At 39.1% G+C, this 72,089-nt stretch overlaps 3 protein-coding genes across 3 annotated transcripts; all 3 read left to right on the top strand.

Moving 5' to 3' along the window:
- Window positions 1-5,365: 5,365 nt before the first annotated feature.
- LOC123949723 (olfactory receptor 5AN1-like) lies at window positions 5,366-6,304 on the top strand. The gene has a single exon (XM_046017305.1). The coding sequence runs from the start codon at window positions 5,366-5,368 to the stop codon at window positions 6,302-6,304; it is 939 nt and encodes a 312-aa protein (XP_045873261.1).
- A 29,398-nt stretch (window positions 6,305-35,702) lies between these two features.
- Window positions 35,703-36,641, top strand: LOC123949726 (olfactory receptor 5AN1-like). The gene has a single exon (XM_046017307.1). The coding sequence runs from the start codon at window positions 35,703-35,705 to the stop codon at window positions 36,639-36,641; it is 939 nt and encodes a 312-aa protein (XP_045873263.1).
- A 25,824-nt stretch (window positions 36,642-62,465) lies between these two features.
- On the top strand, window positions 62,466-63,407 carry LOC123948562 (olfactory receptor 5AN1-like). The gene has a single exon (XM_046015775.1). It carries the CDS (start codon window positions 62,466-62,468, stop codon window positions 63,405-63,407), a length of 942 nt encoding a protein of 313 aa, XP_045871731.1.
- The last annotated feature ends 8,682 nt before the right edge of the window (window positions 63,408-72,089 follow it).

Raw genomic sequence — 72,089 nt, forward strand, 5'->3', positions numbered from 1 at the left:
CATCTTGGCTTTCTTTACCTGATTTTGTACTCTGCACAACCTTGCAAACTGGCCACATCCTCAGTAGTCAGAATTGGGAAAGGATTTGTTTAGCTAAATGCACATAGTAAAATCTCCAATTAATATTGGATATAATAATATAAAAACCAGTCACCATTTCTTTAACTTGTCTTGGGAAATGTTGGATATATGCAAAAATTTAACTGAATGGTGAATTTTTCCCCCTTTCCTGTAGCTTAGCAAGATATGTTTTGTCTTGTGTGTATTGAGTTTGAGAAGTTCTTTATAGATCCTGGATATCAGCCCTTTGTTTGTAGTGTCATTTGCGAATATCTTCTTCCATTCTGTGGGTTGCCTCTTTGCTTTATTAACTGTTTCCTTTGCTGTAGAGAAGCTTCTGATCTTGATGAAGTCCCAAAACGTCATTTTCGCTTTTGTTTCTTTTGCCTTTGGAGACATATCTTGAAAGAAGTTGCTGTGGCCGATGTTGAAGAGGTTACTGCCTATGTTCTCCTCTAGGACATTTTTTTCCTTTTTAAAAAAAATAATTTATTTTTAAAATTTCTTTTCAGTGTTCCAGAATTCATTGTTTATGTACCACACCCAGTGCTCCATGCAATACGTGCTATCCTTTAGGATTTTGATAGACTCCTGCCTCACATTGAGGTCTTTTATCCATTTCAAGTTTGTCTTTGTATATGGTGTAAGAGAATGGTTGAGTTTCATTTTTCTACATATAGCTGTCCAGTTTTCCCAGCACCATTTATTGAAGACCGTCTTTTTTCCACTGTATACTTTTTCCTGCTTTGTCGAAGATTATTTGACCATAGAGTTGAGGGTCTGTATCTGGGCTCTCTACTCTGTTCCACTGGTCTATGTGTCTGTTGTTATGTCAGTGCAATGCTGTCTTGGTGGTACAGCTTTGTAGTAAACTTGAAATCTGGCAATGTGATACCCCAGTTTTGTTTATCTTTTTCAACATTTCCCTAGCAATTCAGGGTCTCTTCTGGTTCCATACACATTTTAGGATTGTTCGTTCCAGCTCTGTGAAAAATACCGGTGGAATTTTGATCAGAATGGCATTGAAAGTATAGATTACTCTAGGCAGTATAGATATTTTAACAATGCTTATTCTTTTGATCCATGAGCATGGAATGGTCGTCCTTCTTTTTGTGTCTTCTTCATTTTCTTTCACAAGTGTTCTGTAGTTCCTCAAGTACAGATCCTTTACCTCTTTGGTTAGGTTTATTCCCAGGTATCTTATGGTTCTTTGTGCTATAGTAAATGGAATAGATTCTCTAATTTCCCTTTCTATATTTTCATTGTTAGTGTATAAGAAAGCAACTGATTTCTGTACATTGATTTTGTATCCTGCCACATTACTGAATTGCCATTTTCTAATAGTTTGGGGGGGGAGTCTTTTGGGTTTTCCAAATAAAGTATCATGTCATCTGCAAAAAATGAGCAGAAGACATAAACAGACACTTCTCCAAAGAAGACATGCAAATATCTAATAGGCACATGAAAAAATATTCATCATCATTAGCAATCAGGGAGATCCAAATCAAAACCACATTGAGATACCACCTTACAGTGGTAAGATTGGCCAGAATTAACAAGACAGTGAACAACAAGTGTTGGAGGGAATGTGGAGAAAGGGCGGGGATGCAAGTTGGTGCAGCCACTTTGGAAAGCAGTGTGGAGACTCCTTAAGAAATTAAAAATAGAGCTTCCCTAGGGCCCTGCAATTGCACTGCTGGGTATTTACCCCAAAGATACACATGTGGTGAGAAGAGGGGCCATCTGTACCCCAATGTTTATTGCAGCAATGGCTACGGTCGCCAAACTGTGGAAAGAACCAAGATGCCCTTCAATGGATGAATGGATAAGGAATGTGGTACATATACACAATGGAGTATTATGCTTCCATCAGAAAGGATGAATACCCAACTTTTGTAGCAACATGGATGGGACTGGAAGAGATTATGCTGAGCGAAATAAGTCAAGCAGAGAGAGTCAAGTATCATATGGTCTCACTTGTGGAGCATAACAAATAACATGGAGGACATGGGGATATGGAGAGGAGAGGGGGTTGAGGGAAACTGGAAGGGGAGATAACCATGAGAGACTATGGACTCTGAAAAACAACCAGAGGGTTTTGAAGGGGCAGGGAGGTGGGAGGTTGAGGAACCAGGTGGTGGGTATAGGGAGGGCATGTACTGCATGGAGCACTGGGTGTAATGCCAAAACAATGAACACTGTTATGCTATAAATAAACAAACAAACAAAAAGATAAAAAAAAAAAACCTCCCAAAAAACAAGATCCCAGGTCCTGACAGATTCCTTGGGGAATTCTACCAAACTTTCAAGGAAGAAATAACACCAATTCTCCTGAAGCTGTTCCAAAAAATTGAAGCAGAAGGAAAACTTCCAGACTCTTTTTATGAAGCCAGCATTACCCTGATCCCCAAACCAGGCAAAGACCCTACCAAAAAGGAGAATTTCAGACCAATATCACTGATGAATATGGATGCAAAGATTCTCAACAAGATCCTAGCCAACAGGATCCAGCAGCACATTAAAAAGATGATCCACCATGACCAGGTGGGATTCATCCATGGGTTGCAAGGTTGGTTCAACATTCGCAAATCAATCAATGTGATAGAAAAATCAATAAGAGAAGAGAGAAGAACCACATGGTCCTCTCAATTGATGCAGAAAAAGCATTTGACAAAATCCAGTATCCGTTCCTGATGAAAACACTTCAAAGTATAGGGATAGAGGGAACATTCCTCAACTTCATAAAATCTATCTATGAAAGACCCACAGCAAATATCATCCTCAATGGGAAAAAGCCTGCAGCCTTTCCGTTGAGATCAGGAACACGACAAGGATGCCCACTCTCATCACTCTTGTTCAACATAGTATTAGAAGTTCTAGCAACGGCAATCAGACAACAAAGAGAAATAAAAGGTATCCAAATTGGCAAGGAAGAAGTCAAACTCTCTCTCTTCGCAGATGACATGATTCCTTATATGGAAAACCCCAAAGACTCCACCCCCAAACTACTAGAACTCATACAGCAATTCAGTAACGTGGCAGGATACAAAGTCAATGTACAGAAATCAGTGGCTTTCTTATACACTAACAATGAAAATACAGAAAGGGAAATTAGAGAATCGATTCCATTTACTATAACACCAAGAACCATAAGATACCTGGGAATAAACCTAACCAAAGAGGTAAAGGACCTGTATTCGAGGAACTACAGAACACTCATGAAAGAAATTGAAGAAGACACAAAAAGATGGAAGACCGTTCCATGCTCTTGGATTGGAAGAATAAACATTGTTAAAATGTCTATACTGCCAAGAGCAATCTATACTTTTAATGCCATTCCGATCGAAATTCCACCAGTATTTTTCAAAGAGCTGGAGCAAATAATCCTAAAATTTGTATGGAATCAGAAGAGACCCCGAATTGCTAAGGAAATGTTGAAAAACAAAAACAAAACTGGCAGCATCACGTTACCCAATTTCAAGCTTTACTACAAAGCTGTGATCACCAAGACAGCATGGTACTGGCATAAAAACAGACACATTGACCAGTGGAACAGAGGGGAGAGCCCAGGTATGGACCCTCAACTCTATGGTGAAATAATCTTTGACAAAACAGGAAAAAATATTCAATGGAAAAAGGACAGTCTCGTCAATAAATGGTGCTGGGAAAACTGGACAGCGATATGTAGAAGAATGAAACTCGACCATTCTCTTACACCGTACACAAAGATAAACTTGAAATGGATAAAAGACCTCAACGTGAGACTGGAATCTAAGAAGTTCATGTCTTTTTAATTACTAATATTTTTTCAAAAATTTCTTAGCTCTTCTCATTGACTTAATCTTTCATCTGAAGGAAGGACAGGCGGTTATGGAGTATAGGCCATAGTTGCAATCTACTATGAATCTGTTAATGAGCTCTAACATGATGACTGTATTAATAAAACATGTGATATATAGCTGTGTGGTACTCGGTAATTAAAATTATTTACTTTTCTCTGCATCAGGGCCCATCATAGTCTGATGCACATTGTCAGTTAATGAACTGTACTCAAACTCAAGCAAACTAAATAGAAAATTGTTTATGTGCTTTGTATCATGGCCCTGGGTGGTTTGATTTGTTTCTACATGAGGTCTGAATCTACATCTGCCTAGAGGTAATGATTCCTCACTGTCTGCAAGGTCAGTGATGCCTCAGAAAATCCCTCAAATTAACCCATACAACTGTAACACTATTGACATTCCTAACCATGGGTACAGCTGTCACTCATGGTTATCTGTAAGCAATCCATGAAAATAATAGCCAACACCTATTGAACAATTACTGTGTACAGAATTGTGTGCTGAGCATCTCCATGAATTTTCTTGTAACTGTCCTAGTAATTTCATAGTCCAGGGGTTCTTAATTTTATCACTTCACTTTGAGTAAATCAGTATTAGTGTTTTTAAGCTACTGGGAGAAGGTCATAAAGTGAGAGGGTACCAGACAAAACTCCAAAGTCTGAATCTTTAACCACAGTACCATATTGTTTCTCAAATAGTAAAGTACCCTAAAATTGAAAAAATGTTAGGGTCAATAGTGAGCTATACTGCCTTCCCTTTGGTATATGTAGTATGAAGGATTCCCTAAGAAGACTAGTTCCATAAATTTTTTGGGCACATATACTGTGCCTCAAGAATGTATTATCAGAGTCATAAGTTATAGTATAGTTTTCCAGGTCAGTTAGAAGACGATACATTAACTGCATTCATATAAAAGTTTGTGAAATTATTACAAAGAGGATAAATAACTTTTCTTAAGGATAAAAGAGAAAATTTCAAAACATTATCTAGATGGCATTGTGGGCCTGAAGGGCTATCTCAGTTTTAATCTAGAGTGATTCTACTCATGGTCTTGTAAAGAAGTGGTTATATAATAAATTACCAGTGGTTTTAAAAAATTTTTAATAAATGATCTCTGTAATAATCACTTTGTTTATATATTTTAGTTCTCAAATTCAAACACATCTCTTTAATTTTCATGGACTTTATGAAATAATTGAGAACCTGAAGCACTTTTTAAAAAAATTTCAGTTCCATTAGGTAACATATAATACATCATTATTTTGAAGCACTTTAAAATTAATTCTTCTTAATAATTTGAAATGAATAGCTGGGTCTTTTCATCAGGACAGTGAGACATTGGTTCTTTCCCAGCACTCAGTGGAGGGAAAAAACAGCACGTATGGGAATTGTAATACTGTCATCTCACCCGAGTCAGCAGTGCATTCTCTTCTCTCTTTCCTGATTTTAGAAGCAGCAAGCCAATGATTGGGGGAGGAAATTTTACACGGATCACCTATTTCATCCTTTTGGGATTCTCTTATTTTCCCAGAATCCTAACAGTGCTCTTTGTTGTATTCCTGCTGATCTACGTTTTGACTCTGACTTGGAACCTGTGTCTCATCATCTTAATAAGGGTGGACTCTCACCTCCACACACCCATGTACTTCTTCCTCAGTAATCTGTCGTTCATCGATATCTTCTATGTGACCTCTATAGCTCCCAAGATGCTCTCCAACTTTTTCCAAGAGCAGCAGACCATCACCTTTGTGGGTTGTGCTGTTCAGTACTTTGTTTTTTCAACCATGGGACTGAGTGAGTCTTGTCTCATGACAGCCATGGCTTATGACCGATATAGTGCCATTTGCAATCCACTTCTCTATTCATCCATCATGTCACCCACCCTCTGTATTCGGATGGTGCTGGGATCCTATTTGGCTGGACTCTCTGCTTCTATATCCCAGTTGTGTACCATGTTTCAGCTCCACTTTTGTGGACCTAATGTCATCAAGCACTTCTTCTGTGACATGCCCCAACTGATAATCCTATCCTGTACTGATACTTTCTTTGTGCAACTGTTGATTGCTATATTAACAATGTTCTTTGGGATAATAAATGCCCTCATTATCATGATATCCTATGGGTATATTGTCATGTCCATCATGAAGATCACTTCTGCTAAAGGCAGGTCCAAGGCTTTAAACACTTGTGCTTCTCATCTGACAGCGGTTTCCCTCTTCTATACTTCAACTGTCTATGTCTATTTGAGTTCCAGCTCTGGCGGTTCCTCTGGTTTTGACAGATTTGCATCAGTATTCTACACTGTGGTCATTCTGATGTTGAATCCCTTGATTTACAGTCTGAGGAACAAGGAAATCAAAGATGCCTTGAAGAGGTTACAAAAGAAGAGATGGTCCTGCTGAGGATTTGTCCAGATTTGTCCTTTCAGAAAACTTAACCCCCAGTAACATGCACAGGAATGAAATCTAACAAAATCCATACTGCCTTTGGGTAAAGAAAGATTAATTTGACACAGATAATATATCAAATGGACTGACAGATGACTTGATTCCACACAAGCACAATACCTTTAAGTCCTGGAGGTTCATATTTTCACCCTAAATGAGGAACTGCCTCATCATTTATTAGTAATCTGCATGTGGGATACCTGCTTGGCTCAGTTGGTTAAGCATCTGCCCTCTGCTCAGGTTAGAATCCCAGGGTTCTGTGATGGAGCCCTGCTGAGCAGGGAGCCTGCATCTCCCTCTCCCTCTATCCCTTGTTCTCCTTGTGTTCTCTCTCTCTCTAATAAATAAATAAAATCTCAAAAATAATCTGCAAGCATTTGTAAAATGCTAAGTTTTAAAAACTTGTACTTCTCTTTACTTTGAAGATTGAGCCCTGTTCATTCTCAGACCTCTGACTGCAAAGGAGTGATACCTGACAGAGGCCCCCAGGAGTGTAGAGACCTTGTCTCCCAAAAATTTTGATGCAGCATAATCCAGACATGACGGTGATTGAGGTTTGTTCTGTATATCAGACCATAATGGGAATAAAAAGATAGAGGTGATGTGACTTTGAATAGAAACATAGCTCTATATTGCCCTAGTTGTGTCTCCTGGGAAGAATATTCTGAGTTGACTGATGTTTGTCTGAGGCCTCTTTTCAGCTTAAGCATCTAGTAAATTTGATCACATCCCAGTCTTCACCAGCTGTAATCTAAGAAAGCAGGAGGTGATTTGAAGCACACAGAGGAATGGAATGAAGGATGTGTTTCCTTCAGTACCATTTATTTTATGAGTGCAATGACTTGTTTCTTGCTTGTAGTGTTCAGTGGGGATTTCTTTTATTTTCCACATCTTAATTTTATTTAAGTTTTTTCAGTGTTCCAGGGTTCATTGTTTATGCACTGCACCCAGTGCTCCATGCAATACCTGCCCTCCTTAATACCCACTACCAGGTTCACCCATCACTTCTCCCGCCTCCTTTCCAAAACCCTCAGTTTGTTTCTCAGAGTCCAGTCTCTGGTTTTGTCTCCCCTTCTGATTTCCCCCAGCTCACTTTCCCTTTCCTTGTCCTGGTGTCCTCTATTTTATCAACATGGATGAGACTTGGAGGAGATTATGCTGAGTGGAATAAGTCAAGCAGAGAAAGTCAATTATCATATGGTTTCATTTATTTGTGGAGAATAAGGAATAACATGGAGGACATCAGTGGGGATTTCTGATAGAAGGTCATGTTCAAAATCCATATCCCATCCAATAGTTTTTTTCTGACATTGTGGGATTCAAATTTCTCTCTAATTAAGTCAGGAAAATTTACCCTGACATAGCTGATATTTCTCACTAGCAAATCATTTCTAATATTTCGACAACTGTTCATGTTTGGTGTGAGGAGACTTGTGTGAAAAATCATTGTAATAATGGTTACTGAGGGGTACCTGCATGGCTCAGTTGGCTAACTGTCTACTTTCAACTCAGGTCATGATCTCAGTGTCCTGGGATCGAGCCCCACATCAGACTCTGCTCAGTGTGGAATCTGGTTCTCCTTCTCACTCCCTCTGTGCTTTCTTTCTCTCAAAAATGCATAAAAAATAAAATAATAGAGTTACTGAATATTAAAATGTTGAACGAAGACAATAAAAAAGTATACTAGCTGGGGCGCCTGGGTGGCTCAGTGGGTTAAAGCCTCTGCCTTCGACTCAGGTCATGATCCCGGGGTCCTGGGATTGAGCCCCGCATCAGGCTCTCTGCTCCGTGGGGAGCCTGCTTCCTCCTCTCTCTCTGCCTGCCTCTCTGCCTAGTTGTGATTTCTCTCTGTCAAATAAATAAAATATTTTTTTAAAAAAGGTATACTAGCTTTCCATATTTGTTCTTAGTTAGCAATATTTAATATTCAGTAACTCTATTATTTTATTTTTTATGTCCTACAGATCTATGGTTTTGTATGGGATGATCTAATTTATGGAGTAGATAATTACACTTATGCTAATGCTGATATTTTCTGGGAAGCCAGAGAGGAAGGAGATTGTGTGATAGGCAGGGTTTTTAATGCTGGCCAGTTTTTCTGTCTAAAGTAGAACATAATACATTTGGTCCTTGTGATCTGTTTGAAACATGGAACAAGAAGTTTATCAACACCGTTGATATCCAGGTTCCTCAGACTTGAACCAACTGATATAAAGCAGACGTCATTACAATTACATATCCTTGGAGATTCATTGCGTTCTTAATGTGTTTTTTGGGGCAGGGTCTCAACTCTGGTAAGTCACATAATTCCTCTATTTAGTTAAGGGCTATAATTGAAGAAGTATTGGAAGCCTTGCCAAATTTTTCACAAGTTTACAGTTGGACAGGATTCAGAGTAGGAGAATCACTGAACCTCTGAGAGAGAATGTGAAGGCTTATCCCATGCCAAAGAAGTGGAGCAGTATGAATAAAGAATGCGTGCCCTTCTCTCCCCCATTGCAGGCACAGGTATGTTCTTTGAAGCATTGTTCTTTCAAAATGTACAAGAACATATGAGACTTCTTTCTAAGAACCATAAGGGCTTCAGTAGGAGAAGCACCTCTGTGAGGAATGTAACACAGTGTTATTAATTATGGTCATTATGCTATGCATTAGATTGCCAGATTTCTTCATGTTTTAGTTGCATGACTGTATCTTTTCAAAAAACATCTCTCCAATTCCCTTGGCCCCTGGCCCTCTGACAACCATTGTACTCTCTGTTACTAGGAGTTTGGCTTTTTGATTCTGCATATTAGTGGTCTCATACAGTATTTGTCTTTTTTTGTCTGGCTCATCTTACTTAGTATAATGCCCTCAGGGTGCATCCTTGATGTTTCAAATGTCAGAATTTCCTTCACTGTCTTAGTTGAGTAATAGTCCACTGTATTGTGTGTGAATAACGTGTCTTCTTTATCATTCTTTATTATTTCCATATCTTGTCTATTATGAATAATGCTGCAATAAACATGGGAGTGCAGATTATCTTTTTGGTATCTGTTTTTGTTTATGTTGAATGTACACTCAGAAGTGGGGTTGGTGGATCATATGGTACTTCTCTAATTTTGGGGGGAACATCTGTAATGATTTTAACAATGGTTGAATAAATTAACATTTCCACCGAGAGTGTACAAGTATTCTTTCTCTCTCTCTCTTTTAGATGTAGTGAAAACAAGTATTTTCTTTATTCCACATCCTCATCATCACTTTTTATCTTTTTCTTGATGATAACCATTCTATCAGCTGTGAGTTGATATCTCATTGTTCTTTTGATTTGTATTTCCCTGATGATTAGTGATGTTGTGTACATTCTCATGTACCTCTCAGCCATTTGAGTGTGTTCTAGGGAAAATATCTATTAATTTCCTCTACTTATTTTTTAGTCAGATTGTTTTGTTTTTGAGTTATAGGATATATATATATATCTATATCTATATAGGATATATATATATATATAGGATATATATATATATATCTGTTTTTGAGTTATAGGATATATATATATATATAAAATGAAAGGGGCTAATACCTATATATATGATATTAGCCCCTTTCATTATCTATGGTTGGCAACTACTTTTCAAGATATGGTTTAAAGGCATTTTCTCCTATTTTTCAGGTTGATTGATTTTGTTGATTGTTTCTTTTGCTGTGCGGAAGCTTTTAAATTTGATATAGTTCCATTTGTTGCTTTTTGCTTTTGTTGCTTGTGCTTTTGGTATGAGATACAAAATATTATTTTCAAGACCAAGTTCAAGGAGCTTGTTCCCTATCTTTTCTTCTAGGAGTATTATGATCTGATGTTCCTGTCTTTAATCCATTCAGGTTTAATTTTTGTGAGTTTGAAAGATAGTGATCCAATTTCATTATTGTGCATATGGCTATCCAGTTTTTCCAAAACCACTTGTTAAAGAGACTATTCTTTCCCCTCTGAGTACTGTTGGTTCCCTTCTTAAATATTTTTGATGTATATGTGGGAGTCAATTTCTGGACTCTATTGTGTTCTTTTGGTCTATGTGCCTTTTTATGTCAGACCCATATTATTTTGTTTAGTATAGCTTTGTTGTGTACTTTGAAATCAGGAGTGTGATGCCTTTATTTTTGTTCTTTCTTAAGATTACTGTAGCTTAGGTCTTTTGAAGTTTGATGCAGATTTTATGATTGTTTTTTCTTTTCTGGTGAAAATATGTCATTGGAAAAAAAAGAAAATATGTCATTGGAATTCTTTTGTTTGAATTCAATTATCCCAGGTGTAGTACACTAGTGGTTTTTGATATAAGGTTCAATGAGTCATTAGTTGAGTATATCACCCAGTGCTCATCATATCACATGCTCTCTTTAATATCCATCACCCAGTTACCCCATCCCACACCCATCTCCCTTTCCACAACAATCAGTTTGTTTCCTAGAGTCAAGAGTCTTATAGGGGTTTTCTCCCTCTCTGATTTCTTCACATTCAGTTTTCCCCACCATTCCTATTGTGCCCTCTACTATTCCTATGTTCCACATATGAGTGGAACCGTATGACAATTGTGTTTCTCTGACTGACTTATTTCACTTAGCATAAATACCCTCCAGTTCCATCCATGTCAGTGCAGATGGTGAGTATTCATCGTTTCTAAAGGCTGAGTAATATTCTATTGTATATATATGCCACATCTTCTTTTTCCATTCATCCATTGAAGGACATCTTGGTCCTTTCGACAGTGTGACTATTGTGGACATTGCTGCAATGAACATTGGAATGCCTGTGTTCCTTCTTTTCCCTACATCTATATCTTTGGGATAAATACCCAGTAGTGATTTGCTGAGCGGTAGGGTAGCTCTATATTTAATGTCTTGAGGAATCTCCATAATGTTTTCCAGAATGGCTGTACCAGCTTACATTCCCACCAGCAGTGTTAAGAGGGTTCAGATCCAGACGTGTATGGATCTCTACAGGACCAGAAGACACCAGTGGTAGGTAAAGCAGGGTTCAGATCCAGACGTGTCTGGATCTCTACAGGACCAGAAGACACCAGTGGTAGGTAAAGCAGACTGGGAGCATTGGACTGATATCGGAAGATAAACAAAAGGGGGAGGGAGCCACCAGAGGTGACCAATTAGAAAGTAATACCCCAATACAAGAGTGCCCTGCGTCTGGGGACCAGCAGTAACTTGGAGTCTGTTTGAACGCACTCAAAAAACAAAGAGCAAAGGATCGCAGGGGGAAATAGTGGGAACCTGGGCGGTTAGGGTCAGGGACCTAAGTCCCCAGACCCAGGACAGCCTCCCCTGGCGCTGAGCCAGAGAGAGTGTGGTGGAGAAATCAGGTCTCCATCCCTGAGCCGCCAGTGCATCTGACCGGCCAGCGCGCCCGAGAACAAGTGGGGTCTGGCTCCCGTGAGGGGCTGGGAACCTGGCCAGATGGCAATCCTGAAATGCGCGCATCCCACACCCTCCCTTGGGATAGGTGCTCATAGGCGCTAGCCTGGAGTTCTGGCATCCTGAAAAATCAGACATTCCCAGCCCGGGACAGCGGGAAAATCTCAGTGTGCGATCACTCTCTGGTGGTCTGGAGCTGCCCAGACAGCCACCGCTGCCCTGGTTTTGGGTACAACGAGGAGCTCCTGCATCCCCAGGGACAGTGACTCAGAACCGACTCTGCCAGCAGCTTTTCCAAAACATTCTGAGGCTTCTCTCTGAGAGGGAGGTCGGGGTGCAGTTTGCTCTCCTCTAAACCTCCAAAAACCATCAAAAGCTGTCAAGGGGAGAGAAAGCAGATGAAAGAACATAAAAACCCCCAGAGAACAAAAGGCTGAAAAAAACAGTTTCCTCAGAGCCCACCCCCTTGAGGGGAGCGGGAGGACCTAACTCAGGAAACATCATTGAAAACCCACGTGACAGGCCCCTCCCCCAGAAAACCAACCAGGAAGGAAGAAGAAAAAAAAAAAAAGACTACAAGAGAACAGTCACCACTACTTCATAAATACAACTCTTATTTTTAACTCTTTACCAATATTCTGGTTCTTTTTTTTTATACATACAGAGAATTTTTTAACCTATTTACCACCACACTGAGATGTCCAGTACATCAAATTTTTTAAAAAACCTTCTAACCTGAACTTTTTGATACATACACCCGTGTTTTTCTTTTGCTTTTCTATTTTTTAATTCTTTTTAATTTTAACTTAGTTTAGTCTAGTTTATTCTTTTTTAATTTTTATTTTCTACTATACATATAGAGTTAAACTTCAAGGTAATCCCCTTTCCCCAATCAATGCTACCCCTATAGGCAAACCAGTTTCTAATCCCCCTGTAACTTAGGAAAGTTGAGTCCCTTAACAAAAACATCAAGATACATTCAGGAAGAATCAAAATAACCTTCCTCACCCACACTGAGAATTTATAACCACTCTCCCAATTTTTCCTTCTGTCAGTGTTTCTGTGAATTTGTGTTTGTCCTGATAATATATAAATCTTATACTTGGGGTTCTTTCTGATGAGGTTCTTCCCTTTTTTTTGCTTATATATACATATTTTTTTCTCTTGTCATATACTTTTATCAGTCTTTTTGTTTGTCTGTTTTTGTTTGTATACTTCACAAATCTTACCTTGTGGCCCATTTGGGCTGAGCCTTCTCTTTTATCTTCCCTTCCCCCCCCCTCTCTTTTTTCCCCTTTTTTCTTTCCCCCTTTTTTTTCTTTCTTTTTCTCTATTTCTTTTTCTTTTCTTTTTTCTCTCATTTGGGTGGGGAATCCTGATTGCACAGAAGCGTTCCAGGGTGCACATTGACTGCACCACAATCAATAAGTCCAGCTGCATCTGTTTAGTCATCTCTTACCAAAATGACTAGGAGGAGGAATACCCAACAGAAGAAAAATACAGAGGATGGGCCTTCTGCAACAGAGCTAATGGCTATCGACATAGACAATATGTCAGAAAAGGAATTCAGACTAACAATTATCCAGGCAATAGCTAGGTTGGAGAAAGCCATGGATGACCAAACAGAATTGATTAGGGCAGAACTGAAAGCCACCAGGGATGATGTTCACAATGTTAAGGCAGAACTGAAAGCCACCAGGGATGATATTCAAAATGCTCTCAATGAGTTCCAATCTAATGTAAATTCTCTAAAAGCTAGGGTAACTGAAAGAGAAGATAGAATTAATGATCTGGAGGACAAACAGATAGAGAGAAAGGATCAGGAGGAAGCCTGGAACAAACAGCTCAGAAGCCACGAAAAGAGAATCAGGGAAATAAACGATGCCATGAAACGTTCCAACGTCAGAATTATTGGAATCCCTGAAGGGGAGGAAAAGAAAGAAGTCTAGAAGATATAGGGGAAGAAGTTGTCTATGAAAATTTTCCCAATCTCACGAATGGAAACAACGTTCATGTACTAGAGGCAGAGACATTTCCTTCCAAGATTTTAGATTCTCGAAAGTCCTCACAACACCTTATAGTTAGAATGAGGAATTATGTTTCAAGAGAGACCCTCTTAAAAGCAGCTAGGACAAAAAAGCTCCTTACATACAGAGGAAAGCCCATTAGAATAACGTCAGACCTTTCCACAGAGACCTGGCAAGCCAGAAAGGGCTGGCAAAATATATTCAGAGTACTAAATGAGAAGAACATGCAACCAAGAATACTCTATCCAGCAAGACTGACATTTCAAATGCATGGAGAGATAAAGAGTTTCCAAAACTGGCAAGGCTTAAAAGACTATGCAACCACCAAGCCGACACTGCAGGAAATATTAAGGGGGGTCCTGTAAAAGAGAAAAAATCCTAAGAATATCATTGAACAGACATATAGAAACAATCTACAGACAGAAAGACTTCAAAGGTAACACGATGTCAATAAAAACCTATCTCTCAATAATCACTCTCAATGTGAATGGCCTAAATGCGCCCATAAAACGACACAGGGTTGCAGATTGGATAAAACGACAGGACCCATCCATATCTTGTCTACAAGAGACCCATTTTGAACCTAAGGATACACCCAGACTGAAAGTGAAGGGATGGAGAAGCATCTTTCATGCCAATGGGCCTCAAAAGAAGGCCGGGGTACCGATTTTCATATCAGATAAATTAGATTTTAAACTAAAGACTGTAGTCAGAGATACAGAAGGACACTACATAATTCTCAAAGGGACTATCCGACAAGACGATCTAACAATTGTGAATATCTATGCCCCCAATATGGGAGCACCCAATTACATAAGAAACTATTAATCAAGATAAAGAGTCATATTGATATGAATACAATAATAGTAGGAGATCTTAATACGCCTCTCTCAGAAATAGATCATTGAAGCAGAAAATTAATAAAGAAATAAGAGCATTGAATGAAACATTGGACCAGATGGACCTCATCGACGTATACAGAACATTCCACCCTAAAACAACAGAATATTCATTCTTCTCAAGTGCACATGGAACCTTCTCCAGAATAGACCACATACTGGGTCACAAAGCAGGACTCAACCGATACCAAAAGACTGACATTATTCCCTGCATATTCTCCGATCACAATGCTTTGACACTGGAGCTCAATCACAAGGAAAAGTTCAGAAGGAACTCAAACACCTGGAAGCTAAAGACCACCTTGCTTAAGAATGCTTGGATCAACCAGGAGATCAAAGACGAACTTAAACAATTCATGGAAACCAATGAGAATGAAGACACCTCGGTCCAAAACCTATGGGATACAGCAAAGGCGGTTCTAAGGGGGAAATACATAGCCATCCAAGCCTCCCTCAAAAACACTGAAAAATCCAGAATACACCAGCTGTCTCTACACCTTAAAGAACTGGAGAATCAACAACAAATCAAACCAACTCCACATGCAAGAAGGGAAATAATCAAGATTAGAGCAGAGATCAATGAGGTAGAAACGAGAGATACAGTAGAACGTATCAATGAAACTAGAAGCTGGTTTTTTGAAAGAATCAATAAGATCGATAAACCATTGGCCACACTAATCCAAAAGAAGATCGAGAAAGCCCAAATTAATAAAATTATGAATGAAAAGGGAGAGATCACAACTAACACCAAGGAAATAGAAACAATCATCAGAAATTATTACCAACAGTTATATGCCAATAAGCTAAGCAACCTAGATGAAATGGATGCATTCCTGGAAAGCTACAAACTCCCAAAATTGAACCAGGAAGAAATTGACAACCTGAGTTGACCGATATCTAGTAATGAGATTGAAGCAGTGATCAAAAACCTCCCAAAAAACAAGAGCCCAGGACCTGATGGATTCCCTGGGGAATTCTACCAAACTTTCAAAGAAGAAATAACACCAATTCTCCTGAAGCTTTTCCAAAAAATTGAAGCAGAAGGGCAACTTCCAGACTCTTTTTATGAAGTCAGGATTACCCTGATCCCCAAACCAGGCAAAGACCCTACCAAAAAGAAGAATTTCAGACCAATATCACTGATGAATATGGATGCAAAGATTCTCAACAAGATCCTAGCCAACAGGATCCAGCAGCACATTAAAAGGATTATCCACCATGACCAGGTGGGATTCATCCCTGGGTTGCAAGGTTGGTTCAACATTCGCAAATCAATCAGTGTGATAGGACAAATCAGTAAGAGAAGAGAGAAGAACCACATGGTCCTCTCAATTGATGCAGAAAAAGCATTTGACAAAATCCAGCATCTGTTCCTGATGAAAACGCTTCAAAGTATAGGGATAGAGGGAACATTCCTCAACTTCATAAAATCTATCTATGAAAGACCCACAGCAAATATCATCCTCAATGGGAAAAAGCTTGCAGCCTTCCCATTGAGATCAGGAACACGACAAGGATGCCCATTCTCATGACTCTTGTTCAACATAGTATTAGAAGTCCTAGCAATGGCAATCAGACAACAAAGAGAAATAAAATGTATCCAAATTGGCAAGGAAGAAGTCAAACTCTCTCTCTTCGCAGATGACATGATTGTTTATATGGAAAACCCTAAAGACTCCACCCCCAAACTACTAGAACTCATACAGCAATTCAGTAATGTGGCAGGATACAAAGTCAATGTACAGAAATCAGTGGCTTTCTTATACACTAACAATGAAAATACAGAAAGGGAAATTAGAGAATCAATACCAATTACTATAGCACGAAGAACCATAAGATACCTGGGAGTAAACCTAACCGAAGAGGTAAAGGACCTGTACTTGAGGAACTACAGAACACTCATGAAAGAAATTGAAGAAGACAAAAAGATGGAAGACCGTTCCATGCTCTTGGATTGGAAGAATAAACATTGTTAAAATGTCTATACTGCCTAGAGCAATCTATACTTTTAATGCCATGCCGATCAAAATTCCACCGGTATTTTTCAAAGAGCTGGAGCAAATAATCCTAAAATTTGTATGGAATCAGAAGAGACCCCGAATTGCTAAGGAAATGTTGAAAAACAAAAACAAAACTGGAGGCATCACGTTACCCGATTTCAAGCTTTACTACAAAGCTATGATCACCAAGACAGCATGGTACTGGCATAAAAACAGACACATAGACCAGTGGAACAGAGTGGAGAGCCCAGATATGGACCCTCAACTCTATGGTGAAATAATCTTCGACAAAACAGGAAAAAATATGCAGTGGAAAAAAGACAGTCTCTTCAATAAATGGTGCTGGGAAAACTGGACAGCGATATGTAGAAGAATGAAACTCGACCATTCTCTTACACTGTACACAAAGATAAACTCGAAATGGATAAAAGACCTCAATGTGAGACAGGAATCTATCAGAATCCTAGAGGAGAACATAGGCAATAACCTCTTCGATATCAGCCACAGCAATTTCTTTCAAGATATGTTTCCAAACGCCAAGGAAACAAAAGCAAAAATGAACTTTTGGGACTTCATCAAGATCAAAAGCTTCTGCACAGCAAAGGAAACAGTCAACAAAACAAAAAGGCAACCCACGGAATGGGAGAAGATAGTTGCAAATGACAGTACAGACAGAAGGTTGATATCCAGGATCTATAAAGAACTTCTCAAACTCAACACACACAAAACAGATAAGCATATCAAAAAATGGGCAGAAGATATGAACAGACACTTCTCCAACGGAGATATACAAATGGCTATCAGACACATGAAAAAATGTTCATCATCACTAGCCATCAGGGAGATTCAAATTAAAACTACATTGAGATACCACCTGACACCAGTTAGAATGGCCAAAATTAGCATGACAGGAAACAACGTGTGTTGGAGAGGATGTGGAGAAAGGGGAACCCTCTTACACTGTTGGTGGGAATGCAAGTTAGTGCAGCCACTTTGGAGAACAGTGTGGAGATTCCTGAAGAAATTAAGAATAGAGCTTCGCCATGACCCTGCAATTGCACTGTTGGGTATTTACCCCAAGGATACAGATGTAGTGAAAAGAAGGGCCATCTGTACCCCAATGTTTATTGCAGCAATGGCTACGGTCGCCAAACTGTGGAAAGAACCAAGATGCCCTTCAATGGACGAATGGATAAGGAAGATGTGGTCCATATACACGATGGAGTATTATGCGTCCATAGAAAGCATGAATACCCAACTTTTGTAGCAACATTGACGGGACTGAAAGAGATTATGCTGAGCGAAGTAAGTCAAGCAGAGAGAGTCAAGTATCATATGGTCTCACTTACTTGTGGAGCATAACAAAGAACACGGAGGACATGGGGAGATAGAGAGGAGAGGGAGTTGAGGGAAACTGGAAGGGGAGATGAACCATGAGAGAATATGGACTCTGAAAAACAACCAGAGGGTTTTGAAGGGGCGGAGGGGGGTCGGAGGTTGAGGAACCAGGTTGTGGGTAATAGGGAGGGCACATACTGCATGGAGCACTTGGTGTGGTGCCAAAACAATGAGCACTGTCACACTGAAAATAAACATAAAAAAAAAAGAAGTTAAAGAGACAAAGAGATGTGGGCAGGAGGAACACTGAGGAGGATGTCCAACAGTGCTGAATTTACTCAGGGCAGCAAGGCATTATATAGCTAACAGAAATAATTACAAAGAAGTATCCATCATTAGCTAATTATGAAAGAATTTGTTACATATGCATGAAAACCTCCAAACTTCCCCATTAACTACTTCTTAAGGGTGAAATGCAGATCTTCCAAGGCCAGTGCTCTTTGTCTTCAGATAATAATTACAAAAAGTAACAACAAACCTGAGAGTGTTCTCTGAGCTGTGCTGGAACAGCAAGGACCCCACCCAAATCGCTCTCATCTAACTAGTAAACGTGTGGGAATTAACGTAAGCGAGCACACAATACATAGCACAGACCCGTTCTCAGTGCAACTCAACTTTTCTGTCCTAATAAGCCTCTTGCTAGGCTATTAGGACTTTAATGGAGACACAGGTCAGGGCCTGGTTTGGTCCTAGTATCAAGCCTTATCGTGGCCTCCCAAACTGGGAGTTTATTTCTGGACTCTATTGTGTTCTTTTGATCTATGTGCCTTTTTATGTCAGACCCATACTGTTTTGTTTAGTATAGCTTTGTTGTATCCTTTGAAATCAGGAGTGTTATGCTCTCTCTCCATCTCTCTAACAAATAAATAAAATCTTTTTATCTTTTTTTTTTAAAGATTTTATTTATTTATTTGACAGACAGAGATCACAAGTAGGCAGAGAGGCAGGCAGAGAGAGAGGAGGAAGCAGGCTCCCTGTGGAGCAGAGAGCCCGATGCGGGGCTCGATCCCAGGACCCTGAGATCATGACCTGAGCCGAAGGCAGCGGCTTAATCTACTGAGCCACCCAGGCGCCCCAAATCTTTTTAAAATATAGTAACATACTATGTATGAAATTATCCACAAACTCTTTTTTTTATTTATTTTTTATTTATTTTTATTTGTTTATTTACAGCATAACAGTGTTCATTGTTTTGGCATCACACCCAGTGCTCCATGCAGTACGTGCCCTCCCTATTACCCACCACCTGGTTCCTCAACCTCCCACCCCCCCCATCAAAACCCTCTGGTTGTTTTTCAGAGTCCATAGTCTCTCATGGTTCATCTCCCCTTCCAGTTTCCCTCAACTCCCTCTCCTCTCCATCTCCCCATGTCCTCCATGTTATTTGTTATGCTCCACAAATAAGTGAGACCATATGATACTTGACTCTCTCTGCTTGACTTATTTCGCTCAGCATAATTTCTTCCAGTCCCGTCCATGTTGCTACAAAAGTTGGGTATTCGTCCTTTCTGATGGAGGCATAATACTCCATTGTGTATATGGACCACATCTTCCTTATCCATTCGTCCATTGAAGGGCATCTTGGTTCTTTCCACAGTTTGGTGACCGTAGCCATTGCTGCAATAAACATTGGGGTACAGATGGCCCTTCTTTTCACTACATCTGTATCTTTGGGGTAAATACCCAGCAGTGCAATTGCAGGGTCATAGGGAAGCTCTATTTTTAATTTCTTCAGGAATCTCCACACTGTTCTCCAAAGTGGCTGCACTAACTTGCATTCCCACCAACAGTGTAAGAGGGTTCCCCTTTCTCCACATCCTCTCCAACACACGTTGTTTCCTGTCTTGCTAATTTTATCCACAAACTCTTGAATGGAAAAAAATCTCTTTTTAAAATTTTGTTGAAATTCTCTTAGTTGGACTTTTGTGTCTTCATGGAACTCCCAAAACCAATGGATCTTCTGCTCCTGATCAACTTAAGGTCCTGGAATTTCTAGGAAATTCAGATCAAGGACTCAGTTCCTATACCCTAAACACACCATGACAACCATCATTCTTGTGAGGCTAACTATGTGAGGCATTACACGTCCTTGGGGAAGATAGCAAGCAGCATGATCCAGGGCTGCCTATGCCAAGAAATTGAGGACATTATGCAAGTTTCAGGTGTACATTATAAGCAACATCTACATACACTACAATGTGATCACCACAAAAGTCTAGTTACCAGTCCTCACCATATAATCGATCCCCTTCACCATTTTACCCACTCCGCAACCTCTCTGGTAACCATCAGTTTTTCTCTGTATCTGTGAGTTTGTTTTTGTATTATTATTCTTGCTTGTTTATCTTGTGTATATAGATACAGTACTTAATACTTCACATAGTTACATCACTTAGATTTAATTTTTTTCTGTTACCGTATGAAGATGACAGACGAGAAATTATATTGCAGATATTACAGATAGAACCTTTGGGCACAAAGAGGTCTGCCACATTCTTCCCACTGTAGTAACAATTCATTTGAATCTCACCAAGTGTTATTTGTGGAACATACATGATTGTTTCTGACCAGAAACATGTCCTCTAGTGGGTGGCCATGGTGCCCACATTCTCTACTTTTGGTGTTATACCTTTAAAACTATCTTAAGTACCTGCTCAGTTTAAGGATTAAGTTATTACAGTTCTTATCAGGGGAAATACATAACTACAAAATTATTAGCAGGAGTTAAATAATTAATTCATTGCCCACCCACCCCTTTCTCCCTAGAAGTGAGAATAGTTGAAGTAGATCAAACCAAAATGGAACTTCTCTAAAACATCTCTGTATCCCTAGTAACTGGCAGGGTAGATGACTTTCATTTTCAAAAAACTAGAAACAAACAAACAAAACCCCCCTAGAAACAGACAAGCAAAAATTTTGTGGGAATGATGATAAGGAGATATTTTTGAAGGATGTATTAGTAATGCAGCATATGTTGGAAAGAACTCCAAATCGGAGCATAGAAATCACACTGAATATTAATAGAAGACATGCTTGTACTACACCCCTTGGTAAGTGCTTTATAAGCATTATCCAATTTCATTCTCTCTATGAAGATTTCCTCTATGAACTTGCTACTACTATCAGCCCCATTTCATGATAATCCTGATGTGATAATCCTGAGGCTGGAAGATGTTAATTTGCTTATGGCCACACAGTCATCAAGAGGAAGGGTCAGAATTTTACCCAGATTGGTTGGCATCAATGTCCCATGTTGTGCCATGATAAGTCATGAATTAGTTTTGCTGTTTGCCTGATTGCCTCGATTTCCTGGCTTACCCATAGGAAATAATGCCATGTCTGCCTCACAGGCTGCAGCGATGATCAGATCCAGTCAGATATGTGAGAAAATGTACGGATGTATATATCTGAAATGAAAGTGCTTTGACAACAGGGAAATGCTCACATTTCTAACTTATTTTAATTAAGGCATTTCACCAGCTAGTATTTTACCAGTGTCATCTTGAGCAAATCTTTTAGCTGCTCTGGCTTTAGGTTCCTTGCCTGGTAATTGAAGGTATCAGACTGAATGATTTCCAGCTTCTTTCCAGCTCTACTGACTCTTCAGTGTCTAACAGAAAGGCTATAGTCATATTGACATGATTGGACTATTGGGGAAGTGTGGATTGGATCCAACAAGGGACATGGCAAAATGGGACATGAAATTAGCAGGGACAGAATCTCCATGACAACCATGACTCCAGAGAACAAGTACCTAGAGGGTTTTCTCCCTCTAATTGTCTTTTCTCCTATTATCTCTGCCCTTAGCAATAACACATTCAAGAGGATCTGCAGTTGTTGATATCCCTCTTACTCTGAGTGGACATCCTCTTTCATGACCAAAGGGACCCATCTTGGAGAGCAATAGAATCCACCCAGAAAATTCCTTTGGAAAAGAAATAAGCAATTTCAGCCTTTGGCAAGAGCTCTGTCTCCTTGTGGAATCTGGGTCAAGGTGAGAAGGCAAGCTTTGGGGAGAACAGCGGATTCTGTGCTATCTTAATAGCCACGTGATTCTTCTAGTGGGGGCTAAAGTGGAGCAAGGTTTTTGTTCCCCAGTCTCTCCCATTCTTCACCTCTCCCTCACTCCCACACGTCTACTGTGGGCTCTTCCTGGTTTCTCTTTCTCCTTTCTAACTTCTCTGACCTTCATTGGAAAGAAGATTTAGGTTCATCTCTAATCTAAAACTTCAGGGATTATTCTGGGGTGAGGGATGAATGTTGAGTTCCAGGTCTGCGATTTTTTCAGTGTATCATATTGAACTCTGTCACCTTCTGTTTTTTTTTCTTTTTCATGTGTAAAATGGGGGAAAATGGGATTAATTAGAATCTAATAAGATAAAGTTTATAAAAGGTAACAAATTTTAGGGTGCCTGGGTTTCTCAGTCAGAGAAAAGTATCTTCCATCAGCTCAGGTCATGATCCCAAGGTCCTGGGGTTGAGGCCCACTTCAGGATTCCTGCTCAGTGGGAAGCCTGCTTCTGCTTCTCCCACCTCCCCTGCTTGTATTCCCTCTTTCTCTGTGTGTCTCTTTGTCAAATAAATAAATAAATAAATAAATAATCTTTAAAAAAATTAAAGCTAACATGTTTAAAAGTTAATAATTGAGCACTGAGTTAAAAATAACAATTTATTGACATTCATGGGAATTTCTTAAGATCCCATATTCTTGTCTAGATTTTCCAACCTTTTCCATCACAAGGAACTTTTGAATTTTCTTTTGTTTAAGGAATTTGTTTTTATAATAATATTAATTAATTTGATTTCCATGTCAACATATAACGTTTTTGATAATTTCTGAGTAGCAAGAGGCAAGCAGCTCACCAATTAATGATGTAATAAAGTACTCATGTACAATGCCACTGGCCTTTTGAAATAATTCCAATAGCTCTCTGTGGTCACCTTCGGAGGCCCTGCCGGTCTGGAGCATTGGTGTGGGTAACGTAGATATCAGAGATGCCTCACTTCAAGGCATTGTCAGCCTGTCTCTTTTAATCTTTTCTGATACTTCTATTGTTCTACCTCATTGGAACATCTTCACTTTCTTTACTTGATTTTGTATTCTGCACAACCTTACAAACTGGCCACATCCTCAATAGTCAGAAATTGAAAGGTTTTGTTTAGCTAGATGCACATAATAAAATCTCCAATTAATATTTTCCCCCACTCAGGTAGCCTTTATTTTTATTTAATTTCTTTCCAGTGTTCCAAAATTCATTGTTTATGCACGACACCCAATGCTCCATGCAATATGTGTGCTCCGTAACACCCACTAACAGGCTCACCCAACCTCCCATGCCCATTCCCTCCAAAACCCTCAGTTTGTTTCTCAGAATCCACAGTCTGTCATCATTTGTCTCCCCCTCCAATTTCCCCCAACTCCCTTCTCCTCTCCAGCTCCCCATGTAAGTTACTTCTCACAAGTAAGTGAAACCATATGATAATTGACTCTCTCTGCTCTACTTATTTCACTCAGCATAATCTCTTCCAGTCCCGTCCATGTGGATACAAAAGTTGGGTATTCATCCTATCTGATGGAGGCATAATACTCCGTAGTATATATGGACCACATCTTCTTATCCAATTTTACGTTGAAGGGCATTTTAGTTCTTCCCAGTTTGGCAACTGTTGTCATTGTGGCAATGAACTTTGGGGTACAGGTGGCCCTTCTTTTCACTGCATTTGTATCTTTGGGATAAATACCCAGTAGTGCAATTGCAGGGTCATCAGTAAGCTCTGTTTTTAATATCTTAAGGAGTCTCCACACTGTTTTCCAAAGTGGCTTTTTTTCCTTTACCTTTGGAGACATATCTTGAAAGAAGTTGCTGTGGGTGATGTCAAAGAGATTACTTCCTGTGTTCTCCTCTAGGATTCTGATGGTTTCCTGCCTCACGTTGAGGTCTTTTATCCATTTCAAGTTTGTTTTTGTATATGGTTAAGAGAATGGTCTTTTCATTCTTCTACATATAGCTGTCCAATTTTCCCAGCACCATTTATTGAAGAGGCTATCTTTTTTCCACTGTATACTTTTTCCTGCTTTGTCAAAGATTATTTGACCATAGAGTTGAGGGTCTATATCTGAGCTCTCTACTCTGTTCCACTGGTTTATGTGTCTGTATTTATGCCAGTACCATGCTGTCTTGGTGATCACAGCTTTGTAGTAAAGCTTGAAATCAGGCAACGTGATGCCCCCAGTTTTGTTTTTCTTTCTCAACATTTCCTTAGCAATTCAGGGTCTCTTCTGGTTCTATCAAAATTTTAGGATTTTTTGTTCCAGCTCTTCCAAAAATGCTGGTGGAAATTTGATTGAAATGGCATTGAAAGTGCAGATTGCTCTAGGCCATATAGACATTTTAACAATGTTTATTCTTTCAATCCATGAGCATGGAATGGGCTTCCATCTTTTTGTATCTTCTTTGATTTCTTTCCTGAGTGTTCTGTAGTTTGTCAAATACAGATCCTTTACCTCTTTGGTTAGGTTTATTCCCAGGTATCTTATGGTTCTTGGTGCTATAGTAAATGGAATCAATTCTCTAATTTCCCTTTCCGTATTTTCTTTGTTAGTGTATAAGAAAGCAACTTATTTCTGTACATTGATTTTGTATCCTGTCATGTTACTGAATTGCTGTATGAGTTCTAGTAGTTTGGGTGGAATCTCTGGGTTTTCCATTTAAAGTATCATGTCATCTGTGAAGAGAGAGAGTTTGAGTCTTTCACTGCCAATTTGAATACCTTGTACTTCTCTTTGTTTTCTGATTCCTGTTGCTAGGACAGCTAATACTATGTTGAACAAGAGTGGTGAGAGTGGGCATCCTTGTTGTGTTCCTGATCTCAAAGGGAAGACCATCAGGTTTTTCCCACTGGGGATGATATTAGCTGTGGGTTTTTCATAGATAGATTTTATGAATTTGAGGAATGTTCCCTCTATTCCTATACTTTGAAGCATTTTAATCAGGAATGGGTGCTGTATCTTGTCAAATGCCTTTTCTGCATCAATCGAGAGGACCATGTTGTTCTTCTCTTATTGATTTGTTCTACCACATTGATTGACTTGCGAATATTAAACCACCCTTGCAACCCAGGGATAAATCCCACTCGTCATGGTGGATCATCTTTTTTTTTTTAAAGATTTTATTTATTCATCTGACAGACAGAGATCACAAGTAGGCAGAGAAGGAGGCTGAGAGAAAGGGGAAAGCAGGTTACCCGCTGAGCAGAGAGGCCAATGTGGGGCTCAATCCCAGGATGCTGGGATCATGACCCAAGCCAAAGATGAAGGCTTTAACCTACTAAGCCACCAGGTGCCCTGGATAATCTTTTTTAATGAACTGTTTGATCCTATTATATAGCATCTTGCTGAGAATCTTAGCATCCTTATTCAACAGGGATATTGGTCTGAAATTATCCTTTTAGGTGGGGTCTTTGCTTGGTTTGGGGATCAGGGTAATGCTGTCTTCATGAAAAGAGTCTGGAAGTTTGCCTTCTGCTTCAATTTTTTGAAACAGATTCAGTAGAATAGGGATTATTTCTTCTTTGAAAGTTTGGTGGTATTCCCAAGGGAATCCATCAGGTCCAGGGCTCTTGTTATTTGGGAGGGTTTTGTTCACTGCTTCAATCTCATTTCCAGATATTGGTCTATTCAGGTTGTCAATTTCCTCCTGATTCAGTTTTGGAAGTTCATAGTTTTCCAGGAATGCATTCCTTTCTTCTCGGTTGCTTGACTCATTGGCATATAGCTGTTGATAATAATTTCTGATAATTATTTCTATTTCCTTGGTGTTCGTTGTGATCTCTCCCTTTTCATTCATAATTTTATTAATTTGGGTCTTCTCTCTCTTCTTTTGGATTAGTGTGGTTTATCGATCTTATTGATTCTTTCAAAAAACCAGCTTCTAGTTTCATTGATGCATTCTACTGTATCTCTAGTTTCTTGCTCATTGATCTCTGCTCTAATCTTGATTATTTCCCTTCTTGTGTGTGGAGTTGGCTTAATTTGTTGTTGATTTTCCAGTTCTTTAAGGTGTGGAGTCAGCTGGTGTATTCTGGGATTTTTCAATTTTTTTGAGGGAGGCTTGGATGGCCATGTATTTCCCCCTTAAGACCACCTTTGCTGTATCCCATAGGTTTTGGACTGAAGTGTGTTCATTCTCATTCGTTTCCATGAATTGTTTAAGTTTTTCTTTGATTTCATGGTTGATCCAAGCATTCTTAAGCAAGGTGTTCTTTAGCTTGCTGGTGTTTGAATTCCTTTCAAACTTTTCCTTGTGGTTGAACTCCAGGTTCAAAGCACTGTGATCTAAAAATAAGCAGCAAATAATCTCAATCCTTTGGTATCAGTTGAGCTGTGATTTGTGACATAATATGTAAACTATTCTGGAGAAGGTTCAATGTGCACTTGAGAAGAATGAGTATTCTGTTGTTTTAGAGTGGATTGTTCTGTATATATCTATGAGGTCCATCTGGTCCAATGTGTCATTCAATGCTCTTGTTTCAATATGACTCTTTATCTTGATTAACAGTTTTCTTATGTAATTGGCTGCTCCCATTTTGGGGGCATAAATATTTACAGTTGTTAGATATTCTTTGTGGATAGACCCTTTAAGAATTATGTAGTATCCTTCTGCTTCTGTCCTGACTACAGTCTTTAGTTTTAAATCTAATTTATCTGATATGAGAATCACTACCCGAGCCTTCTTTTCAGGCTCATTGGCATGAAATATTCCTCTCCATCCCTTCACTTTCAGTCTGGATGCATCCTTAGGTTCAAAACGGGTCTCTTATAGACAATGTATGGATGGGTCCTGTCGTTTTATGCAACCTGCAACCCTGTGTCATTTTATGGGCACATTTAGGCCATTCATGTTGAGAGTGATTATTGAGAGATACATTGTTATGGACATCGTGTTACCTGTGAAGTCCTTGTTTCTATAGATAGTCTCCGTAGATTTCTGTTCAATGATATTCTTGGGCTTTTTCCTCTTTTATAGCATATTTCTTGTAGTGCTGACTTGGTGGTCACATGTTCTTTTAAACCTTGCAGGTCTTGGAAGCTCTTTATCTCTCCACCCATTCTGAATGTCAGAATTGTTGCAAAAAGTATTCTTGGCTGCATGTTCTTTTCATTTAGTGCCCTGAGTAAATCTTGCCAGCCCTTTCTGGCTTGCCAGGTTTCTGTGGACAGATCTGACATTATTCTGATGGGCCATCCTCTGTATGTAAGGAATCTCTTCCCCATAGCTGCTTTCAAGAGCTCTTGTCTAAAATTATGATTCATCATTTTCACAACCAGGTGTCTTGAGGTCTTTCTAGATTCTATGATCTTGGGGGGATACCTTTCTGCCTCTAGGACCTGAACACTGGTTCCATTCCCCTCCAATTAATATTTACACCAGTTACCATTTCTTTAACGTGTCTTGGGAAATGGTGGACTCGTGCAAAAACATAACAAAAAGTGAATTTCCCCCCTTTTCCTATAGCTTACCAAAGTTCAAGAAGATACCTTTTGTTCTGAATTAGTAGAACAAGCCACAATTCCTTATCTTTTTGGGAATGCTGAGTCACATGAAAACCTTTACATCTTGCTGCCTCTGTCACCAGAATGTGATGAGAAAGTGAAGAGCTAATCTTTTTAATGTACTGTTGGATCTTATAAGCTAGGATCTTGTTGAGAATCTTGGCATCCATATTCATCAGGGATATTATTCTGAAACTCTCCTTTTTGATGGGGTCTATGCCTGGTTTGATGATCAAGGTAGTCCTGGTTTCATAGTATGGATGTTTTCCTTCTGTTTCTATTTTTGGAAACAGCTTCAGGAGAATAGGTATTATTTCTTCTTGAATGTTTGGTAGAATTGCTCAGGGAATCTTTCAGGTCCTGGACTCTTGTTTTTTTGGAGTTTGGTTTTTTAAAAGATTTTATTTATTAACTTGAGAGTCATAGATCACATGTAAACAGAGAGGTGGGGGGGGTGCTGGCTCCCCGCTCAGCAGAGGGCCTGATGCGGGGCTCTATCCCAGAACCCTGAGATCACGGCCTGAACTGAAGGCAGAGGCTTAACCCACTGAGCCACCCAGGTGTTGCTTTGGGAATTTTTAAAAAAATTTTTATTTATTTTTTATTTTTTTATAAACATATAATATATTTTAATCCCCAGGGGTACAGGTCTGTGAATTGCCAGGTTTACACACTTCACAGCACTCACCATAGCACATACCCTCCCCAAAGTCCATAACCCCACTCCCCCTCTCCCAACTCCCCCTCACCCCAGCAACCCCCAGTTTGTTTTGTGAGATTAAGAGTCACTTATGGTTTGTCTCCCTCCCAACCCTATCTTGTTTCATTTATTCTCCTATCTCCCTAACCCCCCATGTTGCATCTCCATGTCCTCACATCAGGGCGATCATATGATAGTTGTCTTTCTCCAATTGACTTATTTCACTAAGCATGATGCCCTCTAGTTCCATCCATGTCATCACAAATGGCAAGATTTCATTTCTTTTGATGGCTGCATAGTATTCCATTGTGTATATATACTACATCTTCTTTATCCATTCATCTGCTGATGGACATCTAGGTTCTTTCCATAGTTTGGCTTTTGTAGACATTGCTGCTATAAACATTCGGGTGCACGTGCCCCTTCGGATCACTACGTTTGTATCTTTAGGATAAATACCCAGTAGTGCAATTGCTGGGTCATAGGGTGGTTCTTTTTTCAACATTTTGAGGAACCTCCATGCTGTTTTCCAGAGTGGTTGCACCAGCTTGCATTCCCACCAACAGTGTAGGAGGGTTCCCCTTTCTCTGCATCCTCGCCAAAATCTGTTATTTCCTGACTTGTTAATTTTAGCCATTCTGATTGGTGTAAGGTGATATCTCATTGTGATTTTAATTTGTTTTTCCCTGATGCCAAGTGATGTGGAGCACTTTTTCATGTGTCTGTTGGCAATCTGGATGTCTTCTTTGCACAAATGTCTGTTCATGTCTTCTGCCCATTTCTTGATTGGATTATTCGTTCTTTGGGTGTTGAGTTTGCTAAGTTCCCTATAGATTTTGGACACTAGCCTTTTATCTGATATGTCATTTGCAAGTATCTTTTCCCATTCTGTCAGTTTTGTCTTGGTTTTGTTAACTGTTTCCTTTGCTGTGAAAAAGCTTTTGATCTTGATGAAGTCCCAATAGTTCATTTTTGCCCTTGTTTCCCTTGCCTTTGGTGATGTTCCTAGGAAGATGTTGCTGCAGCTGAGGTCGAAGAGGTTGCTGCCTGTGTTCTCAAGGATTTTGATGGATTCCTTTCTCACATTGAGGTCCTTCATCTATTTTGAGTCTATTTTCATGTGTGGTGTAAGGAAGTGGTCCAATTTCATTTTTCTGCATGTGGCTGTCCAATTTTCCCAGCACCATTTATTGAAGAGGCTGTCTTTTTTCCACTGGACATTCTTTCCTGCTTTGTCAAAGATTAGCTGACCATAGAGTTGAGGGTCTATTTCTGGGCTCTCTATTCTGTTCCATTGATCTATGTGTCTGTTTTTGTGCCAGTACCATGCTGTCTTGATGATGACAGCTTTGTAATAGAGCTTGAAGTCTGGAATTGTGATGCCACCAACTTTGGCTTTCTTTTTCAATATTCCTTTGGCTATTCGAGGTCTTTTCTCGTTCCATATACATTTTAGGATTATTTGTTCCATTTCTTTGAAAAAAAATGGATGGTTTTTTTTATAGGGATTGCAATTCTTCCAATCCAAGAGCATGGAACATCTTTCCATTTCTTTGTGTCTTCCTCAATTTCTTTCATGAGTACTTTATAATTTTCTGCGTATAGATTCTTAGCCTCTTTGGTTAGGTTTATTCCTAGGTATCTTATAGTTTTGGGTACAATTGTAAATGGGATTGACTCCTTAATTTCTCTTTCTTCTGTCTTGTTGTTGGTGTACAGAAATGCAACTGATTTCTGTGCATTGATTTTATATCCTGACACTTTACTGAATTCCTGTACAAGTTCTAGCAGTTTTGGAGTGGAGTCTTTTGGGTTTTCCACATATAGTATCATATCATCTGCAAAGAGTGATAGTTTGACTTCTTCTTTGCCAATTTGGATGCCTTTAATTTCTTTTTGTTGTCTGATTTCTGAGGCTAGGACTTCTGGTACTATGTTGAATAGCAGTGGTGATAATGGACATCCCTGCCGTGTTCCTGACCTTAGCGGAAAAGCTTTCAGTTTTTCTCCATTGAGAATGATATTTGCGGTGGGTTTTTCATAGATGGCTTTGATAATATTGAGGTATGTGCCCTCTATCTCTACACATTGAAGAGTTTTGATCAGGAAGGGATGCTATACTTTGTCAAATGCTTTTTCAGCATCTATTGAGAGTATCATATGGTTCTTGTTCTTTCTTTTATTAATGTGTTCTATCACATTGATTGATTTGTGGATGTTGAACCAACCCTGCAGCCCTGGAATAAATCCCACTTGATCGTGGTGAATAATCCTTTTAATGTACTGTTGAATCCTATTGGCTAGTATTTTGGTGAGAATTTTTGCATCTGTGTTCATCAAGGATATTGGTCTTTTAAATGTGTACGTTGCTTTAGGTAGCATAGACATTTTCACTATTTCATTTGTTCTTCCAGTCCATGAGCATGGAACATTTTTCGATTTCTTTGTGTCTTCCTCAATTTCTTTCATGAGTACTTTATAGTTTTCTGAGTATAGATTCCTTGCCTCTTTGGACAGGTTTATTCCTAGGCATCTTATGGGTTTGGGTGCAATTGTAAATGGGATTGACTCCTTAATTTCTCTTTCTTTTGTCTTGTTGTTGGTGTATAGAAATGCAACTTATTTCAGTGCAATGATTTTATAACCTGACACTTTACTGAATTCCTGTACAAGTTCTAGCAGATTGGGAGCAGAGTCTTTTGGGTTTTCCACATATAGTATCATATCATCTGCAAAGAATGAGAGTTTGACTTCTTCTTTGCCAATTTGGATGCCTTTAATTTCTTTTTGTTATCTGATTGCTGAGGCTAGGACTTCTGGTACTATGTTGAATAGCAGTGGTGATAATGGACATCCTTGCTGTGTTCCTGACCTTAGTGGAAAAGCTCTCATTTTTTCTCCATTGAGAATGATATTAGCAGTGGGTTTTTCATAGATGGCTTTGATAATATTGAGGTATGTGCCCTCTATCTCTACACATTGAAGAGTTTGGATCAGGAAGGGATGCTTTACTTTGTCAAATGCTTTTTCAGCATCTATTGAGAGTATCATATGGGTCTTGTTCTTTCTTTTTTTAAAGTATTGTATCACATTGATTGATTTGTGGATGTTGAACCAACCTTGCAGCCCTGGAATAAATTCCAATTGGTCGTGATGAATAATCCTTTTAATGTACTGCTGAATCCTATTGGCTAGTATTTTGGTGAGATTTTTCGCATCTGTGTTCATCAAGGATATTGGTCTGTAGTTCTCTCTTTTTTTAAAAAAATATTTTATTTATTTATTTGACAGATAGAGATCACAAGTAGTGAGAGAGGCAGGCAGAGAGAGAGAGAGAGAGGAGGAAGCAGGCTCCTTGCCAAGCAGAGAGCCCGATGCGGGGCTCGATCCCAGGACCCTGGGATCATGACCTGAGTAATGGCAGATGCTTTAACCACTGAGCCACCCAGGCGCCCCATGTAGTTCTCTTTTTTGATGGGATCTTTGTCTGGTTTTGGGATCAAGGTGATGCTGGGCTCATAAAATGAGTTTGGAAGTTTTCCTTCCATTTCTATTTTTTGGAACAGTTTTAGGAGAATAGGAATTAGTTCTTTTTTAAATGTGTGGTAGAATTCCCCTGGGAAGCCATCTGGCCTTGGGCTTTTGTTTGTTTGGAGATTTTTGATGACTGTTTCTATCTCCTTACTGATTATGGGTCTGTTTAGGTTTTCTATTTCTTCCTGGTTCAGTTGTGGTAGTTTATATGTGTCTAGGAATTCATCCATTTCTTCCACATTGTCAAATTTGTTGGCGTAGAGTTGCTCATGGTATGTTCTTATAATTGTCTGTATTTCTTTGGTTTTAGTTGTGACTCTCCTCTTTCATTCATGATTTTATTTATTTGGGTCCTTTCTCTTTTTTGATAAGTCTGGCCAGGGGTTTATCAATCTTATTAATTCTTTCAAAGAACCAGCTCCTAGTTTCCTTGATTTGTTCTATTGATTTTTTTTGTTTCTATTTCATTGATTTCTGCTCTGATCTTCATTATTTATCTTCTCCTTCTGGGTTTAGGCTTTCTTTGTTGTTCTTTCTCCAGCCCCTTTAGGTGTAGGGTTAGGTTGTGTACTTGAGACCTTTCTTGTTTCTTGAGAAAGGCAGTACTGCTATATATTTTCCTCTCAGGACTGCCTTTGCTGTGTCCCACAGATTTTGAACCATTGTGTTTTCATTATCATTTGTTTCCATGAATTTTTTAAATTCTTCTTAATTTTCTGGTTGACCCATTCATTCTTTAGAAGGATGCTGTTTAGTCTCCATGTATTTGTATTCTTTCCAAATTTCCTCTTGCGATTGAGTTCTAGCTTCAGAGCATTGTGGTCTGAAAATATGCAGGGAAGAATCCAAATCTTTTGATAGCAGTTGAGACCTGACTTAGCACCCAGTATGTGATCTATTCTGGAGAATGTTCCATGTGCACTATAGAAGAATGTGTATTCTGTTGCTTTGGGATGAAATGTTCTGAATATATCTGTGATGTCCATCTGGTCCAGTGTGCCATTTAAGGCCTTTATTTCCTTGTTGATCTTTCACTTGGACGATCTGTCCATTTCAGTGAAGGGAGTGTTAAAGTCCCTTACTATTATTGTATTATTTTTGATGTGTTTCTTTGATTTTGTTATTAATTCGTTGATATAGTTGGCTGCTCTCCCGTTAGGGGCATAGATATTTAAAATTGTTAGATCTTCTTGTTGGGACGCTCCTTTGAGTATGATATAGTGTCCTTCCTCACCTCTTATTAAAGTCTTTGGCTTAAAATCTAATTGATCTGATATAAGGATTGCCACCTCAGCTTTCTTCTGATGCCCATTAGCATGGTAAATTTTTTTCCATCCCCTCACTTTAAATCTGGAGGTGTCTTTGGGTCTAAAATGAGTTTCTTGTAGGCAACATATAGATGGGTTTTGTTTTTTTATCCATTCTGATACCCTTTGTCTTTTGATTGGGGCATTTAGCCCATTAACATTCAGGGTAACTATTGAGAGATATGACTTTAGTGCCATTAGTAGCCTGTAAGGTGACTGTTACTGTATATTGTCTCTGTTCCTTTCTGATCTACTACTTTTAGGCTCTCTCTTTGCTTAGAGGACCCTTTCAATATTTCCTGTAGAGCTGGTTTGGTGTTTGTAAATTCTTTCAGTTTTTGTTTGTTCTGGAAGCTTTTTCTCTCTCCTTCTATTTTCAATGATAGCCTAGACAGATATAGTATTCTTGGCTGCATGTTTTTCTCATTTAGTGCTCTGAATATATCATGCCAGTTCTTTTTGATCTGTAAGGTCTCTGTGGATATGTCTGCTGCCAGTCTAGGCGCGCACTGGTGGCTCAGGGACCAAGACCTGGTTTCTCCGCCACACTCTCTCTGGCTTAGCGCCAGGGGAGGCTGTCCTCTGGGGACAGAGGGGATTTAAGCCCCTGTCCCTAACCACCCTGATTCCCACAATTTCCCTCCACGATCCTTTGTTCCTTTTTTTTTTTTTTTGAGTGCTTTCAACCAGACTCCAAGCTAATGTTGGTCCCCAGATGCAGGGCACTCTCGTATTGGGGTATTACTTTCCAGTCGGTCACCTCTGGTGGCTCCCTCCCCCTTTTGTTTATCTTCTGATATCAGTCCAACGTTCCCACTCTGGTTTACCTGCCACTGGCATCTTCTGCTCCTGTAGAGATCTAGACGTGTATAATTCTGATCTCAGGTTGATTTCATGGGTGATTGGAGTTCTTTGGTGGGCAATCAGCTCACTTTAGGGTACAGGTTGAAACGGCGGCTCCTCCTACTTCCCTGCCATCTTGACTCCCCTCCAAGTTCATGTCTCTTTAATTACTAATATTTTTTCAAAAATTTCTTAGCTGTCCTCATTGATTTACTCTTTCATCTGAAGGAAGGACGGGCGGTTATGGAGCATAAGTCATAGTTACAATCTACTATTTATCAGTTAATTAGCTCTAACATGATGACCGTATCAATAAAACACATGAAATATAGCTATGTGGTACTTGGTAATTTAAATTACTTACTTTTCTTCTGCATCAGGGTCCATCATAGGTTGATGCTGGTTTTCAGTTAACCAAGTGTACTCAAACTCAAATAACTAAATAGAAAATTGTTTATGTGCTTTGTATCTTCATGACCCTAGGTGGTTTGATTTGCTTCTACCTGAGGTCTGAATCTACATCTGCCTAAATGTAATGATTCTTCACTGTCTACAAGGTCAGTGATGCCTCAGGAGTTTCCTCAGATTAACTCATATAACTATAGCACTGTTAACATTCCTATCCATGTGAACAGTTATCATTCATGGTTATCTAGAAGCCATCCATGATAATAATAGCCAACACCTATTGAACTATTACTGTGTACAGAATTGTGTGCTGATCATCTCCATGAATTTTCTTGTAACTATCCTAGTTATCTTATAGTCTAGGGGCTCGTAGATCTATCACTTCATTTTCAGTAAATCAGTCTTTTGTGTTTAAGCTACTGGGTCAAGCTCATAAAGCGAGAGGGTATCAGACAAAACTCCAAATCTGAACCTTTAATGTTCTCAATTTGTTCTCATGTTGTTACTCAGTAGTAAAGTACCGCAATGTTGAAAAAATGTTGGGGTCAATAGTGAGCTATACCACCTTCCCTTTGGTATACTTAGTACAAAGACTTCCCTAAGAAGACTTGTTCCATAACTTCATTGGGCACATATACTGTGCCTCAAGAAAATATTATCAGAGTCATAAGTTATGATATAATTTTCCAGGCCAGCTAGAAGATAACACATTAACTCTATCCAAATACAAGCTTGTGAAATTATTGAAAAGAGGATAAATAACTTTTCTTAAGGATAAAAGAGGAAATTTCAAAACATTGTCTAGATGACTATGTGGGCCTGAAGGGCTATCTCAGTTTTAATCTAGAGTGATTCTACTTATGGTCTTGTAAAGCAGTGGTTATATAATGAATTATCAGAGGTTTTAAAAAGCTTTTAATGAATGATCTCTATAATAATCACTTCATTTATATTATTTTAGCTTCAAATTCAAACATATATCTTTAATCTTCATGAGACTTTATGAAATAATTGAGAACCGGAAGCACTTTTTTCTTTTTTTTTATTTCAATTCTATTAGGTAACATATAATACATCATTATCTTGAAGCACATTTAAAATCGCTTTTCTTAATAATTTGAGTTGAAGAGCTGGGTCTTTTCATCAGGGCAGTGAGACATTGATTCTCTCCCAACACTCCATGGAGGGAAAAAACAGCACATATAGGAATTGTAATACTGTCATCTCACCTGAGTCAGCAGTACATTCTCTTCTCTCTTTCCTGATTTTAGAAGCAGCAAGCCAATGATTGGGGGAGGAAATTTTACACGGATCACCTATTTCATCCTTTTGGGATTCTCTGATTTTCCCAGAATCCTAGCAGTGCTCTTTGTTGTATTCCTGCTGATCTACGTTTTGACTCTGACTTGGAACCTGTGCCTCATCATCTTAATAAGGGTGGACTCTCACCTCCACACACCCATGTACTTCTTCCTCAGTAATCTGTCGTTCATCGATATCTGCTATGTGACCTCTATAGCTCCCAAGATGCTCTCCAACTTTTTCCAAGAGCAGCAGACCATCACCTTTGTGGGTTGTGCTGTTCAGTACTTTGTTTTTTCAACCATGGGACTGAGTGAGTCTTGTCTCATGACAGCCATGGCTTATGACCGATATAGTGCCATTTGCAATCCACTTCTCTATTCATCCATCATGTCACCCACCCTCTGTATTCGGATGGTGCTGGGATCCTATTTGGCTGGACTTTCTGCTTCTATATCCCAATTGTGTACCATGTTTCAGCTCCACTTTTGTGGGCCTAATGTCATCAAGCACTTCTTCTGTGACATGCCCCAACTGATAATCCTATCCTGCACTGATACTTTCTTTGTGCAACTGTTGATTGCTATATTAGCAATGCTCTTTGGGATAATAAATGCCCTCATTATCATGATATCCTATGGGTATATTGTCATGTCCATCATGAAGATCACTTCAGCTAAAGGCAGGTCCAAGGCTTTCAACACGTGTGCTTCTCATTTGACAGCGGTTTCCCTTTTCTACACTTCAACTGCTTATGTCTATTTGAGTTCCAGCTCTGGCGGTTCCTCCAGCTTTGACAGATTTGCATCAGTATTCTACACTGTGGTCATTCCGATGTTGAATCCCTTGATTTACAGTCTGAGAAACAAGGAAATCAAAGATGCCTTGATGAGATTACAAAAGAAGAGATGGTTCTGCTGAGGTTCTGTCCAGATTTGTCCTTTCAGAAAACTTAACCCCCAGTAACATGCACAGGAATGGACTCTAACAAAATTCATACTGCCTTTGGGTAAAGAAAGATTAATTTGACACAGATAGTATGCCAAATGGACTGACAGCTGAATTGATTCCACACAAGCACAATACCTTTAAGTTCTGGAGGTCATACTTTCATCCTACATGATGAACGGTCTCATCATTTCTTAGTAATCTGCACGTAGGACACCTGGTTGGCTCAGGCAGCTAGGCAACTGCCTTCTGCTCAGGTTAGAATCCCAGGGTTCTGTGATTGAGCCCTGCTGAGCAGGGAGCCTGCATCTCCCTCTCCCTCTATTCCTTATTCTCCTTTATTTATTAATAAATAAATAAAATCATAAAAATAATCTGCATGTATTTGTAAAATGTTGTTTTAAAAACTTGTATTTCCTTTATGTTGGAGATTGAGCCCTGTTCATTCTCAGACCCCTGACTATAAAGCAGTGATACCTGACAGAAGCCCCCAGGAGTGTAGAGACCTTGTCTCCCAAATATTTGGATGCAGTGTAATTCAGACACGAGGGTGATTGAGGTTTGTTCTGTATATCTGACCATAATGGGAATAAAAAGATAGAGGTGATGTACCTTTGAATAGAAACAAAGCTATACAATTGCCCTGGTTGTGTCTCCTGGGAAGAACAGTCTGAGGTGGCTAATGTTTGTCTGAGGCCTCTTTTCAGCTTAAGCGTCTAGTAAATTTGGTCACATCCCAGTCTTCACCAGCTGTAATCTAAGGAAGCAGGAGGTGATTTGAAGCATACAGAGGAATGGAATGAAGGATGTGCTTCCTTCCATACCATTTATTTTTTTTTAAATTTCTTTTCAGTGTAACAGTATTCATTGTTTTTGCACCACACCCAGTGCTCCATGCAATACGTGCCCTCCCTATTACCCACCACCTGGTTCCCCCAACCTCCCACCGCCACCCTTTCAAAACCCTCAGGTTGTTTTTCAGTGTCCGTAGTCTCTCATGGTTCACTTCCCCTTCCAATTTCCCTCAAAATCCTTCTCCTCTCCATATCCCCATGTCCTCCATGTTATTTGTTATGCTCCACAAATAAGTGAAACCATATGATACTTGACTCTCTCTGCTTGACTTATTTCATTCAGCATAATCTCTTCCAGTCCAGTCCATGTTGCTACAAAAGGTATTCATCCTTTCTGATGGAGGCATAATACTCCATCGTGTATATGGACATCTTTCTTATCCATTCATCTGTTGAAGGGAATCTTTGTTCTCTCCACATTTTGGCGACCATGGCCATTGCTGCTATAAACATTGGGGTACAGATGGTCCTTCTTTTCACTCCATCTGTATCTTTGGGGCAAATACCCAGTAGTGCAATTGCAGGGTCATAGGGAAGCTCTATTCTTAATTTCTTGAGGAATCTCCACACTGTTCTCCAAAGTGGCTGCACCAACTTGCATTCCCACTAACAGTGTAGAGGGTTCTCCTTTCTCCACATCCTCTCCAACACACGTTGTTTCCTGTCATGCTAATTTTGGCCATTCTAACTGGTGTCAGGTGGTATCTCAATGTTGTTTTAATTTTAATCTCCCTGATGGCTAGTGATGATGAACATTTTTTCATGTGTCTGACAGTCATTTGTATGTCTTCATTGGAGAAGTGTCTGTTCATATCTTCTGCCCATTTTTTGATATGATTGTCTGTTTTATGTGTGTTGAGTTGAGAAGTTCTTTATAGATCCTGGATATCAACCTTTTGTCTATACTGTCATTTGCAAATATCTTGTCCCATTCCATGGGTTGCCTCTGACTGTTTCTTTTGCTGTGCAGAAGCTTTTGATCTTGATGAAGTCCCAAAAGCCACTAGTATTTCTCATTATTTTGGGTACAGTCGGGAGTTCCTATTACCCCAGAAACCATGACTGGGTATGTTCTCTGCCAGTGGCAGAGGGGGAATTTATGTGCTCTGGAGCACCCAGAAGGGATGAAACTAGGCTTCTCTCTGAGGGGAAGGTCTGAGTGCAGTTTCTTTCCTCGAAACCTCCAAAACTGCCAAAAGCTGCCAAGGGGAGAGAAAACAAATTAACAAACCAATGAGAAAACCCTCCAGAGAACAAAAATTTGTTTCGCAGAGCCCACCCTCTTGATGGGGGCAAGAGGACTTAGCTCAGGGAAAACTGCCTGAAAATCCACGTGGCATGCACCTCCCCCAGAAAGCCAGCCCCCCCTCCCCCCAAAAGACAAGACTACTTCATAGATACAACTTTTATTTTTAATTCATTCCCACTATTCTGGTTGTTTTCATTTTTTGTATATAACATTTAAACCCATTTATCATCACAATGAGATGTTCAGCACATAAAATTCCATAATAATCTTTTAACCTGAATTTTTTGGTACATATACCTGTGTTTTTCTTTTGCTTTCCTATATTTTAATTTTTTAAATTAAGTTAAATTAAATTTTTAAAAATATTCATATAGAGATAAGCGTCAAGGTAATCCCCTTTCCCCAATCAATGCTACCTCTATAGGTAAACCAGTTTTAATCCCCCTTTATCTCAGAAAATTTGAGTCCTTTAAAAAATATATCAAGATGTTGGGGCACCTGGGTGGCTCAGTGGTTTAAGCCTCTGCCTTCGGCTTGGGTCATGATCTCAGGGTCCTGGGATGGAGCCCCGCATCGGGCTCTCTGCTCAGTGGGGAGCCTGTTTCTCCCTCTCTCTCTGTCTGACTCTCTGCCTACTTGTGGCCTCTCTGCCTACTTGTGACCTCTCTCTCTGTCAAATAAAATGGATAGGATATTAAAAAAAATATATCAAGATGCATCCAGGAAGAATCAAAATAACCTTCCTTGCCCACCCTGAGAATTTATAGCCACTCTCCCATCTTTTTCTTCTGTCAGTGTTTCTGTGTATTTGTTTTTGTCCTGGTAGTATATAAATCTTATACTTGGGGTTCTTTTTGAAGTTCTTTTTTATTTATATTTTTCTCCTGTCATCTACTTTTTTTTAAAAGATTTTGTTTATTTATTTGACAGAGAGAAATCACAAGAGAGGCAGGCAGAGAGAGAGGAAAGGAAGCAGGCTCTCTGCTGAGAGAGAGCCCGATGTGGGACTCGATCCCAGGACCCTGAGATCATGACCTGAGCTGAAGGCAGTGGCTCAACCCACTGAGCCACCCATGTGCCCCATGTCATCTACTTTTGTCAGTCTTTTTGTCTGTTTTTTTTTAAATTTCTTTTCAGCATAACAGTATTCATTGTTTTTGCACCACACCCAGTGCTCCATGCAATATGTATTCTCCCTATTATTTTTGTTTGTATACTTTATAAATCTTACCTAGAGACCCATTTGGGCTGGGCCTTCTCTTTTATTTTATCTTTCTCTTTTTATCCTCTCTCTCTCTTTTTTCTTTTTTCTTCTTTTTGGTGGGGACTCTCGATTGCTCAGAAGTGATCCAGGGTGCACTGCAGTTGATACATTCAGCTACACATCCCTTCAGCCATCTCTCACCAAAATGACTAGGAGGAGGAATGCCCAACAGAAGAAAAAATCAGAGACTGGGCCCTCTCCATCAGAGCTATTGGATATGGACATAGTATGTCAGAAAGGGAATTCAGGCTAACAATTATCCAGGCAATAGCTAGGTTGCAGAAAGCCATTGATGACAAAATGGAATTGATTAGGGCAAAAGTGAAAGCCCCCAGGGATGATGTTAACAATGGTCTTAATGAGTTCCAGTCTAATCTAAATTCTCTAAAAGCTAGGGTAAGTGAGACAGAAGATAGAATTAGTGATCTGGAAGACAAACTGATGGAGAAAAAGTATCAAGAGGAAGCCTGGAACAAACAGCTTAGAAGCCATGAAAATAGAACTAGGGAAATAAACGACACCATGAAATATTCCAAGGTCAGAATTATTGGAATCCCTGCAGAGTAGGAGAAAGAAAAAGGACTAGAAGATATAGTTAAACAAATTCTTCATGAAAATTTTCCTAATCTGGCGAATGTAACCAGCGTTGGTGTACTAGAGGCAGAAAGGTCTCCCCCCCCAAGATAATAGAATCTAGAAAGACCTCGAGACACCTGATTGTGAAAATGACGAGTTATAATTTTAGACAGAAACTCTTGAAAGGAGCTAGGGGGAAAATATTCCTTATGTACAGAAAAAAGCCTGTCAGAATAACGTCAGACCTGTGCACAGAAACGTGGCAAGCCAGAAAGCGCTGGAAGATATATTCAGGGCACTAAATGAAAAAAACATGCAGCCAAGAATACTTTATCCAGGAAGACTGACATTCAAAATGGATGGAGAGAGAAAGAGCTTCCAAGACTGGCAAGGCTTAAAAGGGTATGTGACCACCAAGCCAGCACTACAAGAAATATTAAGGGGGGGTTCTATAAAAGAGGAAAAAAACCAAGAATATCATTGAGCACAAATATATGGAGACAATCTATAGAAACAAGGACTTCACAGGTTGCACGATGTCAATAAAACCATATCTCTCAATATGAATGGCCTAAATGTGCCCATAAAATGACACAGGATTGCAGATTGGATAAAACGACAGGACTCATCTATGTGTTTTCTACAAGAGACTCATTTTGAACCTAAGGATACTTCCAGACATAAAGTGACATAAAGTGAAGGGATGGAGAAGCATTGTTCAAGCCAATGAGCCTCAAAGAAGGCTGGGACAGTGATTGTCATACCAGATAAATTCAATTTTAAACTAAAGACTATAGTCAGAAACACAGAAACACAGAAGGACACTACATCATTCTTAAAGGGTATATCCACCAAGAAGATCTAACAATTGTAAATATTTATGAACCCAATATGGAAGCAGCCAATTACATAAGAAAGCTATTAATCAAGATAAAGAGTCATATTGATATGAATACATTAGTAGTACAAGATCTTAACACGCCACTCTCAGTAACAGACAGATCATCCAAACAGAAAATCAATAAAGAAACAAGAGCACTGAATGACACATTGGACCAAATGGACCTCATAGATATATACAGAACATTCCACCCTAAAACAAAAGAATACACATTCTTCTCGAGTGCACATGGACCTTCTCCAGAATATTTCACATACTGAGTCAAAAATCAGGGCTCAACTGATACCAAAAGATTGAGATTATTCCCTGCATATTCTCAGATCACACTGCTTTGAAATTGGAGCTCAACCACAAGGAAACGTTTGCAAGGAATTCAAACACCTGGAAGCTAAAGACCACCTAGCTTAAGAATGCTTGGATCAGGGTGCCTGGGTGGCTCAGTGGGTTAAGCTTCTGCCTTTGGCTCAGGTCATGATCTCAGGGTCCCCAGATTGAGTCCCGCATCAGCCTCTCTGCTCAGTAGGGATTCTGCTTCCCTCTTTCTCTCTCTGCCTGCCTCTGTCTACTTGTGATCTCTCTCTCTCTGTCAAATAAATAAATAAAATATTTAAAAAAAAGAATGCTTGGATCAACCAGGGAATCAAAGAAGAACTTAAACAATTCGTGGAAACCAATGAGAATGAACACACTTCAGTCCAAAACCTATGGGATACAGCAAAGGCTGTCTTAAGAGGGACATACATAGCCAGCCAAGCCTCCCTCAAAAAAATTGAAAATTCCAGAATACACCAGCTGTCTCTACACTTTAAAGAACTGGAGAATCAACAACAAATTAAGCCAACTCCACAAACAAGAAGGGAAATAATCAAGATGAGAGCAGAGATCAATGAGCTAGAAACTAGAGATACAGTAGAATGCATCAATGAAACTAGAAGCTGGTTTTTTGAAAGAATCATTAAGATCGATAAACCATTGGCCACACTAATCCAAAAGAAAAGAGAGAAGGCCCAAACTAATAAAATTATGAATGAAAAGGGAGAGATCATAACTAACACCAAGGAAATAGAAACAATTATCAGAAGTTATTATCAACAGTTATGTGCCAATAAGCTAAGCAACCTAGATGAAATGATGTATTCCTGAAAAATTATAAACTTCCAAAATTGAACCAGGAAGAGATTGACAACCTGAATAGACCAATATTTAGTAATGAGATTGAATCAGTGATCAAAACCCTCCCAAAAACGAAGAGCCCAGGACCTGATGTATTCCCTGGGGAATTCTGCCAAACTTTCAAAGAAGAAATAACACCTATCTTCCTGAAGCTGTTTCAAAAAATTGAAGCAGAAGGTAAACTTTCAGACTCTTTTTATGAAGCCAGCATTACCCTGATCCCCAAACCATTCAAAGAACCACCAAAAAAGAGAATTTCAGAACAATATCCCTGATGAATATGGATGCTAAGATTCTCAACAAGATCCTAGCAATCAGGATCCAACAGCACATTAAAAAGGTGATCCACCATGACCAGGTGGGATTTATCCCTGGGTTTCAAGGAAGGCTGGTTCAACATTTGCAAATCAATCAGTGTGATAGAACAAATCAATAAGAGAAGAGAGAAGAACCACATGGTCCTCTCAATTGATGCAGAGAAAGCATTTGACAAAATCCAGCATCCCTTCCTGATTTAAATGCTTCAACATATAGGGATAGAGAGAACATTCCTGAACTTCATAAAATCTATCTATGAAAAACCCACAGCAAATATCATCTTCAATGGGAAAAAGCTCACAGGCTTCCCTTTGAGATCAGGAGCACAACAAGGATGCCCACTCTCACCATTCTTGTTCAACACAGTATTAGAAGTCCTTCCAACAGCAATCAGACAACAAAGAGAAATAAAATGTATTAAAATTGGCAATGAAGAAGTCAAACTCTCTCTCTTCACAGATGACATGATTCTTTATATGGAAAACCCAAAAGCCTCAACCCCCAAACTACTAGAACTCATACAGCAATTCAGTAATGTGGCAGGATACAAAATCAATGTACAGAAATCAGTTGCTTTCTCATACACTAACGATGAAAACACAGAAAGGGAAATTAGAGAATCAATTCCATTTACTATAGCACCAAGAACCATAAGATATATGGGAATAAACCTAACCAAAGAGGGAAAGATCTGTACTCAAGGAACTACAGAACACTTATGAAAGAAATTGAAAAAGACACAAAAAGATGGAAGACCATTTCATGCTCATGGATCAGAAGAATAAACATTGTTAAAATGTCTATACTGCCTGGAGCAATCTATACTTTCAATGCCATTCCAATCAAAATGCCAGCAGCATTTTTCAAAGAGCTAGAAGAAAGAATCCTAAAATTTGTATGGAACCAGAAGAGACCCCGAATTGCTAGGGAAATGTTGAGAAAGAAAAACAAAACTGGGGGCATCACGTTGCCTGATTTCAAGCTTTACTACAATGCTGTGATCACCAAAACAGCATGGTACTATAACCAAAACCGACACATAGACCAGTGGAACAGAGTAGAGAGCCCAGATGTGGACCCTCAACTCTATGGTCAAATAATCTTTGACAAGGCAGGAAAAAGTATACAGTGGAAAAAAGACAGTCTCTTCAATAAGTGACACTGGGAAAATTGGACAGCTACATGTAGAAGTTGGGGGAAGTTGGAGGGGGAAATGAACCGTGAGAGACAATGGAATCTGAAAAACAATCTGAGGGTTTTGAAGGGCTGTGGGGTGGCAGGTTGGGTGAGCCTGGTGGTGAGTATTATAGAGGGCATGTATTCCATGGAATACTGGGAGTGTACATAAACAATTAATTCTGGTACACTGAAAAGAAATTTTAAGAAAAGCTTGTGAAGGAAAAACAATGAGGGAAACCATCATCAAAATGAGAAGATAATTCACTGAATGGCAGAAGGTATTTGAAAGTGGTATATCTGACAAGAGGTTAATATCCAGAACATATAAAAACTCATACAATACAAAGACAAAAAAAACTAACAATCCAATTTTAAAAAGTGGGCAGAAAACGTGAATAATCCTATTTCCAAAGAAGACTTATGGCCAATAGACATATGAAAATATGCTCAACATCCCTATTCCTCAGGGAAATGGAAGACAGAAGCATGATGAGATATCACCTTAAACCAGTCAGAATGGCTAGTATCGGAAAGACAAGAAATAACCAGTGTTGGGGAGGACTAGGAGAAAAGGAACCCTTGTGCAGAGTTGGTGGGAAAGTAAGCTGGTTCAGCCAATTTGAACAATGTTGTGGATATTCCTTAAAAAATTAAGAGTAGACCTACAATCCAGCTATTCTTCTTCTGGGAATTTATCCAAAGAAATGAAAAACACAAATTGAAATAGATATATACACTCTTATGTTAATTGCAACATTATTTACTATAGCCAATATTGGGAAATAACCTTAGTGTCCATCAGTAGCATGAATGGATAAAAACGATGTGGGGGCACCTGGGTGGCTCAGTTGGTTGGGTGTCTGACTTGATTATGTCTCTAATCATGATCTCAGGGTCATGGGATCAAACTCCATGTCAGCCTCAATGCTCAGGATGGTCTGCTTGGGATTCTCTGTCTCCTCCCTCTACCCCTCCCTGTTCACGTGCACTCCTTTTCTCTCAAATAAATAAAATCTTAAAGAAAAAGACGTGGTATATATATATACATATAAATATAAATAAATATATATACACATATATATATGAAAATTTGTCATTTATGAAAACATGGATGGACTTTGAAGATATTATGCTATGTGAGATAAGACAGATGGAGAAAGACAAATATTATAGAATTTTTCCTCATATTTAGAATTAAAAGACACAAGATAAATAAGCAAGAGTAATAATACAAAAAGAAACTCATAGACACAGGGAATAACTGATGTTTACCAGAGAGGAAGGAGGTTGCAGAGTGGGTAAACTGGTAAAGGGGGTCGATTATTGGTGATGACAGCTAGCTAGACTTTTGGTGGTGACCACATTGTAGTGTATATAGATGTTGCTTATAATGTACACCTCAATCTTACGCAATGTTATCAATTTCTTGGCATAGGCAAGCCTGCATCATGCTGCTTGCTGTCTTCCCGAAGAATGTGTAAGGCGTCACATAGATAACCTCACAAGAATTATGGTTGTCATGGTGTGTTTAGGGTGTAGGAACTGAGTCCCTGATCTGAGCTTCCTAGGGATTCCACGACCTTAAGTCGATCAGCAGCAAAAAAGCCATTACACTGGGTAGTTCCATAAAGACGAAAAAGCCCAACTAAGAGAATTTCAATAAAATTTTAAAAGAGTTTTTTTTTTTTTCCATTCAAGAGTTTGTGGGCTAATTTCATACATAGTATGTTACTTTTTTTTCACTTTTTAAAATTTCTTTTCAGTGTAACAATATTCATTGTTTTTGCACCACACCCAGTGCTCCATGCAATAGGTGCCCTCCCTGTTACCCACCACCTGGTTCCCCAACCTCCCACCACCACCCCTTCAAAACCCTCAGGTTGATTTTCAGAGTCCATAGTCTCTCATGGTTCATCTCCCCTTCCAGTTTCCCTCAACTCCCTTCTCCTCTCCATCTCCCCATGTTCTCCATGTTATTTGTTATGCTCCACAAATAAGTGAGACCATATGATAGTTGACTCTCTCTGCTTGACTTATTTCGCTCAGCATAATCTCTTCCAGTCCAGTCCATGCTACTACAAAAGTTGGGTATTCATCCTTTCTGATGGAGGCATAATACTCCATTGTGTATATGGACCACATCTTCCTTATCCATTCATCCGTTGAAGGGCATCTTGGTTCTTTTCACAGTTTGGCGACCGTAGCCATTGCTGCTATAAACATTGGGGTACAGATGGCCCTTCTTTTCACTACATCTGTATCTTTGGGGTAAATACCCAGCAGTGCAATTGCAGGGTCATAGGGAAGCTCTATTTTTAATTTCTTGAGGAATCTCCACATTGTTCTCCACAGTGGCTGCACCAACTTGCATTCCCACCAACAGTGTAAGAGGGTTCCCCTTTCTCCACATCCTCTCCAACACAAATTGTTTCCTGTCTTGCTAATTTTGGCCATTCTAACTGGTGTCAGGTGGTATCTCAATGTTGTTTCAATTTGAATCTCCCTGATGGCTAGTGATGATGAGCATTTTTTCATGTGTCTGATAGCCATTTGTATGTCTTCATTGGAGAAGTGTCTGTTCATATCTTCTGCCCATTTTTTGATATGATTCTCTGTTTTGTGTGTGTTGAGTTTGAGGAGTTCTGTATAGATCCTGGATATCAACCTTTTGTCTGTACTGTCATTTGCAAATATCTTCTCCCATTCCGTGGGTTGCCTCTTTCTTTCATTGACTGTTTCCTTTGCTGTGCAGAAGCTTTTGATCTTGATGAAGTCCCAAAATTTCACTTTCGCTTTTTGTTTCCTTGGCCTTTAGAGACATATCTTGAAAGAAGATGCTGTGGCTGATATCGAAGAGGTTACTGCCTATGTTCTCCTCTAGGATTCTGATGGATTCCTGTCACATGCTGAGTTCTTTTATCCATTTCGAATTTATCTTTGTGTATGGTGTAAGAGAATGGTCGGGTTTCATTCTTCTACGTATAGCTGTCCAGTTTTCCCAGCACCATTTATTGAAGAGACTGTCTTTTTTCCATTGCATATTTTTTCCTGTTTTGTCGAAGATTATTTCACCATAGAGTTGAGGGTCCATATCTGGCCTCTCCACTCTGTTCCACTGGTCTATGTGTCTGTTTTTATGACAGTACCACGCTGTCTTGGTGATCACAGCTTTGTAGTAAATCTTGAAATTGGGTAACGTGATGCCGCCAGTTTCGTTTTTGTTTTTCAACATTTCCTTAGCAATTCGGGGTCTCTTCTGATTCCATACAAATTTTAGGATTATTTGCTCCAGCTCTTTGAAAAATACTGGTGGAATTTTGATCAGAATGGCATTAAAAGTATATATTGCTCTAGGCAGTATAGACATTTTAACAATATTTATTCTTCTGATTCAAGAGCATGGAATGGTCTTCCATCCTTTTGTGTCTTTTTCAATTTCTTTCATGAGTGTTCTGTAGTTCCTCGAGTACAGATCTTTACCTCTTTGGTTAGGTTTATTCCCATGTATCTTATGGTTCTTGGTGCTATAGTAAATGGAATCGATTCTCTAATTTACCTTTCTGTATTTTCATTGTTAGTGTTTAAGAAAGTTACTGATTTCTGTACACTGATTTTGTATCCTGCCATGTTACTGAATTGCTGTAAGAGTTCTAGCAGTTTGGGGGTGCAGTCTTTGGCGTTTTCCATATAAAGAATCATGTCATCTGTGAAGAGAGAGAGTTTGACTTTATTTTAAAGATTTTATTTATTTATTAGAGAGATCGAGAGAGAGCACAAGTAGGCAGAGCAACAGGCAGAGGGAGAGGGTGAAGCAGGCTCTCCCCTGACCAAGGTGCCTGATGTGGGGCTCTATCTCAGAACCCTGGGATCATGACCTGAGCCAAAGGCAGCCACTTAACCACCTGAGCTACACAGGCGCCCCAGTACATTACTATTTATACAGTACTTTATACTTCACATATTTACATCACTTAGATTTGATTTTTTTCTGTTAACCATATGAAGATGGAAGATGAGAAATTATATTGCAGAAGTTACAGGTAGAACCTTTGGGCACACAGAGGTCTGCCATGTTCTTCCCACCTTAGTAACAATTCATTTGAATCTCACAAAGTGTTATTTGTGGAACATACATGATTCTTTCTGATCAGAAACATGTCCTCTACTGGGTGGCCATGGTGCCCACATTCTCTACTTTTGGTGTTATACCTTTAAAACTATTTGAAGAATCTGCTCAGTTTAAGGATTAAGTTATTACAGTTCTTATCAGGGGAAATATATAGCTACTAACCTATCAGGTACAGTTAAATAATTAATTCATTGCTCACCGACCCCTTTCTCCCTAGAAGTGTGAACAGTTGAAGTAGATCAAACCAAAATGGAACCTTTTCTAAAACATCTCTGTATCCCTAGTAACTGGCAGGGTAGATGACTTTCATTTAAAAAAAACCTCAATACCATGAGAGACTATGGACGCTGAAAAACAACCAGAGGGTTTTGAAGGGGCGGGGGGGGCGGTGGGAGTTGAGGAACAAGGTGGTGGGTAATAGGGAGGGCACGTACTGCATGGAGCACTGGGTGTGATGCCAAAACAATGAACACTGTTATGCTGTAAATAAACAAATAAAAAAATAAAAAAATAAAAATCTTAATTAAAAAAAAACTCAATACAAACAAACAAAACCCCTTGAGAAACAAACAAGCAAAAATGTTTGTGGGAGTGATGTTAAGTAGATATATTTGAAGGATGTATTAGTAATGCAGCATATGTTAGAAAGAACTCCAAATCAGAGCATAGAAATTATATTGAATATTAATAGAAGACATGCTTGTACTACACCCCTTGGTAAATGCTTTATAAGCATTATCCAATTTCATTATCTCTACAAAGACCTCCTCTATGAGGTTGCTACTATTATCAGTCTCATTTTACGATAATCCTGATGTGATAATCCTGAGGCTGGAAGAGGTTAATTTGCTCATGGTCACAGAGTCATCAAGAGGAAGGGTCAGAATTTTACCCAGATTGGTTGGCATCAATGTCCCAGGTTGTGCCATGATAAGTCATGAATTAGTTTTACTGTTTGCCTGATTGCCTCGATTTCCTTGCTTACCCATGGGAAATAATGCCATGTCTGCCTCACAGGCTGCAGCGATGATCAGATCCAGTCAGATAGGTGAGAAAATGTACGGATGTATATATCTGAAATGAAAGTGCTTTGACAACAGGGAAATGCTCACATTTCTAACTTATTTTAATTAAGGCATTTCACCAGCTATTATTTTACCAGTGTCATCTTGAGCAAATCTTTTAGCTGCTCTGGCTTTAGGTTCCTCGCCTGGTATTTGAAGGTATCAGACTGAATGATTCCTAGCTTCTTTCCAGCTCTACTGACTCTTCAGTGTCTAACAGAAAGGCTATAGTCATATGGACATGATTGGACTATTGGGGAAGTGTGGATTGGATCCAACAAGGGACATGGCAAAATGGGACATGAAATTAGCAGGGACAGAATCTCCATGACAACCATGACTCCAGAGAACAAGTACCTAGAGGGTTTTTTCCCTCTAATTGTCTTTTCTCTTATCATCTCTGCCCTTAACAATAACACATTTAAGAGGATCTCCAGTTGTTGGCATCTCTCTTACTCTGAGTGGACAGCCTATTTCGTGGCCCAAGGGTCTCATCTTGGAGAGCAATAGAATCCACCCAGAATATTCCTTTGGAAAAGAAATAAAAAATTTAAGCCATTGGCAAGAGCTCTGTCTTCTTGTAGAATCTGGGTCAAGGTGAGAGGGCAAGCTTTGGGGAGAACAGCGGATTCTGGGCTATCTTAATAGTCATGTGATTCTTCTAGGAGAAGCTGTAGTTGAGCAAGGTTTATGTTCCTCAGTCTCTCCCATTCTTCACCTCTTCCTCACTCCCACACATCTACTGTGGGCTCTTCCTGGGTCCTCTTTCTCCTTCTCAACTTCTCTGACGTTCATTGGAAAGAAGATTTAGGTTCATCTCTAATCTAAAACTTCAAGGATTATTCTGGGGTGAGGGATGAATGTTGAGTTCCAGGTCTGCGATTTCTTCAGGGTGAGATATTGAGCTCTGTCACCTTGTTGTTTTTTTTTTTTTCTTTTTCACGTGTAAAATGTGGGATGATGGGATTATTTAGAATCTAATGAGATAATGTTTATAAAAGCAACAAATTTTAAGGTGCTTGGGTGGCTCAGTCATTAAGCATCTGCCTTTGTCTCAGGTCATGATTCCAAGGTCTTGGGATTGAGGCCCACTTCAGGCTCCCTGCTCAGTGGGAAGCCTGCTTCTGCTTCTCCCACTTGCTCTGCCATGTTCCCTCTTTCTCTGTGTGTCTCTCTGTCAAATAAATAAATAAATAAGCTTTTAAAGAATTAAAGCTAACAGTTTTAAAAGTTAATAATTGAGCACTGAATTAAAAATAACAATTTACTGACATTCAGGGGAATTTCCTAAGATCCCATATTCTTGTCTAGATTTTCCAGCTTTTTCCATCTCAAGGACTTTTTGAATTTTCTTTTGTTTAAGGAATTTGTTTTTATAATAATATTAATTAATTTTATTTCCATGCCAGTATATAACGTTTTTATAATTTCTGAGTAGCAAGAGGCAAGCAGCTCACCAATTAATGATATAATAAAGTACTCATGTACAATGCCACTGGCCTTTTGAAATACTTCCAACGGCTCTCTGTGGTCATCTTTGGAGGTCCTGCCAGTCTGGAGCTTTGGTGTGGGTAACGCAGATATCAGAGATTCCTCAGTTCAAGACTTTGTTGGTATGTCTCTTTTAATCATTTCTGTTACTTATATTGTTCTACTTCATTGCCACATCTTGGATTCCTAACTTGATTTTGTACTCTGCACAACTTTACAAACTGGCCACATCCTCAGTAGTCAGAATTGGAAAGGTTTTGTTTAGTTAGATGTACATAATAAAATCGCCAATTAATATTCCAGTACCCCTCGGGTAGCCTTTTTTTTTTTTTAGTTTCTTTTCAGTGTTCCAAAATTCATTGTTTATGCACCACACCCAGTACTCCATGCAATGTGTGCCCTCCATAATATCCACCACAAGGTCACCCAACCTCCCACCTCCCTCCCCTCCAAAACCCTCAGTTTGTTTCTCAGAGTCCACAATCTCTCATGGTCCATTTATCCCTCCAATTTCCCCCAACTGCCTTCTTTTCTCCATCTCCTCATGTCCTCCGTGTTATTCCTTACACTCCACAAGTAAGTGAAACGATATGATAATTGACTCTCTCTGCTTGACTTATTTCACTCAGTATAATCTCTTCCAGTCCTGTCCATGTGGATACAAAGTTGGGTATTCATACTTTCTGACAGAGGCATAATACTCCATAGTATATATATACTGCATCTTCCTTATCCATTCGTCCATTGAAGGGCATCTTGGTTCTTTCCACAGTTTGGCGACCGTGGCCATTGCTGCTATAAACATTGGGGTACAGATGGCTCTTCTTTTCACTCCATCTGTATCTTTGGGGTAAATACCCAGCAGTTCAATTGCAGGGTCATAGGGAAGTTCTATTTTTAATTTCTTGAGGAATCTCCACACTGTTCTCCAAAGTGGCTGCACCAACTTGCATTCCCACTGACAGTGTTAGAGGGTTCGCCTTACTCAACATCCTCTCCAACACATGTTGTTTACTGTCTTGTGAATTTTGGGCATTCTAATTGGTGTAAGATGGTATCTCAATGTGGTTTTAATTTGAATCTCCCTGATGGCCAGGGATGATGAACATTTTTTCATGTGTCTGTTAGCCAGGTATATGTCTTTGCAGAAGTCTATTCATGTCTTCTGCCCATTCTTTGACATGATTATCTGTTTTGTGTGTGTTGAGTTTGAGGAGTTCTTCATAGATCCTGGATATCAGTCCTTTCTCTGTATTGTCATTTGTGAATATCTTCTCCCATTCTGTGGATTGTCTCTTTTTTTTTTTGTTGACTGTTTCCTTTGCTGTGCAGAAGCTTTTTATGTTGACGAAGTCTCAAAAATCATTCTCGCTTTTATTTACCTTTCCTTTGGAGACATTTCTTGAAAGAAGTTGCTGTGGGTGAGGTAAAAGAGGTTACTGCCTATGTTCTCCTCTAGGATTCTGATGGATTCCTGTCTCACGTTGAGGTGTATAATTGATTTCAAGTTTATATTTGTGAAGGGTGTAAGAGAATGGTTGAGTTTCATTCTACACATAGCTGTCCAATTTCCCCAGCACCACTTATTGAAGAGACTGTCTTTTTCCACTGTATACTTTTTCCTGCCTTGTCAAATATTATATGACCATAGAGTTGAGGGTCCATATCTGGGCTCTCAACTCTGTTCCACTGGAACTCTGTTCCACTCAACTCTGTTCCACTGGTCTATGTGTCTGTTTTTATGCCAGTACCATGCTGTCTTGGTGATCACAGCTTTGTAATCCGGTAAGCTTGAAATCAGGTAACGTGATGCCGCCAGTTTTGTTTTTGTTTTTCAACATTTCCTTAGCAATTCGGGTCTCTTCTGATTCCATACAAATTTTAGGATTATTTGCTCCAGCTCTTTGAAAAATGCTGGTGGAATTTTGTTTGGAATGGCATTGAAAGTATAGATAGCTCCAGGCAGTATAGACATTTTAACAATGTTTATTCTTCTGATCCATGTGCATGGAACGGTCTTCCATCTTTTTGTGTCTTCTTCATTTTCTTTCATGAGTGTTCTGCAGTTCCTTGAATACAGGTCCTTTACCTCTTTGGTTAGGTTTATTCCCAGGTATCTTATGGTTCTTGGTGCTATAGTAAATGGAATTGATTCTCTTTCCCTTTCCGTATTTTCATTGCTAGTGTATTAAGAAAGCAACTAATTTCTGTACATTGATTTTGTATCCTGCCACGTTATTGAATTGCTGTATGAGTTCTAGTAGTTTGGGGGTAGAGTTTTGGGTTTTCCATATAAAGTGTCGTGTCGTCTGTGAAGAGAGAGAGTTTGAGTCCTTCACTGCCAGTTTGAATACGTTTTATTTCTCTATGTTGTCTGATTGCTATTGCTAGGGCTTCTAATACTATGTTGAACAAGAGAGGTGAGAGTGGGCATACTTGATGTGTTCCTGATCTCAAAAGGAAGGCTGTCAGCTCTTTCCCACTGAGGATGATATTAGCTGTGGGTTCTTCACAGATAGATTTGATGAAGTTGAGGAATGTTCCCTCTATACTCTGAAGTGATTTAATCAGGAACAGATGCTGTATATTGTCAAATGCTTTTTCTGCATCAATTAGAGGACCACGTGATTTTTCTCTCTTCTCTTATTGATTTATTCTATCACATTGATTGATTTGCGAATGTTGAACCAACCTTGCAACCCAGGAATGAATCCCACCTGGTCATGGTGGATAATCTTTTTAATGTGCTGTTGGATCCTGATTGCTAGGATCTTGTTGAGAATCTTAGTATCCATATTCATCAGGGATATTGTTCTGAAATTCTCCTTTTTGGTAGGGTCTTTGCCTGGTTTGGGGATCAGGGTAATGCTGGCTTCATAAAAAGAGTCTCAAAGTTTGCCTTCTGCTCCAATTTTTTGAAACAGCTTCAGGAGGATAGGTGTTATTACTTCTTGGAATGTTTGATAGAATTCCGCAGGGATTCCATTAGGTCCTAGGCTCTCGTTTTGTTTGTTTGTTTGTTTTAAAGATTTTTATTTATTTGACAGACAGATCACAAGTAGGCAGAGAGGCAGGCAGAGAGAGAGAGGAGGAGGAGACAGGCTTCCTGCTGAGCAGAGAGCCCGATGTGGGGCGCAATACCCGGACCCTGGGATCATGACCTGAGCTGAAGGCAGAGGCTTTAACCACTGAGCCACCCAGACGCCCCTGGGCTCTCATTTTTTGGGAGGTTTTGATCACTGATTCAATATAGTTTCTAGATATTGGTCTATTCAGGTTGTCAATTTCTTCCTGGTTCAATTTTGGGAGTTTATAGTTTTCCAGGAATGCATCCATTTCATCTAGGTTGCTTAGCTTATTGGCACATAACTGTTGATAATAACTTCTGATAATTGTTTCTATTTCCTTGGTGTTAGTTGTGATCTCTCCCTTTTCATTCATAATTTTATTAATTTGAGCCTTCTCTCTTTTCTTGTGGATTAGTGTGGTTTATCAATCTTATTGATTCTTTCAAAAAACCAGCTTCTAGTTTCATTGATGCGTTCTACTGTATCTCTAGTTTCTAGCTCATTGATCTCTGCTCTCATCTTGATTATTTACCTTCTTGTGTGTGGAGTTGGCTTAATTTGTTGTTGATTCTCCAGTTCTTTAAGGTGTAGAGACAGCTGGTGTATTCTGGATTTTTCAATTTTTTTGAGGGAGGCTTGGATGGCTATGTATTTCCCTCTTAAGACTGCCTTTGCTGTATCCCATAGGTTTTGGACCGAAGTGTGTTCATTCTCATTGGTTTCCATGAACTGTTTAAGTTCTTCTTTGATTTCTTGGTTGATTCAAGCATTCTTAAGCAAGGTGGTCTTTAGCTTCTAGGTGTTTGAATTCCTTCCAGACTTTTCCTTGTGGTTGAGCTCCAGTTTCAAAGAATGTGATCTGATTATATGCAGGGAGTAATCTCAGTCTTTTGATATCAGTTGAGTCCTGGTTTGAGACCCAGTATGTGGTATCTTCTGGAGAAAGTTCCATGTGTACTTGAGAAGAATAAGTATTCTGTTGTTTTAGAGTGGAATGTTCTATATATCTATGAGGTCCTACTGGTCCAATGTGTCATTCAATGCTCTTGTTTCCTTAGTGATTTTCTGCTTGGGTGGTCTATTACTGAGAATGGCATGTTAAGATTCCCTACTATTAATGTATTCATATCAACATGACTTTTTATCTTGATTAAGGTTTTCTTATGTAATTGGCTGCTTCCATATTGGGGGCATAAATATTTGCAATTGTTAGATCTTATTGGTTGACAGACCCTCTAAGAATGATGTAGTGTCTTTCTGTATCTCTGACTATAGTCTTTGGTTTAAAATCGAATTTATCTGATATGAGAATCACTGCCCCAGCCTTCTTTTGAGGCCCATTGTCATGGAAGATGCTTTTCCATCCCTTCACTTTAGTCTGGATGTATCCTTAGGTTCAAAATGGGTCTATTGTAGACATCATATGGATGGGTCCTGTCATTTTATCCAATCTGCAACCCTGTGTCATTTTATGGGTTCATTTAGGCCATTCACATTGAGAGTGATTCTTGAGAGATACATTTTTATGGACATCGTGTTACCTGTGAAGTCTTTGTTTCTATAGATTGTCTCCATCAATTTCTGTTCAATGATATTCTTGGGCTTTTTCCTCTCTTATAGAATATTTCTTGTAGTGCTGGCTTGGTGGTCACATACTCTTTTAAAACTTGATGGTCTTGGAAGCTCTTTATCTCTCCATTCATTGTGAAAGTCAGCCTTGTTGCAAAAAGTTATCTTGGTCGCATGTTCTTTTCATTTAGTGCCCTGAGTAAATCTTGCCAGCCCTTTCTGGCTTGCCAGGTTTCTGTGGACAGGCCTGACATTATTCTGATGAGCCTTCCTCTGTATGTAAAGAATCTCTTCTGGTTCCATTCCCCTCCAATCAATATTTCTTTAACTTGTCTTGGGAAATGGTAGACACATGCAAAAACTTAACCAAAAAGTGAATTTCCCCTATTTCCTATAGCTTACGAAAGTTTAAGAAGATACATTTTGTCATGAATCAGTAGAACAATGCACAATTCCTTATCTTTTTGGGAATGCTGAGTCACATGAAATACCTTTACCTCTGGCTGCCTCTGTCACCAGAATGTGATGAGAAAGTGAAGAGCTAATCTTTTTAATGTACTATTGGATCTTATTAGCTAGGATCTGGTTGAGAATCTTGGCATCCATATTCATCAAGGATATTGGTATAAAACTCTCCTTTTTGATGGGGTCTTTGCCTGGTTTGGGGATCAAGGTAGTCCTGGCTTCATAGAGTCTGGATGTTTAACTTCTGTTCTATTTTTGAAAGATGCCTTTAATTTCTTTTTGTTGTCTGATTGCTGAGGCTAGGACTTCTAGTACTATGTTGAATAGCAGTGGTGATAATGGACATCCCTGCCGTGTTCCTGACCTTAGCGGAAAAGCTTTCAGTTTTTCTCCATTGAGAATGATATTTGCAGTGGGTTTTTCATAGATGGCTTTGATAATATTGAGGTATGTGCCCTCTATCCCCACACTTTGAAGAGTTTTGATCAGGAAGGGATGCTGTACTTTGTCAAATGCTTTTTCAGCATCTATTGAGAGTATCATATGGTTCTTGTTCTTTCTTTTATTAATGTGTTGTATCACATTGATTGATTTGTGGATGTTGAACCAACCCTGCAGCCCTGGAATAAATCCCACTTGATCGTGGTGAATAATCCTTTTAATGTACTGTTGAATCCTATTGGCTAGTATTTTGGTGAGAATTTTTGCATCTGTGTTCATCAAGGATATTGGTCTGTAGTTCTCTTTTTTGGTGGGATCCTTGTCTGGTTTTGGGATCAAGGTGATGCTGGCCTCATAAAATGAGTTTGGAAGTTTTCCTTCCATTTCTATTTTTTGGAACAGTTTCAGGAGAATAGGAATGAGTTCTTCTTTAAATGTTTGGTAGAATTCCCCTGGGAAGCCGTCTGGCCCTGGGCTTTTGTTTGTTTGGAGATTTTTGATGACTGTTTCAATCTTCTTACTGGTTATGGGTCTGTTCAGGTTTTCTATTTCTTCCTGGTTCAGTTGTGGTAGTTTATATGTCTCTAGGAATGCATCCATTTCTTCCAGATTGTCAAATTTGTTGGCGTAGAGTTGCTCATAGTATGTTCTTATAATTGTCTGTATTTCTTTTGTGTTAGTTGTGATCTCTCCTCTTTCATTCATGATTTTATTGATTTGGGTCCTTTCTCTTTTCTTTTTGATGAGTCTGGCCAGGGGTTTATCAATCTTATTGATTCTTTCAAAGAACCAGCTCCTAGTTTCATTGATTTTTTCTATTGTTTTTTTGGTTTCTATTTCATTGATTTCTGCTCTGATCTTTATGATTTCTCTTCTCCTGATGGGTTTAGGGTTTCTTTCTTGTTCTTTCTCCAGCTCCTTTACGTGTAGGGTTAGGTTGTGTACTTGAGACCTTTCTTGTTTCTTGAGAAAGGCTTGTACCGCTATATATTTTCCTCTCAGGATTGCCTTTGCTGTGTCCCACAGATTTTGAACTGTTGTGTTTTCATTATCATTTGTTTCCATGAATTTTTTTCAATTCTTCTTTAATTTCCTGGTTAACCCATTCATTCTTTAGAAGGATGCTGTTTAGTCTCCATGAAAGAGCTTCAGGAAAATAGGTATTATTTCTTCATTGAATGTTTGGTAGAATTCTCCTGTGAATCTGTCAGGTCCTGATTCTTGTTTTTTGGGAGTTTTTTTTTTTAAGATTTTATTCATTTATTTTTTATTTTTAAGATTTTATTCATTTATTTGACAGACAGAGATAACAAGTAGACTGAGAGACAGCCAGTGGGGGAGGGGGGAAGGCTCCCTGCTGAGCATAGAGACCAATGTGGGGCTTGTTCCCAGGACCCTGAAATCATGACCTGAGCCAAAGACAGAGGTTTAACCCAATGAGTCACCCAGGTGCCCCTTTGGGAGTTTTTTGATCACTGCTTCAATCTCATTACTAGATATTGGTCTATTCACTTTGTCAATTTCTTTCTGTTTCAGTCTTGGAGGTTTATAGATTTCCAGGAATGCATCCATTTCTTCTAGATCGCTCAACTTATTGGCATATAATTGTTGATAATAATTTCTGATGACTGCTTCTATTTCTTTGGCATTAGTCATGATTTCTCCCCTTTCATTCATAATTTTATTAATTTAGGTCCTCCCTCTTTTCTTTTGGATTATTTTGGCCAATGGTTTATCGATCTTATTAATTCTTTCTAAGACCCAGCTTCTAGCTTCCTTGACATGTTATACGGTATCTCTAATTTCTAACTCATTGATCTCTCCTCTAATCTTACTTCCCTTCTTGTGCATGGGGATGGCTTGATTTGTTATTGATTTTCCAGTTCCTTAAGGTGTAAAGAGAGTTGTAGTATTTGGGATTTTTCAATTTTTTTGAGGAACCTTGTATGGCTAGTATTTCCCCCTTAGGACCACCTTTGCCATACCCCATAGGTTTTGGACTGATGTGTCTTCATTCTCATTGGTTTCCATGAGTTGCTCAAGTTCTTCTTTGATTTCCTGGTTGATCCAAACATTCTTGAGCAGGGTGGTCTTTAGCTTCCACGTGTTCAAAAAATGGGCAGAAAACATGAACAGACACTTCTCCAAAGAACTCATACAGATGGCCAGCAGACACATGAAAAAATATTCATCATCATTAGCCATCGGGAAATTCAAATCAAAATCACATTGAGATACCACCTAACACCAGTTAGACTGTCAAAGATTAACAAGACAGGAAACAGTAATATTGGAGAGGATGTGGATAAAGGGGAACCCTCTTACACTGTTGGCAGAAATGCAGTTGTTGCATCACTTTGGAAAACTGTGTGCAGATTCCTCAAAAAATTAAAAGGAGAGCTACCCTATGACCCTGAAATTGCACTACTGGGTATTTACCCCAAAGATACAGAGGTAATGAAAAGAAGGGCCATCTGTACCCCAATACCCTGTACATAGCAGCAATGTCCACAATCGCCAAACTGCAAAAAGAGCTGAGATGCCCTTCAAGAGATGAATGGATAAAGAAGATGTGATCCAAAAATACAAAGGAATATTACTCATCCATCAGAAAGGATTAAACCCAACTCTTGTATTAACATAAACGGGACTAGAGAAGATTATGCTGAGTGAAATAAGTCAATCAGAGAAAGCCAATTATCATATGGTTTCACTTACTTGTGGAAAATAAGAAATAACATGGAGGACATTAGGAGGATGAAAGGAAAAATTAATTGGAGGAAATTGGAGGGGGAGATGAACCATGAGAGACTGAGCACTCTGAGAAACAAACTGAGGGTTTTAGAAGGAGGGAGTTGGGGGAAATGGGTCAACCTGGTGGTGGGTATTAAGGAGGGCATGTATCACATGGAGCAGTGGGTGTGGTATTTTTGAGCAGTGAGAAAATAAAATTAAATTTAAAAAAATTGAAGAGCTTTACTGCAAGTGATTGAGCAGAAGTGTGACTTCTTTTCACAAAATTGATTGATTATGTTGGTGTATTGGGGGATGTTGTGCATGAGAGTTTATGTTTTCAAAATATTTTTATAGACTCCATCTTGGATAAAATTGTGAAGTTATATTGGCCACCTTTAGGAGTCAACAGAAAATCTTCCAAGTTCAGAAAACATAATTGAAATGAAATAAGATAATTTTAGTTTTGCTTCCAAAAGTGCATGAAAGCACCATTTGCTCACCATGTATTTGTTCAGTAACACAAATATTCATATACAAGGTGCTTATTGGTAATAGTGAAACATGTCCACTAGACCATGCACTGCATGGAGCTTCATCAGCTGAGTGCCTGGTGGTGGTGGCCCATGAAAAGGGGCATCAGCAGTTTACACTCCAGCTGACTGAGAGATAACAGAGTTACACCAGACAGAAATAAATACAGTCATTGACTAACGATATTCTTGAGTCTCGGCTTAGAGACCATCTAATTTAGAAAATAATTTATGTGAAGAGCTTCTTGATATTTCAGTATTACTTTGTTGTATTTTTCCTTCACAGAGAGGAATGATAATGGGGATGATAGTTGCCAAAATTTTTTGAGCCCTTGCTGTTTTAAGTGCTTTGTGTCCATCAGTCCTTGCAGCAACCCTCTGAGGTGGTAAGTACTCTTAGTGCTGTTTATAGATGAGGTAACTGAGGCACGGGGGGTAAATAATTTGCTAAGGGTGACACGGCCAGTAGGTAAAGTCCCGGAAATTCTGAAAGTCTGTTTTCTCTGTGATTCTCTTTCCCTTTCATTTCCCCATCCCCTCTCCTTTTCTGTCCTACTCTGTGCTTACTTTTAACGATTTATATATCTTAATAGCTTTTGTTTCTGTAAATATGGGAGTTGTTGAAAATTGATCAAATATGGAGAGGTTTAAAGAATTAAACCAGAATCATACCATTCAGTACTTCAGGCATTTTTAATTGTTTCCTGTGTTTCCATGTGTGTGTGTGAAAGAGAAAGAGACAGAGAGATACTAAAAGAAAGAGATATTTTATAAAGCAAAAAAAAAAATCTTTCTGGTAGGTGGAATCATTTTGTATCCTCATCAGTAGTAAATATGAGTGCCCCATTCCCTGATTTATGCCTTTTATATTAAAGGCATTAGTACATTCTCTTTTTTGTGCATTGTGACTATTTTTCCCTTGTGAATTGTATTTCAAAAGTATTTTACTTAAGTGGGTTTTTCTCACCTAACCAAATTTTAAATTGTCATATTTGACTCTTATAATTTCTGTTTTGGTGTTGTATTTCAGACATTTTCCCACATACCAAGATTATATAAATGCATATAAACATTTATCCTTTTCTATCACTTTGAAATACTAATTTTATCATATTTAAATTCTTAACTGATATTTAAATTTTCCTGAAATGTCTATAAGGTCTTTTGACACATGCCTATTTTCTTTTTCTTTTTTTAAAAAAATGTTTTACTTATTTATTTGACAGAGAGAAGGAGAGAGATCACAATTAGGCAGAGGCAGGCAGAGACAGAGAGGGAAGCAGCCTCCCCACTGAGCAGAGAGGCCGATTCTGGACTTGATCCCAGGAACTGAGATCATGACCTGAGCCGAAGGCAGAGGCTTAACCAACTGAACCACCCAGGCACGCATGACACATGTCTATTTTCATAGGAATAGTGAATGATAAGTGTTCACAATACTTTTTAACTTTTGAAAGTTCATGTCTTTTTAATTATTAATATTTTTTCAAAAACTTCATAGCTGTTCTCACTGATGTACTCTTTCATCTGAAGGAAGGACAGGCAGTTATGGAGCATAGGCCATAATTACAATCTATGATGAATCTGTTAATGAGCTCTAACATGATGACTGTATCAATAAAACATATGACATATCGCTATGTCATACTTGGTAATTAAAATTATTTACTTTTCTTCTGCATCAGGGCCAATCATAGTCTGATGCGCATTGCCAGTTAATCAACTGTACTCAAACTCAAGCAAACTAAATAGAAAATTGTTTGTGCTTTGTGTCTTCATGGCTCTAGTGTTTTGATTTGCTTCTACATGAAGTCTGAATCTACATCTGCCTAGAGGTAATGTTTCCTCACTGTCTACAAGGTTAGTGATGCCCCAGGAAATTCCTCAGAGTAACCCATACAACTATAGCACTGTTGATGTTCCTAACCATGGATACAGCTGTTATTCACAGTTATCTGTAAGCAATCCATGATAATAATAGCCAACACCTATTGAACAATTACTGTGTACAGAATAGTGTGCTGAGCATCTCCATGAATTTTCTTGTAACTGTCCTAGTAATTTCATAGTCCAGAGGCTCTTCATTTTATCATTTCATTTTGAGTAAATCAATCTTAGTGTTTTTAAGCTACTGGGAGCTCATAAAGCGAGAGAGTATCAGACAAAACTCCAAAGTCTGAACATATAGCCACCATCCCATGTTGTTTCTCAAGTAGTAAAGTACCCTAAAGTTGAAAAAATGTTGGGGTCAATAGTGAGCTATACTGCCTTCCCTTTGGTATACGTAGTGTGACTACTTCCCTATGAAGACTAGTTCCATAACTTTATTGGGCACATATACTGTGCCTCAGGAAAATATTATCAGAGTCATAAGTTATGATACAGTTTTCCAGGCCAGCTTGAAAATGATATATTAACTGGATTCATATAAAAGATTATGAAATTATTACAAAGAGGGTAAATACTTTTCATAAGGATAAAAGATGAAATTTCAAAACATTATCTAGATGGCCATGTGGGCCTGAAGTGCTATCTCAGTTTTTTTTTTTAATTTCAATTCTATTAGGTAAGATATAATACATCATTATCTTGAAGCACTTTAAAAATCACTCTTCATAATAATTTGAGATGAAGAACAGGGTCTTTTCATCAGGACAGTGAGATATTGCTTCTTTCCCAGCACTCTGTGGAAGGAAAAAACAACACATATGGGACTTGTAATACTGTCATCTTACCTGAGTCATCAGTGCATTCTCTTCTCTCTTTCCTGATTTTAGAAGCAGCAAGCCAATGATTGGGGGAGGAAATATTACACGGATCACCTATTTCATCCTTTTGGGATTCTCTGATTTTCCCAGAATCCTAACAGTGCTTTTTGTTGTATTCCTGCTGATCTACATTTTGACTCTGACTTGGAACCTGTGCCTCATCATCTTAATAAGGATGGACTCTCACCTCCACACACCCATGTACTTCTTCCTCAGTAATCTGTCATTCATTGATATCAGCTATGCGACCTCTATAGCTCCCAAGATGCTTTCCAACTTTTTCCAAGAGCAGCAGACCATCACCTTTGTGGGTTGTGCTGTTCAGTACTTTGTCTTTTCAACCATGGGACTGAGTGAGTCTTGTCTCATGACAGCCATGGCTTATGACCGATATAGTGCCATTTGCAATCCACTTCTCTATTCATCCATCATGTCACCCACCCTCTGTATTCGGATGGTGCTGGGATCCTATTTGGCTGGACTCTCTGCTTCTATATCCCAATTGTGTACCATGTTTCAGCTCCACTTTTGTGGGCCTAATGTCATCAAGCACTTCTTCTGTGACATACCCCAATTGATAATCCTGTCCTGCACTGATACTTTCTTTGTGCGACTGTTGATTGCTGTATTAGCAATGTTCTTTGGGATAATAAATGCCCTCATTATCATGGTATCCTATGGCTATATTGTCATGTCCATCATGAAGATCACTTCTGTTAAAGGCAGATCCAAGGCTTTCAACACGTGTGCTTCTCATCTGACAGGGGTTTCCCTCTTCTATACTTCAACTGTCTATGTCTATTTGAGTTCTAGCTCTGGTAGTTCCTCCAGTTTTGACAGATTTGCATCAGTATTCTACACTGTGGTTATTCCGATGTTGAATCCCTTGATTTACAGTCTGAGGAACAAGGAAATCAAAGATGCCTTGATGAGATTACAAAAGAAGAGACGGTTCTTTTTTTAAAATTATTATTATTTTGACAGAGAGAGATCACAAGTAGGCAGAGAGGCAGGCAGAGAGAGTGAGAGCGAAGCAGGCTCCCTGCCGAGCAGAGAGCCCGATGCGGGACTTGATCCCAGGACCCTGAGATCATGACCTGAGCCGAAGGAAGTGGCTCAAACCACTGAGCCACCCAGGCACCTAGAAGAGACGGTTCTGCTGAGGTTCTGTCCAGATTTCTCCTTTTAGAAACCTTAACCCCCAGTAACATGCACAGGAATGAACTCTAACAAAATTCATATTGTCTTTGGGTAAAGAAAGGTTAATTTGACACAGATAATATGCCAAATGGACTGACAGCTGAATTGACTCCACATAAACATAATACCTTTTAGTCCTGGAGGTTTGTACTTTCACCCTACATGAGGAACGGCCTCATCATTTCTTAGTAATCTGCACGTGGGACACCTGGTTGGCTCAGAAGGTTAAGAATCTGCCTTCTGCTCAGGTAAGAATCCCAGGGTTCTGTGATGGAGCCCTGCTGAGCAGGGAGACTGCATCTCCCTCTCTCTATATCCCTGTTCTCCTTGTGCTCACTCTCTTTCTAATGAATAAATAAAAGCTTAAAAATAATCTACAAGCATTTGTAAAATGCTAAGTTTTAAAAACTTGTACTTCTCCTTACTTTGGAGATTGAGTCCTCTTCGTTCTCAGACCCCTGACTCTAAAGGAGTGATACCTGACAGAGGCCCCCAGGAGTGTAGAAACCTTGTCTCCCAAAAATTTTGAAGCAACGTAATCCAGACACGATGGTGATTGAAGTTTGTTCTGTATATCAAACCATAATGGGAATAAAAAGATAGAGGTGATGTGCCTTTGAATAGAAACAAAGCTATACAATTGCCCTGGTTGTGTCTTCTGGGAAGAACAGTCTGAGCTGGCTAATGTTTGTCTGAGGCCTCTTTTCAGCTTAAGCATCTAAGTCTTCACCAAGAAGTCACATCCAAGTCTTCACCAGCTGTAATCTAAGGAAACAGGAGGTGATTTGAAGCATACAGAGGAATAGAATGAAGGATGTGTTTCCTTCAGTACCATTTATTTTATGAGTCTAATGACTTGTTTCTGGCTTCTAGTGTTCAGTGGGGATTTCTTTTATTTTCCACACCTTAATTTTATTTAATTTTTTTTAGAGTTCCAGGGTTCATTGTTTATGCACTGCACACAGTGCTCCATGCAATATGTGCCCTCCTTATTACCCACTAAGGCTCACCCATCACCTCTCATGCCTCCCTTCCAAAACCCTCAGTTTGTTTCTCAGGGTCCAGTCTCTGGTTTCTTTTCCCCCACTGACTTACACCGGCTCACTTTTCCTTTCCTTCTCCTGGTATCCTCCATTTTATCAACATGTATGAGACTTGGAGGAGATTATGCTGAGTGGAATAAGTCAAGCAGAGAAAGTCAATTATATGGTTTCACTTATTTGTGGAGAAAATGGAATAACATGGAGGACATCAGCGGGGATTTCTGATAGAAGATCATGTTCAAAATCTATATCCCAGCCAATAGTTTTTTTCTGACATTGTGGGATTCAAATTTCTCTCTCATTAAGTCAGGAAAATTTACCCTGACATAGCTGGTATTTCACATTATCAAATCATTTCTAATATTTTAGACATCTGTTCATGTCGATGTGAGGAGACATGTTTGTGAAATGAGTTTGTGAAAACTCATTGTAATAATGGTTACTGAGGGGTACCTCAGTGGCTCCATTGGCTAACTGTCAACTTCAACTCAGGTCATGATCTCAGGGTCCTGGGATTGAGCCCCACATCAGACTCTGCTCAGTGTGCAATCTGCTTCTCCTTATCACTCTGTCTGTGCTTTCTCTCTCTCAAAAATACATAAAAATATTTAAAAATAATAGAGTTACTGAATATTAAATATTGCCAACTAAACACAAATATGGGGAGCTAGCATACTTTTTATTTTCTTTGTTCATCATTTTATGTCATAGAGATCTAAGGCTTTGTATGGGATGATCTAATTTATGGAGTAGATGGTTAGAATTAACACTAATGTTGATATTTTCTAGGAAGCCTTAGGAGCCAGAGAGGAAAGAGATCATGTGATAGGCAGGGATTTTTTTCACTTTTTTTTTTTTTACTTCTTTTCAGTGAAACAGTTTTCATTTTTTTTGCACCACACCCAGTGATCCATGCAATATGTGCCCTCCCTATTACCCACCACCTGGTTCCCCCAACCTCCCACCCACACCCCTTCAAAATCCTCAGGTTGTTTTTCAGAGTCCATAGTCTCTCATGTTTAACCTTGCCTTCCAATTTCCATCATCTCCCGTCTCCTCTCCATCTCCCCATGTCCTCCATGCTCTTTGTTATGCTCCACAAATAAGTGAAACGATATGATACTTGACTCTCTCTGCTTGACTTATTTCACTCAGCATAACCTCTTCCAGTCCCATCCATGTTGCTACAAAAGTTGGGTATTCATCCTTTCTGATAGAGGCATAATACTTCATCGTGTATATGGACATCTTTCTTATCCATTCATCCGTTGAAATGGCTGTTCTCCAATGTGGCTGCACCAACTTGCATTCCTACCAACAGTGTAAGAGGGTTCCACTTTCTCCACATCCTCTCCAACACAAATTGTTTCCTGTCTTGCTAATTTTGGCCATTCTAACTGGTGTCAGGTGGTATCTCAATGTGGTTTTGATTTGAATCTCCCTGATGGCTAGTGATGATGAGCATTTTTTCATGTGTCTGATAGCCATTTGTATGTCTTCATTGGAGAAGTGTCTGTTCATATCTTCTGCCCATTTTTTGATATGATTCTCTGTTTTGTGTGTGTTGAGTTTGAGGAGTTCTTTATAGATCCTGGATATCCACCTTTTTTTCTATACTGTCATTTGCAAATATCTTCTCCCATTCCGTGGGTTGCCTTTTTGTTTTGTTGACTGTTTCCTTTGCTGTGCAGAAGCTTTTGATCTTGATAAAGTCCCAAAAGTTCATTTTTGCTTTTGTTTCCTTGGCCTTTGGAGACATATCTTGAAAGAAGTTGCTGTGGCTGATATCGAAGAGGTTACTGCCTATTTTCTCCTCCAGGATTCTGATGGATTCCTGTCTCACGTTGAGGTCTTTTATCCATTTCGAGTTTATCTTTGTGTACGGTGTAAGAGAATGGTTGAGTTTCATTCTTCTACATATAGCTGTCCAGTTTTCCCAGCACCATTGATTGAAGAGACCGTCTTTTTTCCATTGTATATTTTTTCCTGCTTTGTCAAAGATTATTTGACGATAGAGTTGAGGGTCCATATCTGGGCTCTCCACTCTGTTCCATTGTTCTGTGTGTCTGTTTTTATGCCAGTACTATGCTGTCTTGGTGATCACAGCTTTGTATTATAGCTTGAAATCAGGTAACGTGATGCTGCCAGTTTTTTTTTTTTTTTCAACATTTCCTTAGCAATTCGGGTCTTTTCTGATTCCATACAAATTTTAGGATTATTTGTTTCAACTCTTTGAAAAATACTGGTGGAATTTTGTTCAGAATGGCATTAAAAGTATAGATTGCTCAGGCAGTATAGACATTTTAACAATGTTTATTCTTCTGATCCAAGAGCATGGAATGGTCTTCCATCCTTTTGTGTCTTCTTCAATTTCTTTCATGAGTGTTCTGTAGTTCCTCGAGTACAGATCCTTTACCTCTTTGGTTAGGTTTATTCCCATGTATCTTGTGGTTTTTAGTGCTATAGTAAATGGAATCAATTCTCTAATTTCCCTTTCTGTATTTTCACTGATAGTGTATAAGAAAGCCACTAATTTCTGTACATTGACTTTGTATCCTGCCACGTTACTGAATTGCTGTATGAGTTCTTGTAGTTTGGGGGTGGAGGCTTTGGGGTTTTCCATATAAAGAATTATGTCATCTGTGAAGAGGGAGAGTTTGACTTCTTCATTGCCAATTTGGATACGTTTTATTTGTCTTTGTTTTCTGATTGCCATTGCTAGGACTTCTAATACTATGTTGAACAAGAGTGGTGAGAGTGGGCATCCTTGTTGTGTTCCTGATCTCAACAGGAAGGCTGCCAGCTTTTTCCCATTGAGGATGATATTTGCTGTGGGTCTTTCATAGATAGATTTTATGAAGTTCAGTAATGTTCCCTCTATCTCTATACTCTGAAGCATTTTAATTAGGAACCGATGCTGGATTTTGTCAAATGCTTTTTCTGCATCAATTGAGAGGATCATGTGGTTCTTCTCTCTTCTCTTATTGATTTGTTCTATCACATTGATTGATTTGCGAATGTTGACCCAACCTTGCAACCCAGGGATGAATCCCACCTGGTCATGGTGTATCATCTTTTTAATGTGCTGCTGGATCCTGTTTGCTAGGATCTTGTTCAGAATCTTAGCACCCATATTCATCAGTGATATTGGTCTGAAATTCTCCTTTTTAGTAGGGTCTTTTCCTGGTTTGGAGATCAGGATAATGCTGGCTTCATAAAAAGAGTCTGGAAGTTTTCCTTCTGCTTCAATTTTTTGAAACAGCTTCAGGAGAATTGGTGTTATTTCTTCTTTGAAAGTTTGGTAGAATTCCCCAGGGAATCCGTCAGGTCCTGGGCTCTTGTTTTTTGGGAGGTTTTTGATCATTGCTTCAATCTAGTTACTAGATATCAGTCCATACAGGTTGTCAATTTCTTCCTGGTTCAATTTTGGGAGTTTATAGTTTTCTAGGAATGCATCCATTTCATCTAGGTTGCTTAGCTTATTGGCATATAACTGTTGGCAATAATTTCTGATGATTGTTTCTACTTCCTTGGTCTTAGTTGTGATCTCTCCCTTTTCATTCATAATTTTATTAATTTGGGCTTTCTCTCTTTTCTTTTGGATTAGTGTGGCCAATGGTTTATCAATCTTATTGATTCTTTCAAAAAACCAACTTCTAGTTCATTGATACTACTGTATCAATGATTTCTATTTCTGTAATGATTCTACTGTATCTCTGCTTTCTACCTCATTGATCTCTGCTCTAATCTTGATTATTTCCCTTCTTGCGTGTGGAGTTGGTTTGATTTGTTGTTGATTCTCCAGTTCTTTAAGGTATAGAGACAGCTGGTGTATTCTGATTTTTCAATTTTTTTTTGAGGGAGGTTTGGATGGCTATGTATTTCCCCCTTAGAACCACCTTTGTTGTATCCCATAGGTTTTGTACCAAAGTGTCTTCATTCTCATTGGTTTCCATGAATTGTTTAAGTTCATCTTTGATCTCCTGGTTGATCCAAGCATTATTTTTTAAAAAAATTTTAGTTATTTATTTGACAGAGAGAGATCACAAGTAGGCAGAGAGGCAGGCAGAGAGAGAGAGAGAGAGAGGAGTAAGCAGGCTCCCTGCCGAGCAGAGAGCCCGACATGGGACTCGATCCCAGGACCCTGGGGCATGACCTGAGCCGAAGGCAATGGCTTAAACCACTGAGCCACCTAGGCACCCCTGATCCAAGCATTCTTAAGCAAGGTGGTCTTTAGCTTCTAGGTGTTTGAGTTCCTTCCAAACTCCCGAGTTTTCCTTGTGATTGAGTTCCAGTTTCAAAGCATTGTGATCTGAGAATATGCAGGGGATAATGTCAGTCTTCTGGTATCGGTTGAGTCCTGCTTTGTGACCCAGTATGTGGTCTATTCTGGAGAAGGTTCCATGTGCACTTGAGAAGAATGAGCATTCTGTTGTTTTAGGGTGGAATGTTCTGTATATATCTATGAGGTCCATCTGGTCCTATGTTTCATTCAATGCTCTTGTTTCTTTATTGATTGTCTGCTTCAATGATCTTCTATTACTGAGAGAAGCGTATTAAAATCTCCTACTATTAATGCATTCATATCAATATGACTCTTTATCTTGATTAATAGTTTTCTTATGTAATTGGCTGCTCCCATATTGGGGGTGTAGATATTTACAATTGTTAGATTATCTTGGTGCATAGTCCCTTTAAGAATTATGTAGTGTCCTTCTGTATCTCTGACTACAGTCTTTAGTTTAAAATCTAATTTATCTGATATGAGAATCGCTACCCCAGCCTTCTTTTGGGGCCCATTGGCATGAAAGATGCTTCTCCATCACTTCACTTTCAGTCTGGGTGTATTGTTGGGTTCAAAATGGGTCTCTTGTAGACAATATATGGATGGGTCCTGTCGTTTTATCCAATCTTCAACCCTGTGTCATTTTATGGGCACATTTAGGCCATTCACATTGAGAGTGATTATTGATAGATACTCTTTTATTGACATCGTGTTTCCTTTAAGTCTTTTTTTTTTTTCTGTAGATTGTCTCTATATTTCTGTTCAATGATACTCTTGGGATTTTTTCTCTTTTATAGAACCCCCCTTAATATTTCCTGCAGCTCAGTTTGATGGTTGCATAGTCTTTTAAGCTTTGCTGGTCTTGGAAACTCTCTATCTCTCCATCCATTTTGAATGTCAGTCTTGCTGCATAAAGTATTCTTGGCTCCATGTTCTTCTCATTTAGTGCCCTGAATATATTTTGCCAGCCCTTTCTGGCTTGCCAGGTCTCTGTGGACAGGTCTGACGTTATTCTAATGGGCTTTCCTCTGTATGTAAGGAGCTTCTTTGTCTTAGCTGCTTTCAAGAGGGTCTACCTACAGTTATAATTCTTCATTCTTACTATCAGGTGTCTCGAGGACTTTCGAGGATCTATAATCTTGGGGGGAAACCGTAATGCCTCTAGAATATGAACGCTATTCCATTTATGAGATTGGGAAATTTTCATAGACACCTTGTTCCACTATATCTTCTAGACTTCTTTCTCCTCCCCTTCAGGGATTCCAATAATTCTGACATTGGAACGTTTCATGGCATCATTTATTTCCCTGATTCTGTTTTCATGGCTTCTGAGCTGTTTGTTCCAGGCTTCCTCCTGATCTTTTCTATCTGTTTGCCCTCCAGATCACTAATTCTATCTTCTGTCTCAGTTACCCTAGCTTTTATAGAATTTACATTAGATTGGAACTCATTGAGATCATTTTGAACATCATCCCTGGTGGCTTTCAGTTCTTCCCTAATCAATTCCGTTTGGTCATCCATGGCTTTCTCCAACCTAGCTATTACCTAGATAATTGTTAGTCTGAATTCCCTTTCCAACATATAGTCTATGTCGATAGCCATTAGCTCTGTTGTATAAGGCCCATCCTCTGTATTTTTCTTCTGTTGAGTATTCCTCCTCCTTCATTTTGGTGAGAGGTGACTGTTCAGATGTAGCTGGGTGTATCAACTGTGGTGCAGTCAAGGTGCACCCTGGAATGCTTCTGAGCAATCAGGATTCTCCACCCAAATGAGAGAAAAAAGAAAAGAAAAGAAAAAAAAAAGAATAAAAGAGAGAGAGAGAGAGATACAGGAAATAAAGGGAAGATAAAAGAGAAGGCTCAGCCAAAATGGGCCCCAAGGTAATATTTATGAAGTATACAAACAAAAACAGACAAACAAAAAGACTGATAAAAGTATATGACAAGAAAATATGTATATATATAAACACCAAAAAAGGGAAGAACCTCGTCAAAAAGATCCCCAAGTATATGATTTATATACTATCAGGACAAACAGATACAGAGAAACACTGCGGAAGAAGAAGATGGGAGAGTGGTTATAAATTATCAGTGTGGGCGAGGAAGGTTACTTTGATTCTTCCTGGATGTATCTTGGTATCTTTGTTAAAGGACTCAACTTTCCTAAGATAAAGGGGGATTAAAAATTGGTTTACCTATAGGGCTAGCATTGATTGGGGAAAGGGGATTACCTTTAAGTTTAACGCTATATGAATATTTGTAAATAAAAATAAAAAATGAATAAACTAGACTAAACTAAACTAAAATTTAAAAAAATTAAAAAAATAGAAAAGCAGGAGAAAAACACGGGTTTATGTATCAAAAGTTCAGGCTAGAAGGTTATTATGGAATTTGATGTACTGGACATCTCACTGTGATGGTAAATAAGTTAAAAATTATCTATATATATTTTAAAAATGAACCAGAATAGTGGTAATGAGTTAAAAATAAAGGTTGTATCTATGAAGTAGTGGTGGTTGTTCTCTTGTTGTCTTTTTTTTTTTCTTTCCTCATTGGTTTTCTGGGGTAGGGGCCTGCCACGTGGGTTTTCAGTCAATGATGTTCCCTGAGTTAGGTCCTCCCGCCCCCCTCACGGGGGTGTGTGCTGAGGAAACCGGTTTTTTCAGGCTTTTGTTCCCTGGAGGATTTTATGTTTGTTCATCTCTTTTCTCTTGCCTTGACAGCTTTTGATGGTTTTTGGAGGTTTAGAGGAAAGCAAACTGCACCCCAACCTTCCTCTCAGAGAGAAGCCTCAGTCTGTTCCTCTGTGGGTGCTGGAGAGTGCATTAATTCCCCCTTGGCTGCTGGCAGAGTGGGTTCTGAGTCGCAATCCCTGGGGACGCAGGATCTCCTGCTTGTATCCAAAACCACAGAAGCGGTGGCTGTCTGGGCAGCTCCAGACCACCAGAGAGGTTCCTAGCAGTGATGGCACACTGAGATTGTCCTGCTGGCCTGGGCTGGGAGTGCCTGGTCTTTCCGGGTCCTAGAGCTCCTGGCTGGCGCCTGTGCGCACCTCTCCCAGGGGAGGGTGTGGTGCGCTAGTGTCTCAGGTTCTGATCCCTCAGCCCGGGTCTAAGAGC

Source organism: Meles meles, chromosome 8 (assembly GCF_922984935.1).
Source record: "Meles meles chromosome 8, mMelMel3.1 paternal haplotype, whole genome shotgun sequence".
NCBI lineage: Eukaryota > Metazoa > Chordata > Mammalia > Carnivora > Mustelidae > Meles > Meles meles.

What these genes read in the sequence shown, in the direction of transcription:
- LOC123949723 (XM_046017305.1), top strand. Translation starts at nt 5,366, where the DNA reads ATGATTGGGGGAGGAAATTTTACACGGATCACCTATTTCATCCTTTTG.
- LOC123949726 (XM_046017307.1), top strand. Translation starts at nt 35,703, where the DNA reads ATGATTGGGGGAGGAAATTTTACACGGATCACCTATTTCATCCTTTTG.
- LOC123948562 (XM_046015775.1), top strand. Translation starts at nt 62,466, where the DNA reads ATGATTGGGGGAGGAAATATTACACGGATCACCTATTTCATCCTTTTG.